The following is a 72089-nucleotide window of genomic DNA, read 5'->3' on the forward strand; positions in this document are numbered from 1 at the left end:
GGGAGAAGAGGGCCAGGACCCTACAAATTATGTGGAGAACATGATCCTGCAAGAGATAGGGGCGGACAAGCTCTCGCAGTGGTTTGTGGTTGAACGTACGCATCAGGCTCTGATGAGGAAACCACGGCCTGGGGCCCCACCGCGACCGATAATTGCGAAAATTTTAAACTACAAAGACAGGGAGAAGATTTTGGAGTATTTTCGCAAAGGCGGTACGATAGAAAGAGCATCCACTAACATCCGTGCATATACTGACTATACTATGTTGGTGCAAAGACAGTGGTACAGTTACGTGACGATTAAGAGAAGACTACGTGCAGCTGGTATCAGGTACATGCTTTTGTACCCCGCGAGGCAGAAGGTCTTGCATAAAAGCAAAGCGTTTTTTTTTACACCCTGGAGGAAGTGACGTCTTGGCTGGACTTGCAGGGCTGCCCGGAGCAGGACGAGGAGCAAGATCGCCAGAAGCACGATAAGTGATGGGAATGTATCAGGAACATTGTGGGGATAAGCGGGGTGGGGGGTGAGGGGAGTCCTAGTATGAAGCTTTGGAACACTTGCTCGATATTATGTGGCTTTCGGACTCCCTGTTGGACTGGAATATAGTGAACTGATTGCATAAGTGAGCTGGGTAGCGCTAAGCGTAGCAAATTCAAGACAAACAGGAGCAACAGAATAGAGACCCTTTTTCTCTTACCCCAAGAGTTAGCAGTAAGGCGGCCGCTAGGGTGCCTTTACCCTGCTGACCCGCGGGCATAGGCTTTTGCCGGACGGGGCTAGATGCAGGGGTGCCTGAGATCCAGGGATGGAGCTGGGCAACAGTTGGGGAGGGTGTTAATTGGGGAGGGGGGAAAGAGGATGGGAGGGGGCTGAGGGGGCTTGTGGTGTTTATAGTTAGAGGGAGTTTAAGTTGGGGTATGGGCCTACATATACAGGTTAAGCTGCAGGAATGGGACTGCAGGGATGGGGGAGTTGGTAGGAATCTTACAAGCTATGGGGGAGCTTAAAATAGTTACTTGAAAAGTCAGGGGGCTTAAGAAGTTACTTGAAGAGAAACAAGGTTATGCTATACCTGCGGAGGCAGAAGATAGATATTGCACTGTTGCAAGAGACGCACCTGACGCGAGACAAGATGGAGATGATTGGGAAGAAATGGAAGGGGACTATGGTGGGTTCTTCATACTCTGCCTATGCCAGGGGAGTGATCGTTTGGGTGGCACCACATGTTCCGTTCCAGCTGTTACACATGCTGGTGGAGCCGGATGGAAGGATGGTCGTGGTGAGGGGATTAGTGGAAAATAGGGAAAGAAGTATTGTAAACACGTATGCCCCAAATCAAAATACTGCTGCATATTTCAAAACGCGGTGTAATAACCTTAGCAGCTGTGTGGGGAGTGCGGTGATCTGGGGGGGGGGGGCTTTAATTCTGTGTTAGATCCTAAGGTGGACAGATCAGATGGAAAAATTGATAAACCTACCCCGTCGGCTAAATTGTTACAGACGCTGCTGAATGACTTTGGGTTCGAAGACGTGTGGAGAGCATGCCACCCTCATGAGAGACAATACTTGCATTATTCTGCCCCGCAGCAACTACACACAAGGCTGGACGATGTCTTTGCCACTCCAGAGATACTGACAGAAGTCACGCACGTTGAATATAAAGCGAGAGTCCTCTCGGACCACTCGTCCCTGATCTTTGGGTGGCAATGTTGCCCCCCAAGAGCAAGAATCCCGACATGGCGCCTGAGGGCGGAGCCGCTCAGAGACCCCCTCTTTAGGGAGGACATGAGGGATGAGATTATTAGTTACTTCGAGACAAACACGGGCAGTGTGGACTCCGCGGGCACGTTGTGGGAGGCCTTCAAAATAGTGATTAGAGGAGTGGCTATTGCAAAATCGTAAGGGCTGCAGGGAGGTATCCTGGCAGATCTGCAAGAAACTGAGGAAGAACTGGAAAGGGCTCTTTGGGGAGAAAACAGTACCAACCTAGATACTGATTTGATACTAAGACTGCAGCAAAAGTGCGCTGGTCACTGGGAAAGGCTATGTAACCTTAACTATAGAAAGTACATAGAGAGACAGCATGCAGGAGAAGATAAACCGGGAAGGATCTTGGCCTGGCTATACAAGAGTGAAACCCCTAGACCCCCGATTAGATCAATAATAAGGGAAGATGGAAATGTGGTGGACACTCAAGAGGGTGTCAATCTGGAGTTCGCAAACTATTACGGGCAACTATATGGGGACGATGGGGAGGAGAACCGCGCGATGATAGAGGAAACCGTGGAGGACATAGGATTGCCGAGGATCAGCGCGGAGGAAAGAGAGCAGCTGGACGCACCGATCACCTTAGAGGAGCTGGGGGAGGTAGTGAGACAGCTGCAAACTAGTAAGACTCCGGGAGCTGATGGACACCCAAGTGAATTTTATAAGATATTTAGAGATGAGGTGCTCCCACCGTTGTTAGACATGCTGAATGAGGCGTATGAGCTAGGCAGACTGCCAGAGTCACTTAGAGGAACGATTATTATACCACTTCCCTAACCTAACAAGCCAGGGCATAGCTGTAATTCTTATAGACCCCTGTCGATGTTGAATAAAGATAGTCAAATTCTGACCGCCGTTTTGGCAAATAGATTACGGAAGGGTATAGGTCAATTGATACACCCGGACCAAACGGGCTATGTCCCTGATGGGAACATATCCCATAATCTCAGGAGGCTCCACAGGGTCATTGAACATGGGAACGAAAGCAAGGACGAACTGGCGGTTGTGTCACTGGATGCAATCAAGGCCTTTGACTCAGTCAAATGGCCATGGCTGTTGGCGTCCCTGGCCGGCTATGGGATGGGCCCAGGATATTTACAGTGGGCTAGGATGCTTTATGGCGAACCACTGGCTAGGGTGAAAACAGGAACAGTGATATCGGAGAGGTGGAAACTGGGCAGGGGAACAAGGCAGAGTTGTCCATGGTCCCCTATGCTATACATATTATCCCTGGAACCCTTAGCGATTTATCTAAGGCAGCAATATGACACGATAGGCATCTCTGTGGGTGGTGAACGTTACTTGATATCATTATATGCATATGACATATTATTGTTCTTGCGATACCCGGAAGAAAACCTCCAATATGTTTTGGAGGTGATGGGGAGATAGGCAGGACTGTCTGGCATAGCAGTGAATCCTCAGAAGTCTAACATGTTTCCATTTGGCGGGTATAAAGGGACCCCACTTAATCAGCTACCGGGGTTACAGGTACCATGGGCGGTTAGTACATTCCGCTACCTAGAAATAGACATATACCACGTAGTGGAGGAAGAGCATACGCGTAATACAGAAGTAGCCATCAAGACAATTGAGAATTGCATGCGGTTCTGGGTAAAGCTGCCTTTAGCAATGATGGGTCGTAGCGCAATGCTGAAGATGGTGGTCCTGCCTAGGCTCCTGCACTATTTCGAGAATATCCCATATATGATACCAAAGACATTTTTTAGCAGACTGGCAAGCATGTGTAGGGCATGGCACACGAAATAGGGTGGCCCTCTGGAAGCTACAGAACTTTTATGAGAAAGGAGGTATAAAGTTGCCCAAGTATGAGGTCTATTATGTTTCAAGTCAGCTGCAATACGTGGCAAAATGGCTTTCGGAGGACGAACCCACTGAAGCCAGATTGTTCAGGCGGGACTGTGCCCCATTTTACCTGAAGGAGATCATGTGGTTGTCCCAAACAGAGATGGAGTGGCGTCCAAAGATGATGGTACCTGGATGGAATATGTGGCGTAGGGCCCGTCAACTTATGGGGAGCCCATGCCCGTGCTCCCCTCAGGTACCACTGGTTGCACTGGCGGGTGGGGAGGAACAGTTAAGAATGATAATTAGGAACCATTGGGAATCGGTCGGTATAGCGACCATGGGGGATATTTGGCAAGAAGGGACCATAAAAGCCTTTGAGCCCCCCCATTTACTACTTGCCGCCAGGGCTCTCCTGTTGATCAAATGGAAATCTGTAGTGGTTCCTGGAAAAAATGAATGGATTGCCCTAGCCACAAATATCTACCTAATGGAAACTATAACGGCTGCTCTCCACGGAAAAGCCGCCCAATGCGAAACCCTATGGATGGACTTTAAAAGCCAACACCTAACAACAGAACATTACTCCCAATCGGATGAGCCGGAGGAGTCCTAAAGGAAACCCAATACCCAAGCAGCGGCAATGGAATAATCTTCAAAATGAGTGAACACTGTGCGACCAGACACCAGAGGCACGAATATTGCCCTATCGACGTTTTCATGCCTCGACAATGAACAATGGATCGGTGCTAAAATACGGGAGGGAGGGGGGAGGCGGGAAGGGGAAGTTCCTTAGTTTCAAGATACACACCTCAACTGAGAACTCAGATAAATGTTTAACACCACGAGCTTACATTAAGCCCACTGTTTTCGTTATGTAGTCGAATATTACGAATGGCGTATCATTTGATGTGTACTTTGGTTGTATGTTTCTTTCTCTATGTTGTTCATGATAAAACCAATAAAATTAAATAAAAAAAAAGAAAAGCCTTTGAGGAGTTGGGGGCGGAAACTGGGCTACATACTAGCCAGTACATCATGCACCATAGACTGGTGCGGAAGATTAAGAGAAGGTGGTCTGAACCTGTGCTTGATGAAGAACCAGATGCAACTATAGACACAATATACAATATTGCGGAAGGGGGACACGAGATATCCAGAATATATGAGATGATGATGGCCATAGTGGCGAAGGAGATGGGAAGAGGAAGTAGGTGCCCCAATGGAGGACGGGATGTGGGAACGGGTCCAAGGGTATCACAAGAAAGTGTCAAGGAACCCAAGACTTAAGCAGTTGCAATTGTACATTAGACATAGGGTGTATCTGACACCTCACAGAATATCCAAGTTCAAAAATATGGCAAGGCAGGCATGCCCTAAATATGATGAGGAGAATGCGGGCATGGTACATATGTTTTGGTCATGCCCAGTAATAGGGCGCTTCTGGGGTGAGGTTGCACACAAATTGGCAGAAAAAGGCATCAAGATCGAGGTGGATACCGTGTGGGCCTGCTTGCTGGGGGGGTTCCCTGGCCACAGAAACTTAGACATGTCAGCAAACAGAAAGACCTGGCATTTGCGCTTGCAAAGAGGAGGATTGCTATGGGGTGGAAGACATGCCATAAACCACGATTGTAAGTATGGTGGATGGATTTGCAGAAATGGGCGGAGGCGGAAACTGTGATATGGCAAGAAACTAGCAGCGCTGGGGGGGAGGAAGAGACTGAGACCCTGATGGCGTGGAGGCTCCTGATAGCAGAATTATTTGGGTCAATACAAGGCCCATCGGATCCCATGGGTAGAGATACCCCATCACCAGAGGCAGGAATCAGAACGTTAGCAGAAGTAGGCTCGTACCGGGGGGTGGGGGGGGTGGGATAAAAAAGGAACTACCCACAAAATGTTTATGCCTTGGCCACAGGGCGGGTCATTATCTAAAGCTGTTTTGCAACACATGATGACATACTTGCACGCCGCATACACGGGCAAAAAGTTAGACAGACGCCTAGGTAGTCTAGAGTTGTGGAAAATGTATCAACAAGACAAGGAAGAGGAACCTCCATCAGACTGGATACTTAACGTATGCACAGAGGGAGGTGAGACGCTCTCAGCGCCACCTGCCCCATCTGAAACAAAAATTGAAAATAAGGTGGAAAGGATATACCCACTCAGGGAACTTAAAGCAGCTACGAGATATAGCAACCCAGCATACAAGTCACCTACGCAAAGTAGTGACGAATATCAAGATAAAGATAGAGATAGAGATATTACCTCCAAAGTCCCGAGGGACAAGGTGAGACGCGATGAGGAGAAAAGGGACCAGACACAGGCAAGCACATCTCTCGAGGCAGAGAGAGAAGGCAAAAGATGGAAAGGAAGCAAGGACAGAATTGATGAGATAGCAGTCGCAAACATCGAATGGATAGGAGGGCAGATTTTATTGAAACTCGATGGCAAAGGTATTGATAACGCGAAACAAAAGGAGAAGTTAGACGATGTACGGAGAAAGAAAATTGGAAAAAGGATTGAGAAATGAAAGTTATATCGTGAAGAGCTAGAAAGGCAGCACAATCGTAAACAGAGAACAGCCAATGATCAAGACAGAGAGGAGCAGCAAAGGTTAGAGGAAGAGCAAAGGATACAAGAGAAAAGAATAAAGACAAAGATGAGGAAATCTGAAGGGCAAATGAACATAGAGACGCAAAGAAAGAGGAAGAAGATAGGGTCAGAGAAGAAGCGAGGAAGCAGAGAATTCAATGACAATGTAGAACGTAAGTGAAGACAGAGAGCAAGCGATCTGGAAAGAGGTTAAAAAACCTGAGCCAGTGGTAGACTGGGAGGACATAGAAGAATTCTTTCCTGAGTACGATTCAGTACCAGGCACGTCTGGAGCTAATATCGAGGATGACTTCGACACCAGAAGCATCGGAGAGACGATCGATCGAATATATGATAAAATGTACCCCAAGGGGAGGGGGAAGACGAGCGCCTGGAGAGCACTGAGCTTTATGATACGGAGGATGTCTCCCGAAGTAGTGGGAATAGAGGAGTATCCTTAGATAGATGGGAAATAAGCAGGAACAAAGAGGACGTAAAAAGTTGCACAAGTTGGGGGCAGACAATGTCTGACGCCGAAAGAGGAGCGTGAGGAGAAGGAGGAAGAGAGCAGATGCGGAAGACTATTCTCAAGGGGAAAAGAGATAAGATGGTCAGACACTAGCAAGTCTGCACGAGGGTATCAGAGTCAGCCACACAGTCAGACCGACACGAAGAAGTATCTCATAGTCAGAGGGGGGTGTCTCCACCACCCTATGTGAGCCGGCTAAGGACATTGCCAGGCAGGCGGCGACGTGGAAATATTCCTCCTGCAATAGACGGAATAACCATGAAAGAAGAGAGAGGGCTATGCGTCCCAATTTCCGTTGCTCGAGAAAGGAGGGGCGAGACCACAGTATATTTCATGGCCACACATGGATCGGGAAAACCTGAAAAATAAGCTTCCAATGCTAACATCGGGAGCTGGAAAATGGATACACGAGCTAGAAAAATGACAGGTGGGAACACGTTAGCGATCGGTGATATCAAAGGTCTCTTAATTGCCATACTTGGGTGATAGAGCAGACGATGTGTGGACACGGACAGGTTACCCTGGTGTGACCACAGTTAATACTGCACATGACAGAGCTCCATTTAACAATTGCAGAACCGCGGTATGGAAAGCACTACAAGTGCTATACCCAGATACTTCCGATATGGGAGCTATCATGACTCGGAAAATGAAGGAGTTGGAAGATCCGTTGATTTACATACAGAATTTTCAAGACGCGTGGGTACTCGAGACTCTGGAATCTTGGGGGAAATCTATACCTGTGTTCTACCATATATTGTGCCAAGGGTTGCCAGAACCGGTACAGAAACAGCTCAAGAAATTGATAGGAATCAAGGCTAAGCCATGGTCAAAAATACAGTTGACCATCACACACTATTGCAGGTTGCTGCAAGAAAAGTATCGCAAAAAGGAAGCTGCACGAAAGGGTGAAGAGGCAAAATTAGTGCAGAAGAAATTGTCAAAATATGCTCTTGAAGGAGCAATGATAACTGGCACAGCTGAATCAAGCATGCCACAAGTCAATAATCCACAACAGAATAATCAGGGCAGTACAGGGTTTTACCCCGGGGGAAGAGGATTTAGAGGAAGAGGATGGCAGAGTAATCAGGGAGGTTTCCAGAATAATCAAGGTGGTTTTCAAAATATGCAAAATGGCAATCAAGATATGTCAAATGGACAAATGATCAGACCACAACGTATGTTGGTTGTGTGGAATGACATGGCATTTAGCACGCACATGCAGAAATCAAAACATGATGCAGAACGGCCAAGGAACAGGAGCAGGTATGGTGAATCCACCTGCGATTTTACAGCAAGGAGTTGCACAGAATCACACGGTGCAAAGCTCAGAACATCAGAATGTGGTAACTCTTCCACAAGGACAGTCAACAGTCGCCTATGCAACTGTCACAGAGAGTAAGTACAGGACAGGCTGCAAACCCTGGAATGAGGGGTAAGACTGGTAATGGGGGAAATCGCAAGGTGGCCCAAAATTATATATGAACTAGGACAGCTCACTGGGAACCCTGATGTGTTCTATCCTATCAGTGACACCAGACCCTCACCAGGAACCAAGGGTAGATGTCGTTATAGGGGATAAAGAATATTCCTTCCTCGTTGACACGGGTGCAACACATTCGTGTATACGTGAAGGCAAGTTTTCCTTGTCCGGCAATGCAATAAATACTCAGAATTTCACAGGAGCTACAAGTTGTGTTCCCTTTACAAACACACTTCCAGTCTCTATAGGAGAATGCAAAATGAATGTGCCTCTATTATATTCACGACAAACCCCAGTAAACATTTTGGGTTGAGATCTAATGACAAAGTTAAATATGACAATTTCATTCACAGAGGAGGGCATAGTATGTTCAACTCCAGGAATGCACTATTCAAACGTGTGCACAATGATTAGAGCATACGCAGGACACAGCTATGAGGGCTATACCATTAGAACCAGAAATATTTGCATATGGAATATGTGTGTTAATGGCAGGGCTGCCAGGTCTTGCTGAGAAAACTATGAGGACCCCAGACAAATTTTTGTTCAGACCAAGAATACCTAAGCACGAGGAAAGGGGACAAGTATTTCCCTTAGTAATACACACAGCCACGATGCGACGAAAAGTGGTTTTGATCGATGGTTATGATGATGAAGGCCGACAATGGTGCACAGTAATCGCCATCGAAGAGGGGTACTGATTGACTGACGTCACTGATGACGATCTGTTTGACGAGCAAGCAGATATGGGGGAACCGTTGAGGTAAACCTCACTTTTTGGGTGAGAATGATCAAAAGAGAAGTGCCTCAGAGAATGATGTTGGAACAGAACCGTCCTGAATATTTTTATGACGACATGGACCAGGTGCCTGTCTCAGTATGGACTACAGGCCCCTATGACGTAGGCTTATTGAAAGGAGTCGGAGAAGTGAAAATTAAACTGAAGCCAGGAGCAATTCTTCCAAAAGCATGACAATACCCCAGGTCCGGGGAGGCAGATGAAGGAATTTTTAAGACAATTTTAGCCATGATGGAGCAGGTCATCTTAGTGATGTCAGAGTCGTCATGCAATACTGCAGTTTACCCTATCAAAATATCAAAGGGATGGTCTTGGCGGTTAATTCGGTATTTGCGCCCAATAAATGATATTGTTGAGGCCGGGTTCCCTTTAGTCCCGAACCAGGCTACAATCCTATGTAAAATACCTGTTGATGCAAATTATTTCACGGTGATTGACTTGAAAAATGTATTTTTCTCAATCCCGTTGCACCGTGACACTGACGTAATTCACGTTCAGGCAGATGCATCTGAAAAGCACAAGGCTACCCCAGGGGTACTGTGAGTCTCCTATTTTCAACAGAGTCCTGAATATGGACCTAAGCAATATTGCATTAGAAAGTGTTGTCTTACAATATGTGGATGACATCTTAATTTGCTGCAGGACAGAGTAGAAATGCAGACACGATTCTGTTAAGCTATTAACTATATTGGCTGAAAAGGGATATAAGGTTGACAACGAGAAGTTGCAATATTGTCAACAAGAAGTGCTATATATCGGTCAGCTGATCTCTCATGAGGGGAAAGGAGTTACCCCAGAAAGAGCTGAAACCATACTAAACATAGCCAAACCACACAAGGTAAAGCTGATGCAGAGTTTCTTAGGCCTATGCAATTATGTCAGGGCATGGGTCTTCGATAACAGCTCTTACACCAAGCCTTTGCTTCAGGCCCTAAAGAAAGCACAAGTGACAAAAGAAAAGATTGAATGGTCCGAACTCATGGAGGAAGGATTTGCTGAACTCAAAAGAGCAATTTGCATAGCACCAGTTTTAGGAATCCCAAATTATGCAGAGGAATTTTACCTGTTCTCACACACGAATGGCACCGTTATGACGGCAGTGCTCACACAGAGTACCACATTCGGGTACAATCCCCTGGCATACTATAGTGGAAATTTTGACCCAGTGACGAGAAAGGTTTAGCTGCCGCGGCGTTCACCATTGAGAAGGCTACTACCATTGTAATGGGATGCTCAGTGACGTTGTACGTCGAGCACTCGCTATTTGCTATTCTAGAGAAACCGAAGGGCGTATTGACATCTCAGAGATCTTCTGCTTATGAAGTGATCATATCAAATCCCTCAATTAAAATAGTCCGATGCAAGATAGAACCCAGCTATGTTCATAGCCGAGCCAGTCACTGAATGAGAACCAATACATGACTGTGCGAATTATGAAGAATTCTATGATTAAATCCCCAGAGTGAAAGAAAACACATTGGCAGAAGGAGAAATTGTCTTCATTGACGGTTCTTCCAGAATCGATCAAAGCGATGGGCAAAGATATACAGGCGTCGCTGTGAGGAAGCACACAGAAAATGGAGAATTTCAAGTGCTCATTAGTGCACAATCACCATTGCATTATTCAGCACAGGCTGCAGAATTATTGGTGCGTCTCCTCCGTCTATGTGACGTCAACAGTGCACGCAGGCTTAGCGCGTTGGAAAAGGGGGGGCTACCTCAGAGCGGACGGCACACCAGTACAGTACGCAGCCCTATTAGACAGACTCATTAAAGTACTAAAGCTCCCAGTGGGCATAGCAGTAGTGATATGCGCCGCCCACACGAAGGGGACACATTTTATCTCACGCAGGAATCACGCAGCACACACAGAGGCCAAACATATGGCATCCAAGAGTGAGACGATCATGGATGTGGAAGTCGCAAATGTAAATGAAAAGATGATGGTCGCACGAAGTGAACCTGAAAGTTACAATGATATGGGGCAAACAGTTAATGGAACTCCAAGGGGAGGCACCACAGGAGGAGAAAAACCTCTAGAAGCGGCGAGGGTGTTCTTTAAACCCCTCTGAAAGCTTGTGGTGACAAGACATCACTGGTAAACCAGTAATGCCTATTGCCCTGTTAAAAATAGTGCTGGAACAGTTACACTATCCAGCACACATGACAAAAGAGAATCTAGCTGAGACGCTCGCAGAAAACTAGTTCTTGGCAAACTTAAACAAGCACTTTGCATTTTATATAATGAACTATATAATCTGCCAACAATTCACAGCTGGGCAGACATTAAAAGTAATGAGAGAAGTCATCCCAAGGCCAAATGGGCCTTTTCAGCACTTGCATGTTAATTACGGTGACATGATTCAAGTATGTAACGGGTACAGATACCTAATTGTTGTGGTGTGTCCATTCTCTAGATGGAGAGAGGCAGGTCCATGTACACACCCAGACTCACCTGTGCGGCCACATTTTTAGTGAGGGAGGTATTTCCCAGGTGGGAGGTACGTGAAGTCATGAGATCAGATAATGGGACCCACTTTGTGAATTACGTTTTTGAACAGATTAGCTTGTTGCTTGGTATAAAGCACAAGTTCTCGTCGGCGTATCTTCCACAAGGTAACAGAATCTGTGACAAGCTCAACGGCCTATTAAAGGAGAGGACAGCCAAGTAGAAGCTTACTCTAAGAAAGGGATGGTTGCACTGCCTTCCTTTGGCACAGTATGCACTCAGGAATCAACCCGGTTCCGACCATCATCTTACGCCTCACGAAATAGCCACAGGAAGAAGAATGTGCACTCGCCTGACAACCTGAGACAGAGCTAGATGTGATGCCCAGTCAACAGGAGAAATCTTAGGGTCTGAAATGCAAAAATACTTGAATTGCATGACATCTTGCCTTACTGTCATTTCAGACAAGCTGCAGTGACGGCAAAAAGGGTGCATGGCAGCACGGACCACAGAAGGAGATACTACTACAGGTACAGCTCAAGGACTTTGTGTTCCATCCGTTTTCCCTGGAGACACCGTCCTGGTAAAGAACCATACGAGGAAAAGGTGAGACGAACCAAGGTTTAACGGTCCCTTTACAGTGGAAGACTGCACTCCTTCTGCAGTGAAACTACAAGGAAGAACAGCGTGGATCTTTTTGGACGACTTCAAACCATACATTGGAGAAGGCCCCCTACCTGCACCCCAGTGCGAGGAGACTACAGACAACGGGGAAGAACCACAGCACGTGCAGACAAGATCCATGAGAAGGAATAAGGACACATGAGCAGCAGCAAAGTAAAGACAAAGAACTTTTGTGAAATAGTTGTGGTTTCACTTTAAACATGCCTCTGAGCAAAAAAGAGGATAAGGACATTAAAAAAATAAATTAAAAAAAACAGACACTCTGTGCATCCTAGTTGCAGGGTGAAGAAGAAAAGTGCATTTATAAACCACATCATAGTCTGCTGACTTTGAACTTTGGACTTAGGCACACTGAAGCCTTGACTAGAAAATAATATGGCAAATTTTGATTGAGGACACACATTGGAAGAAAATACAGTATCCAGATTCCTTCCACAGAGAGACCTTGTTCGGAATCATTTATGGTGTCCCACAGTAGCGACATTAACAAAGATGTGGTGACATACTTCTATCTAATGCTAAAATCGTACCCATCATTGGTGGGGAGGCTCAACAGTGTCACTGACTTTCTTCAAGATCCTGAAAACGAAAAGACTATAAGGAGATTGCTTACTGTTATTGCCGAGCAGTTCATCCTACTTCCTGAGTACAACAAGGAAAAACCAAATGTCCCAAGCAGAGAAGGAAGTGAATGAGCGTATCAATGTATTGTTCTTTTGCCTAATCGAAGACTGTCCAGATCTTGTCGGGAGAACGACAGATGTCCTAACTTTTCTTTGAGATCCAGCAAATACAGAACGTCTGAGCATAATCCAAAACAGCATTGTGATCCAAGTTGCTCTCCACGCAAACAGAAAGTGCAGACACTGTTCACAGTGAAGTAAAAGCCTACAGTCCCGAACCTCAGCAAGACAGGACAAATGTCCCTATCACCAGAAGACAGCAGGTTGGCGAATAATGCCTTTTTTCGCCTAATCCAGGATTTTCCAGAGCTTGTGGGGAGACCTGTAGATGTTGACGTTCTCACATTCATCAGAGACCCTGTTAATTCTACACAGATGTGAATGCTCTTGCATGGAATCGTGATGCAAGTGGAACTTTCTAACCATCAACAGAACTATTTGAGAAGATTTTAAATGTTCTGCCGAGGGACAGATCAAAAAAGCAGGTCCAAAAATTTCCTTTTTTATTTTGTTCGTTTGCTTTTGTTATACTGACAAGGACACAGCATGTCTTCGGGAATGAAGCAGATCAGAGGTGCTGATATATTTTGAACATGCACAGTAAAGAGACTTGCTGAATTATTGCTTGATTTTGACACTTCACATAGCCTAACAAAAGGACTATATCCAGAAATAATAGACAATCCAGTGTTCAGACAAAGAGAAACAATTAGCTCCTACAGCACACAAACAGAACCAACAGAATCCAGAAATAATATTGGTTAAAGGTTATATTAAAAGTTAACATTTCAACAAATGATCGAGATGGGGATCCAGAGCAGTAATCTAGTCCTCCCTCAGGAGGAAAGACGTTCATATTTCCTGGGAAGTAAATGCTGCCGCCTGACCTACAGAGGCATAATGTATTTAAGTATTATATTCATCATTGTTTTACTATCATTGACAATCATAACTGCTTTTTTTATTGATGCACAAAGCGTTCCAATTCCAGTGCACCCACCTAATGATGCACACATAAAACCTACAAAAGCACCCAGACCATACATAGTCATTCCGATCCCTAGAAGATCTGGCGGAGGAATGAATGAACTTCAGATGGATGTAATTAGCAATGACACACACATTTGTATTAATAAACAAATCGAAAAGCCAGAGACAGGGTAGGCAGAGTATGAATGTAAAAAGGTTACTGACAGCCACACGTATGCAAACATTAAATGCACACACACCAGGCCTTGTGTCAATAGCTGCAGAACCACAATCCAAAGCATGGGATAAGAAAAAACTACCCACTATGAGAAGTTCCACTAAAAGTGAAGTGAAAAGACAAATGGAAAAGGCCGAACTCCTGGAGAGAGAGGAGTTGGAGAAGAAACCAACACAGATAATGTTAACAAACACTCCTGATACAGCACTGATGGAGACAAAGGCACGATCAGAGGAAACCTAACAAGCACAGCTGATAGCAGAATCAATATGGCTGTCATTAGCCAGAGCCAGGAAGAGGCAAGAGGAAATCGAAAGAATTGCCAGACTTTTGTCCACTCAAATGGTACAGATGAGGAGACCTGCACCATGGACCAGGATACCTGAGAATCCTCCAGCAAGCAAAAGCCATACAGATGCATTCAGGGATGTAGTTATAGCGAACTACATGAAAACCCTACGAATCAAGAGTAGCATGCACGGAGATGACAGTGAACTAAACGATTACTTGGACAGCACAGCACATTTGGGAAACAACATTTGGTACCAGCATATTAAAGAAGTTGGAAGACGGAGTTCAGAAGGGGAATGTTTTGTTTGTGCACTCCTACCATACAGCATGAGGAAGTCCAAGATCTTCGTAGCTGTAGAAATTGATGTCCAGACAGCACACTGTCTGTCACAAGTAGCAATGTGCAAAACCAGAGGCCAGTTCATGGGTAGTGATGCCTCATTGAAATGGGCAACTGAAGCAACTGATCCAAATGAAGACGATTATGTCCAGGATATAAAGACAAGAAATGATGGAAAGACGAAAAACATTGATCGGATATGAGAAGCCTGGAGTCAAAGGAGCAGAAATCAAAAGAGAAGCAAACAAGAAGCTAAATGTCCAAGGAAATACTCCAGAAGAGGCTCGAATTTGGAAAAACAGAGGCCAAATGCAAATTTGGGGAACAGTGCTTTCACCAGACAAATGGGAAAAAGGAGTAGTGATTTGCAGAGCATGGATGGTCATTGGAGCCTGCAAAGAAGCAATTGAAAATGCACAAAGAATATGCAAGCCATTGTGGCCCAGGCTTGCAAAGCTACTGACATGGGTCGAAGACATAGGAGGACCCTTGCAGATAGTACCACTGGAAAGCTCAAAATTGTGCTTCAGGAAAAATGGCACAGGAAAGAGGGGAGACAATCAGAACTGTGGACAAATCTTTGACGCCCCAGGAATGGTGCATGGAACTGCAGTAATTATGGATCATTATTGGCCATGTGGATCCAAAGCATACATCAGATTGCCGTGAAACTGGGGAGGTATATGCACAATAGTGAATGTCCACGTTCCAGCGTTGGTGATCCCGAAAAGTGACTTGAATATTGACAGTTTCCCGAAAGCAGATGCTCACCTCAGGAAGAAGAGATCTGTAGAACTGCTGCCTCGACTGAAGAGGGAGAATTACTTTTCTGCCAAATCTGAAGAAGCCTTTCATGCAATCCCATATGAACATAGGCTGTTTAGCCTCACCTCATCAGTGTTCGCGACAATCTTCATGCCAAGATTTCAAGTTGGAGCAAATGCTAAATGGTTGCAGATAACCGGATGGAGTTACTGCAGACCATCACCACAACCATAAAGGGATTCAACGCAATCAAGGAGGAGTTCAGGGAAATCCGATTGATGACTCTCCAGAACAGATATGTACTTGACATGATAACAGCTATGGATGGAGGCGCTTGTGAAAAGAAATCGAGAATCATGTTGCACATTTATACCTTCTCACGATGAGGAAAATGGAACTCTAACAAAACTGCAGAACCAGATGATTGATGAAACTGACGAAGTTGATGATGACATCCATTATGGAACACTGTTCTCATGGGTTCCATAATGGATGGCATATGCATTCAAGTTCCTGGGAGCCCTGCTACTGATGATATTGCTAGGATTCTGTGTTATTAAGATAATAATCTCTCAGTGCCAGAAAACTGCGAAGAAAGCCATAGGGATGAACCTCATGATTGATGTCAAGCCTGGATGGAAGCTCAAAGACCTGACTGACGAAGAAATAAGACACTTTGTGAAGGCCAGCATGCATGCACCAGAAGGAACAAAGTTTCTATATTCCAGGAAGCATAGACATTATGTGGCAAGATGTGTTTACTGTATCCCAAATGGACAGTGTCAGCTAATGGCGTGGAACAAAGACAAACACGTAAGAACAGCAGGAAGTTTAAAAGGAATCAAAGATATGGACCCCAAAGAGACATTTCTTCAGACCATCATGCATAGACCTAGAAGATGAAGAAAGAATGGACCCAGGCGATGACGTAAAGGTGAATACAGAGGAATCAAAGAAGACTGATCTAAAGAAGGAGATGAAAGTGGTCAATGAATCACCAAGAGGGGGGAGTGTAGAGGAGGTCCCAAATACAGCCCGCACTCCAACCGCCCATTTGGAAGTACCAGGAACGTTCACAACGAAATATGTGACATATGATGAGCAAATAAACCAGCAGAGCCGCAGTGGGGCTCTGTCCAGTACCTATCAGAAGAACCGCACCTATTGAAGTACCAATACCAAGGAAACCATGGACAGTAAGGTACCCATTGAGAAAGCCATATCAACAAATGAAACGAAATGAAGATCATCTGAGTACAGTCCCTGAGAAGCAAAAAAAGTCTTAATGGAAGACAAATGGTGATTTCACAAAACTCCAGACTAACTCACATATAGAAGACATGACGACCAGAGAATGACGTAAAGAGACGAAACGCCATGAACAAGAAACATCGTGGACCTAAAGTAAAAAGAAAACGTCTCATATATGAAACTTATGCTATAAGCATGATGAAGATATTCAACCAGTTTACGCATGTACATATTCTTGGAACCGCAGGAAAGCTAAGAAAATTGTGCGGCTTGCTATGCTTAGTAGAAAGATAGTGCGGCAAGCGCAATTATACATAATCTACCTCAAACTAAGTATGTTATATAAGTATATTTCCACTTATCACAAGAAGCAGAATCACCCCAGGTTACTAAAGGCCACACGAGAAAAAGCTTCATATTTAGCAAAATCGAGAAGAGACGGCTGAAACGAAACTCAGCAGAGGCAAATCGTGCCAGGAAAGCCAAGGTTGTATCAGTAGAGGAAGCGAACAGTAGCTACATTTAATTGAAACTAAGAACAGAATATCCTGCCTCTGAAAGGTCGAGATAAGAAGACGAAGACATGTGGTGGGTGAAACAAGAATCAAATACACAAATTGATGGAAAAAGAGGCAAATGTACGGTGTCCGAATCACGTGACCAGCCGAGCAAGAAGAAGCGCAAGTTCACACCTATGCATGGCACCAGGCCAGACGAAGATATCAGAACTTTTCCAGACAGAAGATGCAGTCTCGAGGCCAACCACAATGAAATAATTGACACATGGCTGCTAAAGTGATTATTGATTGTAACAATAATTGGAGGAAGGTCGGGTAACTGAGTGGCATTGTTACGTTGCTAGTACTAGGAGCAGGATGTGTATGGTACTTGTTGTGTAGGAGGTGGGGAGCAGGATGCAGATGGGTGTGTGCATTGTTGGTATGTGTGCTGTAGGCGGGGGAGCCTGTATCAAATTCTGTATTGGTGTGCTAACTAGGTCTGGTCTAAACTGTGTGGCTGAGTGCAGGGTTCAAAATGCAAATACGGAAGTAGTCTAGATGCAGTATTTGTAAAGGGCGTTATATTGACTGAGTACAGAAATCCAGATGCAAATAAAGGGGAGTAGTCTAGACGCAGTATTTGTAAAGGGCGCAGCATTGACTAAGTACAAATAATCAAAAATGCAAATACAGATACAGCTACAGCAATTCAAATACACAGACAATGGATCGCCTAGATTCAATTTTTGCAGTGGGAGCCTAGTCTGTTGATGACCGACTCCAAGTCCTGGAGACCAATCAAAACTCAGTCGATCTCCTAGAAACTCAATTTAATATGCGTCTGGCAGAATTAGAGAGGAAAGAGGAGAAAGTTACCCTCAAACTTGATGACTTGGAAAACAGGGAGCGGCACTCTAACCTGAGGTTCCTTGGTATTCCTGAAAAAGAGCGGGAGACGCAGGCGGATATCGCAAGAGCTGTTAAAGCAATTATAAGGAAACTCTTCGATGAGGCGAACACCAGCGAGCCGGCCATTGACAGAGCTCACAGAGCAGGTGTGCCCGCTAGAGGGCCCAGATCAATTCTGACAAAATTCCACCATTTTTCCGAAAAAGCCAAAATCCTGGAGCTGGCGCGAAGCAAAGGCCCCATAGACTGGGAAGGTTCTAAGGTTGTGATCTACCAAGACCTTTCTGCGCTCACCCTCTCACGCCGGAGGCTATGCAGTTCCCTGACGAAGTGGCTTCAATCCAAAGAAATTAGATATAGGTGGGGTCATCCATTTTTGCTCTCGTTTGAACTTGAATGTTATAAATATTCTCTTGTTACGGAGAGCGATATACAGAGAGTGACTGGTGAACCTTTGGGAGACTCCTCCTTGGGAGTCGGTAAAGAGGGCGGAGGAGGTGAAGTAGTGGATCGTTGTGAAGCTACTGGATTTGCAGAAAGGCGTTGTATCTGGGGCCACAGGAAGTATAGAAAAGTGACGCCATCCTCCCCCGAGCAGCCTGCTACCTGACTTTATCAAGTGGGATTTTCTTTTTCACCCTGAAGTGTGCTGAAGCAGGACGCAGAGTAGTCTGCCTAATTTGGTCTGGTGGTGCCCTGGCGGGTGGACCTCTACGTTGGATGTGTTTATAAATGTTGTGGGTCCTACTGAGAGGGGGGGGGAGTTTGAGGAAGTACTTGATGTTGGTTTATGTGTTGGGGAGCTCAGAATATGGCGATTTCATTGTGGTTTGCTGCCCTGGTGGAGGCGGCCTATGGTGGCCTGGTTGTGTGACTTCTATGTCGCAGGTAATCCAGGCGCTCGGGAAAAGGGGGTTAGGGGGGAGGAAGGGATGTTTTCTTTTGGGTGAAGGGTATGTTTGCTTGTACCAACCGTGTGGCGTCTCTGTTCTTTGGGGAGTGATACATGTTATAGGAGACTGTTGGAGAATCAGTCAAGAGTGGTACCTCAAGGGAGCTTGGGCTCCTGGGGGATCAGAGCTTGTACTTGACTTACCCGATGGCTGAAATTGGTCATCCACTGACGCTGGGCTCTCGGAATACGCGTGGTCTCAACTCTCCTTATAAGAGGTCCCTATTGGTGAAGGAATTTAATAGGCTGAAGATGAATTATTTTCTTTCTTCAAGAAACTCTCTGGGTGAGAGGTGGTGAGCCGTCTCTCAAGACCAGGTCAATACAAAAAGGTTTTTCATGCGTCATGCCAAACTAAGAAAAGAGGAGTGGTGGTTGTGGTCTCCCAGACAGCGCATTTTACCCCGAAAGCCCAATGCAGGGGTCCAGAAGGTCGGCATGTAATGGTCAAGGGGGAAATTAGACGAGCCAAGGTGACCTTAATCTCTATATATGCTCCTAATGAAGCTCAGGATCGCTTTTGGTCGGAGGTGCAGCCTAAAATCATAACCTTTACCGAGGGTGCTCTTGTGGTGGGAGGTGATTTCAATATGGTACTTGACCTAGCTTGTGATAGGAAGTCCGATCGTGCCGGCACGGATTCGCAGGTACAGAGGCGCTTGGCAGCGTCTTTCCGGACCACCAATGAAGACCTAGGGCTCAGAGACTCTCATTCGGCTTGGCTAGGCCATGACCCCCTATATACTTTTTTTTCAGTGGCACATTCCTCATTTTCTAGAATTGATTATATTTTCATTGACAAAGCGCTTTATGAAATGATCTCTGAAGTGAAAGTGGAGGTGACCCCTTGGTCTGACCATGACATGGTTAAGGTTCAGTTGGGGATCCCCTTGAGAGCTATAGGGCCTGGGAGGTGGACTTGTAACGATCTCCTTTTGAAGGACAAGGAGCTGGCCCACACCATTCTAATTTCCATAAAGGAGTTCTTTGAAATCAATGGCGATGGGCAGGTGGTGTTGGAGGGGGTCTGGGAGGTTTTTAAGGCCACAATCAGGGGTGTCCTTATAGGGCTGGGTGCAGCGAGGAAGCGGGAGAGGGGTAGGGAGGAGAGACTCCGTAGGGATAAAATTGAAGCTATTCAACCAGGGGGAAAATTAAAGTCCCATATGTTTCCGGGTAAGTGGGCCGAGCTCCAACAACTTAAAGCGAAACTCGCTGCTCTCCTTGTTGGGCAAACTGAGAGGAAAATGTCCTTCCTTAAGCAAAAATACATGGAGAAGGGGGAGAAAGCGGATACAATTTTAGCCTGGAGATTACGGGAGCTTAGGGAGAGTAGGAGGATGGACTCGCTGATCCTTACGGATGGGGCGAGCTGCAAGGATGACCCTGGAATAGCAGAGCAATTCCGTATATATTATGAGCGTCTGTACAGGACAGAATATGATGGGGATGGAGCAGATATAGACAGTTTCCTAGACGCATTACCAATTCCCTGTCCCCCCCTCTACCCCCGAGAAAGCCAACCCTCTGGAGAGGCTCATTACGCCCCAGGGAGTGATCGATACCATTACCTTGATGAAATCAGGTGCTACCCCGGGGGACGATGGGTTCACGGTTTTCTTTCAGAAATCCTTTCGCTCTGTCCTAGCCCCGTTTCTATCTAAGCTTTTCAACGCTATCCTCAATTCCGGCTGTCTCCCGCAATCAATGCTTTCAGCCCGTATTGTAGTCATCCCTAACAGAGGAAAGGATCCGAGAAAATGCCAGTCATACTGCCCTATCTCCCTGCTCAACACAGATGTGAAGGTTCTAGCCAAACTTTTGGCGGATAGGCTGGCCCAGCACCTTCCGTCGTTGGTGCACGGCGATCAGGTGGGCTTTATATCAGGGAGGCAAGGGGGCGATAACATCAGGAAGTCGCTGGACCTGATGCAGTAAGTTGCTCTTACTGGGGAGGAGGCCTATCTCCTGTCATTAGACTTGGAAAAAGCCTTTTACCGGGTGGAGTCGGCTTATATGAGCAACGTTTTACAGAAGATGGGAATGGGGGTTAGATTTTGTAAGTGGATTGCAACGCTATATAACGGCCCGACTGCCAGAGTGGCGGTAAATGGGATGACTTCGGCTCTGTTCTCTCTCTCCAGGGGGACCCGACAGGGCTGTCCGATTTTTCCCCTTCTCTATGCTCTTGCGATGGAGCCCCTGGCCATAGCCATAAGACACCATCAGGGGGTTACGGGGGTCCATTGTGGAGACCTCAACTTTAAGCTTTCGCTTTTTGCAGACAACGTCCTGGCATATGTAACTAATCTCCAATGCTCGCTCCCAAACCTGGCCTTGATTCGCTCTTTTGGTGCTTTTTCCGGACTGAAAATTAACCTAAAGAAATCTTGTTTGATGCCAATGAGTAGAGTGGCTATGGAGGTTGAGGGGAAGGAAACGTTGGGGGGTATTAGAATTGAGTGTGAGGCTACACCTTACTTGGGAGTTCTCCTCACGAGGGACTTGTCTCTCCTCTTTGAAGCAAATTATCCCCCCATCCTTGCTAAAATAGATTTGGATCTGCGTCGATGGGCTCCCTTGACTCTCTCTTGGTTTGGTCATATGGTGTTAATTAAGATGAATATACTGCCTCGGCTTCTCTACCTTTTTTTCCTCTCTCCCGGTCGCTATTCGAGACTCATTTTTCAAATATCTTCAGTCACGGGTACTGCGGTTCATTTGGAGTGGGAAAAAAACAACGGTTAAACACGAGATCCTGAGGCTTCCGAGATCTCATGGGGGATTTGGCCTGCCCGACTTCAGACGCTACAAGGCTGCTCAATTAAGAGTAATGTTGGAGCATTTGAGGAATGATATGAGGACCTATTGGTCATATATCGAAGACATCCATGTTCACCCTAGGAAAGTGAGGAATCACTTATGAGCCCCTGGTAAGAATCTCCCAGGTGGGATAAGAAACCATCCCACTTTGTCGGTGCTGTGGGCGCTATGGGGAGACGATAGGAGAAATGTAGCTCTTTCTTCCTGGCCTTTCTCTCTATCTTCGTTGTGAGCCCCCCCCCGTTCAAGTTGGGCAAAAGAAACCTATGCGGGACTCAGGGGTGGTCGGATGTGGGTTTGGAATGGGCCGCACAACTTTTTCGGCAGGGAGCATTTATTGGTTATGATAGCTTGGTGGAAGCCATGGGGGATTCACCGATGTCGATCTTTGACTACATCCGTGTGAAGGGGATCCTGACTGATAGCCAGTGGGTTGAAGATCTGACCCGTACCCTCACACCTCTTGAAAAAGTGATAGTGGAATCAAAGTCAAGAAGAGGGCCCCTCTCTAAATTCTATAATTCCTTAATTACAGCAGATGTTGAGAGTAGGCAGAGCTTCAAGAGACAGTGGGAGAGAAGGGTGGGGGGGGGGTAGGTGAATCCACGTGGTCTGCTAATTTTTAAGTCCCTTTTCTCTGGCTCTCTGTACACGGCAGCTATGGAACATAACTGAGATAGTCCACGCATGGCACCTCTCACCAGAGAGACTTACTAAAATGCGTCCCCTTTTTGCCCAACGAACTGTGGTCAGCGCAGATCATGGTTCCATCTTTGGTGGGAGTGCCCTGCCATACAGGTATACTGGTCAGATCTTCGGAGCTGGATTAAGGAGATTTTGTGTGCTGATCTGCCGCTGCTGCCCCTTGTACTCCTCTTTGGCATCCCGGCACCGGAGGCGGTCGAACCCGGCCTGCCGAGGGTGGTTCAAGCCATGATACGTGCAGGGAGGCTCGCCCCCTTGCTCAGAGGTGGAAAGGTGGCCTGGTGCCCTCTAAATCAGAATGGATGGCCAAACTCTGCGCGATATTTACATATGAGAAACTCGCAGCCCTAACTCACGATACCATGAAGTAATTCCTTCAAGATTGGATGGTAGTTTTGCTACATGAGGACTGTGAGTCGATAAGACTCTAAGATGTTTGGGTGGTGGGTGGTTTGCGCAATGTGTTTACCTTCCAACAGGGGGATCCCTTTCTTTTTCTGTTATTGGAGTTAAACCCGCACTGTCAGCATGGTAAGTTTTTTGGTCCCGGTTTGTTCGATAAGTGATTCTCCAGCGTCCTATTGGGTTCGGTTGTGTATGAGCAGGGGGTAGGGGCGGGTGGGGAGGGAGGGGTTTCATTTGCTGTTTTTTGATGATGTTTTCAATGATTTATTGCTATGTACCTTTCTTGGAAAATGTTCAATAGTTTAAGTGGAAAAAAAAGGGTGAGTGAAGAGTCAAGATAGACTCCTAAGGTCTTGACCTCTTTGGCGGTCATTATGCAGTTTCATCTATGTTGAAGGAGTGGTAGGCCAGTGAGAGATTCTTGAGTTTTGCTTGGCTGCCCAAGATGAGGATCTCCATCTTAACATCATTAAGACATGACTCGTTCTCAGCCATCCAGGCTTGAATAGTGTGGTAAATAGCATTTAGTGCTTTGGCGTCTGTGTTGTAAACCCCAGTGATATGAATTAGTATTTGGGTGTCATCAGCATAGTTTGTGTATGTGACACCCAAATCAAAGAGCGGTTTAGTGAATGCGTTATACACGGTCGGTGATACGGATGATCCCTAGGGCACTCCACAGGTCATTCTTCACGACCTCTCAGCTGCTTTTGACACTGTTGATCACCCTCTACTCCTTGACTCTCTCTCGTCCTTTGGCCTCAAAGACTCTGTCCTTAACCGGTTCACCTCCTATCTTTCCAATTGTACCTTTGCAGTCTCCTGGGGTGGTAGCACCTCCCCCATCTACCCTCTAAACTATGGCGTCCCCCAAGGATCCGTCCTTGGCCCCTTCCTCTTCTCACTCTACACTTCATTCCTAGCTCCCATCATCTCTTCCTTTGGTGTATCTCACCACTTCTACGCCGATGACACACAGTTTTTCCCTCTACTTTGCTTCCTTTACCCCTGACATCCATCTCAAGCTCTCTTCCTGCCTTTCTGCTATTAAATCCTGGATATCCTCTCACTTTCTTGCCCTAAATACTGACAAAACTGAAGTCCCATTTGTCTCTGCTAACACACTTCCTCCCCCATCCCCTCCTCCTTCCATTCTCTTTCCTCATTCCCAGCTCCCCATTCCTCACCACGCCCGCAATCTTGGCCTACACATCAACTGTAACCTCTCCGTTTCTCACCACATCTCTCTCACCTCCCGGTCCTGCCGCTTTCACCTCTATAACATCTGCACAATCCGACCGTTCCTAACCTTCCATGCTGCTAAACTCCTAATTTTCTCCCTCATCTTCTCTTGACTCTTGTACTGCTACGCTCTATTTTTCTGTCTCCCCTCCTCACATCTAACCCCCCTTAAATCCATCTACCACTCTGCCATCCGTTCTCTCTGCCTTCTCTCTCCATGATTCCATATCCTCTTCTCTCACCTCTCTGGGCTGGCTCTCCTTTCACTCCCAACTCAAATTCAACTTCCTCTGTCTCGTCTTCAAATCCTTCTATGGTCTTGCTCCACCATACCTTTCCTCCCTCCTCACTTTGTACTCTCCTTCTCACCCACTTCGCTCTGCTGATCTTTTCCTACTCACTCCTCTTCCACCAACCTGCGCTTCATCCCGTTTCCGCTCCTTCCAACTTCTTGCCCCTTTCCACTGGAACGTCTCCCTATCCGCTCCATCACCTCCTACTCCTCCTTCCGCACTTCACTAAAATCTTACCCCCTCCAATCACCATCCTAAAACTTCCTTACAGTTTTCTGTCACTACGGTCCTATACTACACATGTTAAACCATATGCTCATGTAAATTGTTCCGTATACTGTTCTCGGTTAATTGATTCATGTTTTGTTATGCAATACTTGTTATGTATTCCCTGTTGTCTAATGTAAAGCTCATCGTTCGGTTCGAAAAGATTGATTTAATCCATGTTATTGCGTTGTTAGAGAAGTGGGCGTCACTGGCTAGGTGGCAGCATAAGATGTTGTGATTCACAAGATCAAATGCCGCCGAGAGGTCCAGGAGGAGGAGGATGGCTAGGTCACCTCTGTCTCTGATCTGATCCATTTGGAATTTAAGGTCTACCAGGGCCATTTCTTTGCCATGGCCCAGGCGGAAACTGGATTGTCGTAGGCACAGCAAGTGGTGTGTTTCTAGATATTGTTGAATCTGAATATAGGCAACCCTATCAAGAATTTTTAACAGGAATTGAACCGTTGTGATGGGCCGGTAATGAGTTGGTACATTCGGGTCTAAGGTTGGTTTTTTTCAGTAAAGGCAGTACCCAAGCTTCCTTGAGGTTGTCCAGTAACTTTTTGGTGGCAAATGAATTATTAATAAGTGAAGTGATGAAAGGTGCCAGGTTATCTGCGCAGTCTTTGATTAGAGTCGCTGAGCAGATATCACCATGGCAATGTGATGGTTTGAGGCCTTTTATGATTTTAGTCGTTTCCTCTATCGTAATGGTGGAGAACTCAAACTTTGGGAATGGTTTAGGTGGGTTATGATCGATAGTAGGCTGTTGAGTTGTGTTAAGTTTCGGCTTTTTATTATTGATTTTTAGTTGGAGTGACGTAATTTTGTCCATGAGGGCCTTTTGAATGTTTTCACACAAAACTTGGTCTTTAATACATAAGTCTGGGGTTTGAGAAGGAGGTGCTTCTGGCTCTCTTAGAACTGAGAAGAGCTCTTTAAAGCTGGAGTTGGCATTCTCTATGCGCAGGTTATAGGCGTTGCACTTGGATTGATGGGTGGCTTTTCTATAGTCGGAAGCTAGAGACTTGAATTGTTTTTTATTGATGATTGACGGGTTTTTCCTCCAGTTATTTTTTGCATTTCGTTTTTTGACGCCTAGGTCTTCAAGTTCAGGAGTGAACCATTGATTAAGGTGTGCTTTAGGTTTAGCTTTGCAGTTGTCCATGGGGGCCACCGCATCTAAGGCTGCTTCCATTACTTGATTGTAGGTAGTTACTAAGGAAGAGCTGTATTTTCAGTGTGTATGGTGAGCCGTGAGATCAGAGGGAGTATGTTGTCAGGCGTGATGTTGCGCATGTTACATGCTGGGGTGGCAGGGGGCATAGGAATCGGTGTGCTGGTGGCGGTGTTGGTGCAGATTATGATATTATGGTCTGACCAAGGGCAAGGATCGTTGTTGGATATGTGTGTAGTGCAGTTGTAGTCAGCACGCCAATCTAGCGTGTGACCTTTGGCATGGGTTGGCCCGGAGGACCGTATGGTGAAGCCTTGTGTTTCAATGGTGTTAGCTAGGATGGAAGCTTGAGTATCGGAACTGTCATGAAGACCTAAGTTAAGATCTCCAAGGATAATAACTTTAGAAGAAGATTTTGTATCAGTAGTTAATAAGGTGGTGATGTCCTCATCAAAGGATGAGATAGGCCCTGGGGGTCTACAGATAAAATGTACATTTAGTGAGGCCGTGGGAGAGATGGTTATCTTGGTAGACAGAAGTTCTCCTGATATGAATGGAACGTTGGGAATTTGTCTAATGTTAAGATTACATTTGGAGACAAAGGCAATGCCTCCTCCCTTTGTGCTAGTTCTATCCTTTCTGATGATTGCGTAAAAGTCTGGTAGGGCGAGGGCTAATGACGGTCCTGCTGCCGAGTGCAGCCAAGTTTCCGTTATGGCGATAAAGTCAAGATCATTGGTGGTGATGAGACCGGATAAGCGCTGGGATGGATCTAGTGTTAATTAAGGCACCATTGATTGGTGCAGATGTGTTGCCATCTTTGTCGCTAGTGGGTTTAGTTTTTGGTGTACTTATGGCTGATTTCAGCCTGTACCTAGGTGGCTTGTTGTTTTTGTTTTCTCTGATTGGGGTATGAATTAATGATTTCAGCCTCTGAATTGATATCAATGAAGCTAGGAGGATTTAGGTTGTCGGCAACCTAAATTGATATCTGCCAATAACACTTTGTATGGTCCAGGGTAAAGATATATTCAAATTGTCCCAGTTGCTCAATTAATTGCTTGAGGCAGGGTATAGGGTAGACATTCAACTCAGAAACTGATGTGACTGACCTCAAGTCCATACAGAATCCCATAGTCCATCAGGTTGTGGCACAATGACGATGGGCGGGGGTTAACTGCCTGTAAGAACTTTAGATAAGTAATTTTTTTAGAATTTAATCAAACTCTTACTGAACAATTCTGCGAGTTTCATATAGAGGATAGGTTTTTTTGTAATGGTTCGATTTTTCAGATGGAACGCTGGTGTGGGGGTCTGGAAAGTCAACCTTGTGGACATGCCAAGTATTATCATACTTGGTCTAACCAAGCTCTCACTTGGTAACGAACTGAACAGTGTCTAGATGTAGGTGATCAGGGCTTTGGTGGCTAGTACAGTGAATAAGAGCCTGACAAACAGGAAAATGTCCAAACAGATGTATACAAGAAAAACTATTAATACATGAATTAAAGTCAAAAACTACAAACTAAGCAAAGAAAAATACCAACACATCGTTGTAACCCAAAATGGATTACACCCCACTTTAGTTTTTACACATTTAAGTAGTCATATAAACTGTCACAGTACCTCAAGTGGGTTAAAATATTACACAAATTACAGGTCTTAGAATTGTATATATGTTACCCACAACATTTCGAGAATTAGTTAAGAAGAGCCCCATCAAATGTATTGTCCAGGTTTGTTACTGCTAAGGAGCCTTTGTTGTACAGTTAGAGATAGGGCAGTTCAAATGTGTATCAACACTAATTAAAAACAAAGGTTCCAGACAGGCTGCCCGTCCCGAACGGCAGCTGTCGGGAAAAGCGCATACCTGAATCTCAACTAGCCCTATGTCTATGATGACGGGTCCCTTACTATAAAGAAAATAAACTGGTGCTCGTAATAACGTCTCACATAACTTCTGTCCTCTGTCCTAATTCCACTCTATGCTCGCTCTACCACTAAAACTAAATAATATAACGTGGCCCAAGTCAGTTAAGAATCACTATACTTTGGCTTCCGTGGCTTGTTTCTGACCTCCCCCCACCCCCCACTTCTATCTTTAGTTCTTGGTGGCGCTCAAGCCCCGGCCTGTTGGGTTTTCAAAAAAATGATTCTTTTAACTCGTGGAGAAGGTTACTCAGAATCCCTGTGCAAAGTATCTTGAATGTTTAAACAGTTGTCCACCTTGCAGTAGTTGTTCTGGACTCTTGTCCTCGACAAACACAATAAGTCTGAGTTATGTTTAGCAAAACTACTGCTGTTCTTAACTTGGCTGGTGCCTTCAGGCCATCTGTTCCCTGTTTTGTGTTCAGCCCCTTGTCCGGTATTCTCACTGGCAGCCCCTCGTCTGCGTGTTGGCCTCTCAACCCTTGGCTTTGTGATTCGCATTCACCCCTTTGTGGGACACACTCAGCTTTCACACCTAGTGGGTTTCTCAGTTCAGTTTCCTTCTCTCTTGGGATATTTACAGTTTCAGCCCTTTGTGGCATTCTTTGGTGTCTCTCTAGCCTCTACCCACTCCTTCTCTCCACACACGTGGCAGTGGTGTGTGTCGGGGGATGTTGTGTCTTCAGGCACTGCAGAACTGCGGTCCCAACTTCCTTGCGTTCTGATTTTTCCTCCTCAGTTCCTCCCGTCGCCTGGGACAGGACGGTGGCATAGAGATTGCTAGTCGCCAGCACGCCTCTTCGGTGGTGACTGGTTTCCTGGTTGGAGAGGAGGAGCTCGGCTCTCCTCCTGCTTCCTGGACTCGGCAGCGTTCCATAGCCTCACCGCCCACCATACTTCCAATGTGGTCCTGCCTCCAGGCTCCAACAAGTGAGGTGGCTCCTCCTCTGTGCTCCAGCACAGACTGCTGGCCTTTTCCTGCTAGTTTACTCCTCTACCTCTCTCACTGGTGCAGAGTCTTTTCAGTTCCTTGCTAGAAGGAGAAAAGAGATTCTATTGGTTCTTTTCTGCAACTGAGGGTCTGAAAGAAAACACTGAATCAGAAGCCAAGCCAAACCTGTTAAAAAGGACCCTGCACATCATAAACGTTGCTAAATTGTCATATATGCTATAAATGCTTAGGAGTCAGCATAACAGGTAGGTAGATTGTCATCTCTACTTGATGATTCCTTGTCCCTTAAGGGGGCTCACCACCATTTAGTTGACACTTGCCCTGTCCCTTAGGGAGTGTTTTGATTAACAGGCTCAGTTCCCTAGTCTCAAAGGGGGTGGCTCTGCCTTTGGAAAAAGGGATGAATTCCCTGGATCTGTCACAAGTGTTAGAGCAATATTTGGATTACAAGGTAAGGGTTCAACAGCAGTCAAGCTTTCTGTAAAGAAAAAGGCAGACTACCTGTCCTTAGTGTCTAAAGGAGACCCCAAACAGAAGTCCTATACCCAGGCCGTACCACCTTAGGCAAGACAAAGATAGCTGTCGGCAGACTTGCCGTACTAATACTTTCCAACTAGCACAGGGGAACTTAAAGATCTATCAGAAATCTATCCCCCTGGGCTCTGAGCAGCAAAACCACCAACCCAACAGGAAAGAGGATCATTGGGGACAACTGTTTTTACTACTGCACTATGCAGCAACAGGGTCCGGATTGCAGGTTCGAGGCTCTATCCCATAGCTGGGTCAGACACCAGCTGGCAACCATGGTTGGAGAGAAGACGTCTGGGAGTTGTATCCCATGAGGAAAGGACCCTTCAGTGGCAGCTGACAGGAGCAACAGCAGCTTCCACCCCAGATAGGGTCAGCAGGGACCAGGCAGCACGGATAGCAGACGTTAATCCCAGAAATGCCATTCTCTGCAATGATGAATGGCAGCAAGGCAAGGAGGACATAGCAGTGCAGGTGAGATGCCCACAATGTTTGAAGTCCCAAGACTAGATTGGTGCGACTCAAAGAAGCAGTCCAGCTCCAGGAGGATATAGGTGAAATTCATCACTGCAACTTTTACAAGCTCTGGGACCATTAGGGCAAAAGGCAGGACTTCAGACAAGCAGTCCAAGGGAGGGTGGCACCCCTTCACAAGTCTCCCCAGTTGATAGACGCCCCCCCAATATTACAGAGCTGTACAGTTGAACCAGATATTGACTGTCCAATAGTGGACAACCAACTAGCACACCTCTGCCCAGCTACAAGTCATCACCCTGCTTGGAATTTAAAGGAGGCTGGACATCAAATGAAGACAATAGTAATATGAAAAGAGGGAGGAACTGCAGAGGGACGATGTCCAGGGTTATGCACAAGGACTTGCAAAATAGCTTTTTTATTTGATTTACATTCACTAGCATACAGCCAGACAAATTTTGAACACGAAATAGAATTCAGATATTCACACAATAAAAACTAGTACAACACAAGACCATAATGTACTACATACCTAAAAGAGGGTATCTCACATCGCGTTCCATTACAAGACGAGATTTGCCTATCACTCTGTTGAAAGACACAAAGAAATTGAGACAATTATTTATTTGAAAGCAATTTGAAAAACAAATGCAAAATTCACTGTGTTCAAACAAAATGCCCATGGCAGGTTTGTTCTAATGGCAACGGGACGCTGATCCCAATGAAAATCCATAATACACCCAGTTCCCAGGGGATAATCAAGATCAACTAATTTCAAAGTGACACAGAAAGTGGATGTCCCCAAGGAAAGACAAAGAGAAAACCGGCGATATGGAAGGTCCAGGGTTGGAGCCGAATTACATTCTCTTGCATGTACAGAGACATGCAACTATCAATCTGGCACCAATGTTATGCACGATTCCCATGCCCCACCGCGGCTCCTCCTACTGAACACAAGTGAAATAAATATATGATCCAAACGGGGCAATATGACTCTCACTCCATTCCTTCATTGCTTCACCCATCTTACTCTGGTGGGAGGCTTCATGTGTAAGATGGTGATTTTCACTTCCAAACACGGTCACATCTGCCATGTAAACAGGTTACTAGCCTATCCTTTCTGGCTATTTGGCCACAATGAATGGACATTAAATTGGGAATAAAATTGGGTGCACACTGACTTCATCAGGTAGAGTAGTCTAATCAACAAAAAGGACCAGTTGAGCTGCCTCATTTTTTCACCTGAAATAGAATACCCATTCCCCTTGCACAATTACTAATGAGGTTGGTAACTGATTTTACCTTATAAATACCATATTTTAAATATTTGGACTCAGTCCAGGCTTTTCACTTTTTGTCAAAAAATACTCTAGCCTCAGAGAGTCCCACCCACCATGCAGTTGATCACTGCCCTTGGATTTGATTCAGAATTGTTTTTTGACCAGGTAAGACTTTTTTCTTACCTTGTGACATTCAATCATTATTCTGGTTGGTCATTGCTTGTATAGCCACTGCCCTATATGTTTTGTGTTTATGTAAAACCATTACCTCTGGTTCTCTTGCAATATCTGCGGCACATTATGTGTCTAATCAATGGAATCCTCTTTGCTGACCAACTTTGAGGAGTGTACTCACCCATTTAAACCCCTGCACTTGATACTTTGTATACTTTCTCATTATGGTAATTTTCACCACTTTTTTACCTCTAGTGTGCCACTGTGTAAACAAGGCAAGAGGTTCTATAACCTTTACATTCTAATAAACATCTTCTAAAGAGTGGATACTCTATATGGCACACTCTGATAGCTAAGTCACATGCCCAACAGTAGATACAATATACTGACTATAGACCACTCTTTAAGGTACTTTCTTCTCAGCCTCTAATGCATAGCTCCCCGAAGATGGTACATCTAATTGATGGATATTCAGGTACTGAAACATGTTGGGGATGACAAGAAGTACTTTGCACTTTTGTGACATTTTGTACACGCACTTTGAATGATTATTCTATCTTATTCCATTTTGTACATGTGATTTATTTCCTCAAAATAACGGGAAAAAATACTGAATGTGCATTTTGTGCACATTCGACATCATTGAAAATGACGAAGCCCAAACGCCGAACTAGGTGAGTGGGAGTTGCTGGGTGAGCCCCTGCTCCCATAGTTCGGCATTATGGCCTTTGGGGTTTGCGGGGGTGTCCCTTGCATACATTAAAAGGAAAGCGGGGGACAAATGAACAGATTCTAGAGACAATAAAGTAGCAGACATGTGTACTTTGGTTTTGTGAATATATCATGTGGTGCCTGAGTCGGGTTCATTTCATTCTGTCCCTTTGCTTGGAAAAAGTCAATGGGAAAAGTCTTTGAGATTAAAAATAAATAAAAGGAGTGCAAGAAGGATTTTACATTAGAAAACTGCTGATGAATATCCACATTGGAAGGCAGTATATAATGTTGGCATAGGGGCTTCTTTAGGTTTTCTTGATTTTTATCCCATGATCAATATCATTCATTGTACTTGATGTTTGTTTGTTGTGTGGTACCTGGGGCAGGTCTATGCATTGGCTCAAACTAAGGGTAAATTAATGTTGTAAGCATTCAATTAAGTTAACATGAAGGAGCAGATCTTTCAAACAATGGGAAACACTTTTGACAGGACAGAGAGTTGATTTCCCAAAGAACAATATTGATGGTCAGACAAAGTAAGTGTGACTAGGACTGCTTTTTTTATGACAGACACAATCAAGCCATTTCTGTATACAGCATGGGCAGTATTACGAAAGGTATTGTAGTTTGCGTACCACAAGGAAATTGTATGCTTTCTTGTGCTACTTTTGACCGCAGAAGAGATGCGCCTGACAAACATTTCATGGCTAGTACAACGTTACAGGGAATGGATGCTTTCTAGAGGGACATGCAGTTTCCGTAAGGAAAACAGTATATTGAGATTATCAAGTTATGCCCTGATGAAGGACTATGGTAAAGTGTGAAATGCATTGGCATTCTTTGCATATGCACTAATAAATAACTGAATAAACTCATTTTGTTTCCCCTAACAATTAGAATTGAAAAATTCAATTCAAACACTGACTGCTGCCTGGAAACAGCAGTAGGTGTTTGAACGTTTTCCGAAAAATCACTAAGTGTCGAAGGGAGTGCAGCTCACACAGATGGCTAGATAGGTTGGTCCTTTTTTCTCATGTTTTCTTGTGCTGCCCATCAAAAAATTGTAGTTTGCAGGCGTGCACAAACAAATAATTTTGGTAACATTCCTTAAATATATAGTGCACTTGTGCGTTTCTCACATGCACATGTCACATTGCGGTGTAAAATAAAATGCATGAAAATTAGCAGCACTATCTCAGGGTTGTTAGGGGTCAGAAATTAAAGCCGGACATAAAGTTGTTATGTTTTTGGTTAAAGACTTATTTAAATGAAAATGGGTTGGGAAAATGCCTCTGACTGAGTTTCCCTACCTAAAAACCAAAAACTAAGGCTCTGTCTGTGTCATGATGTCAATAACTGAAAAGTCGTCCTTGTGTCCAAAACATCCTATTGTGACCCTCAAACTACAAACAAAACAATAAAGTGTGCAAGGAAATGTCTTAAACCAGATATTGGCAAAACAGTGTTCACAACTGAAGATCAACAAAATGTTCTCCAAGGTGAAAGACCTTGGACCAAGAGCGTGGTTCCCTTCTCCTGGATTCAAAACGGATGGCATTGATTCTCTTACTAACAGTTCGATTTGCATCTCTCCTGGATTCACAATGTTCCTGTTAGGCAACAAATTCTGCAACAGTCTTTCTTTAACACAAGTGTCTCTTGTCTAGCAAACACTGTTCCTCCTAGTATTTCTTGTGGCTTTGCAACTCTCTGATATACTACCCTGCCAGTACTCTGTGCAATTCCAACTGCCTGGTATACTCAACTTGCAGGATATCCCTTGTGTTGTCACTTACCTGGTATCTTTTCCTTGCCAGGACTTCTTATGCGTTTCACAGTTCCTTTGTATCACAAAAACTGCTTATACGGCTTTTGACTATGTATATCTTTCTGCAGTAATGTTTTTTCAAGCTTTGTCCCACACTTGCATCCATATCTCATTGGGGTTTGAATCATTTTAAAAAAATGTTTTTTTTATTTATTGTGCCATAGTTAACTTTAAACTTAACATTTTTTTTATGAACAAATAAAATGTTCGCATAGTTTCATATAATAATCCTAATAAATTAATATGCATTACAGTCAAATCATTAAACATGTGTATACATCTATCTCAACGGGATGCCCATCAAGTCTCTTTTTCCCCGCCTACCATATTTGTTTGTTTATTTATATAGCGCTCCCAAACCGGGGGTATCTGGGCGCATTACAAGAGATTTTCAGTTTCAGTTTATACATTACATTACATGTAGAAACAGGTACAAGGTTTAGAAGCTTACAGTACAGCACATAATTACATAGTACAATATACATTATATACAAAAAGGCATTTAAAAAGTTGACGCAAGATGTTGATTTAGGACTCCTAAATCATGAGTGCTGGGAATGTGGAAGGTCTCTGGTGACAGGCCAGCTTTTGGTGTTTTTCCTGAAGTTGAAGGAGGATGTCTGCTCTTAAAGTTGTGGGTAGGGCGTTCCAGAGTTTGGCTGCCAGAACCAGAAAACTGCTTCCCCCTGCTTTTTTCAATTTTAATCTGGGGACTCTTAGGCAGAAGGTGTTAGAGGTCCTTGTAGTACGTGTTGATATATTTCTGACAAATTCTTCACTTAGATAGAGTGGGGCTGACTTATTTAGAGATTTGTAAGTAAGGGAGACAGTTTTAAAATGTATTCTGTCCTTAACTGAAAGCCAGTTCTTCCGTCTGGCCTCCGAGATAGGTTGTCTTCTAGGAATGCTTAAGGCTGTTCTAAGTGCATTATTCAGCAGTATTTGAAATTTTTTGAAGATAATTTTATTGGCACCTAGGTATAGTGCATAACAATAATCCAGTTTGCATAGGATTAATGCTCTAGCCAAGGTAATGTAACTTTCTGTAGATATAAAAGATTTATAGGCATGGATCAGCTTGCAGGTGTAAGCTGTCGCAGCTGCTGTGGCATTAACTTGCTTACGTGTGTTCATGGAGGAATCCAAGTAAAACCCAAAAGTTTTTACCTCTTTAGCCACCTTGATGTCAATGCCGTCAATGTTGAATGAGAGGTAATGGTTACTGAGTTTGTTAAGATTGGCCGGTGCACCTAGGAGCAGCAGCTCGGTCTTCTTATCATTCAGGCACAGTCCATGTGAGGCCACAGAGGCCCGAATAATGAGATAGATTTTATTGACCAGGGCCAGGTCCTTGTCATAGTCACCAGACATAGGTATGAGGATCTGGGTGTCATCTGCATAATTAGTGTGTGTGAAAACCAGAAGGTCTAAGTCGTCAAACAGTGGCTTGGTAAACACATTATACATTGTCGGCAATACACAAGATCCTTGCAGTACTCCACAAGTTATGGGTATAGGGTCGGCTGACACCGAGGGTGGGTACACTCTCATGGACCCATTATTCAGGAAAGCTTGGATCTATGCTGTTGCTTCTGGTGAAATGTGGGCCGCTGTAGACCAATGTTTACATAGCACTTTATGATCCACCAGATCAAATGCGGCTGACAGACCTAAAAGGAGTAAGAGAGCAAATTTCCCTTTGTCTTTCAGGTCGTCAATCTGGTTCTTCAGGTCTATCAGTGCAGTTTCTGTAACATGTTGAGGTCTGAAGCCAGATTGTCAAAGTCCTAATAGATTGTTGGCCTCTAGGTATGATTGTATTTGGATGAAGGCTGCTTTATCAATAATCTTCAAAAGAAATGGGACTGTTGTAATGGGTCTATAATTAGTAGGGGTATTTGGGTCCAAAGACGGTTTCTTTAACAGTGGTAGTACAAGAGTTCAAGTTGATAGGGACAGTGCATGTTTGGAATGACACCTTGATTATAGTGGTGATGAAAGGAGGTAGGTCGCTGGCAGCTTCTTTGATTATAGACGCCGGACACGTATCTCCCTGGCATCTAGAAGGTTTTAATGAGGCTAGGATATTTTCCCCTTCTAGGGTGGAAACTTGGGTACATTTCAATCGCTGGAGAGGTTTAGCTAAGTTAGATGGGGTCCTTTGAGTGGTAGTTTTATCAGGGGGAGTTGATTTTTTTATTTCTATTTTGTTTTGGAGAAGGGAGACCTTGTTGGCTAATGTATTTTGAATCTTCGTGCACCCATTTTTATCCTTATTACAGTTGTTCATCAGAGAGATTGGAGACTCGAGTTCTCCAAGTATGACAAAGTTCTGTTGTGCTAGAGCTGGCTTTGTTGATCCTCTCATAGGAGTCACGTTTTGTTTGTAATATTTCAGATTTGTAGTTATCTAAGATTTTTAGTAGGTTATCTTTATTAGCCATTGTCCAAGCAGCAGCAAAAAGAACTATAGATTTTGCTTCAACAAGCATGGACCAAAACTGATTGCTGATGATATCTTCAAGGTGTGTTATTTTGTTCCCATAACCTCTGAATTAGCAGTCCTTTAGGGCCTTGCAAGCAGTCAGTATATGTCTGCTGTTCTCCGTTTCATTTCGGCATAATCAACAGGTATTATCAACATGCCGGGCTTTATTCCAGTGAGCACAATATTCTCTTGTAGGTAAGAAATTAACCTTATTCTATGTTTGGTAAGCTTCGCCCAATAATTTAAATAGGTGATTTGGGTTTGGACTAGTTTGACAAAATCTCCTGTATAATAAAGCCCTTTGTATTTGCCATGATGATCTAAGTGACTTTACCGCAAATTCAAGTCTTAGAGCCTCAACCAGGGTGTTTTTTGGGAGGTTCATAACTGTGCGCAATAGCTTCCCTTCAAAACTATCAAGCCATTTTGTTAGTCTAAAAAGTAGTGTTTCTAATGCATACATAATTCACGGTATTATTGCAGTGCAGTATATTTCAAGAAGGTCCTGGATATTATGACCACCGTGATGAATTATGTAATGCCGAGTAGTTAACATTTTTTCCAGATTTTCACAACTGTATGAATTTTATAATATTTCACTTCCGGTATTACTTTAATGGAAAAACCCAAATAAAGAAATTCTTCAACATTCGCCAGATTATACCCCTTTAACCTCTTTAGTGCCAAGGACGAGATATCCCGTCCTTGGAAGTGCATACGCAGTGTCAAGGACGAGATAGCTCGTCCTTTTTGGCACCTTGTTTTGTGTGATCCCTGCAAAGCAGGAGAGTCTCCCCTTTCCAACGACACCCTATGTGACAGCATTGCTGCCCGGGGATCGGGCGCAGGGCGCTCGATGCGCGGGCAGCAATGCCCACTAGACCACCAGGGAAACGTTTGTGATGTGGGCGGGAGGGAGGCTGCTTACAGTAAGCAGCCCTCTCCCCCCAGCCCCCAAAGCATGGGGGCACATATATAAAGACCCCTGGGGGCAGACATGTGACCATCTGCTCCCAAGGGTGGGGGCATAAAAAAAAAAAATACGTGATGGGTAGGGGGGTAAGGGGTTTGCCCTAGCCACCAGGGATTTTTTCGGGCAAGGTGTCGTTGGAAAGGGGAGAATCTCCCCTTTCCAACGACACCTTGTGTGACAGCATTGCTGCCCGCAGATCGGGCGCAGGGCGCTTCATGCGTGGGCAGCAATGCACACTAAACACCAGGGATGTCTTTGAATGCGGGGGAGAGTGGGAGCTGCTTACAGTAAGCAGCCCTTGCCCCACCCGGCCCCCAAAGCATGCACCTACCGGGGGCGCAAAAGGAAAAGGGTAACCCGCTGGTAACCCCAAGCCTTTCACCACAGCACAATTTGTTCATGTGGGCATCCTACAGATGTGGGCCTAGGGTGTCGAAGCCAGCAAGGAAAACAGGGAACCCCATGCATTGCCCAAAAGAGGACACCCGTGGGAATGCACAGAGGTCTAACTTTCGCGAAACGGCCCAGACTTTATTACCCAGAACCCCAGACAAAGTGAACATTGTGTTTTTTCCCCACCAAATATCACACTTTGTCAGGGATTGTGGCTAATAAAAACTGGGGCAATTTGCGCAAGGCAGACCTCTGTGGATTCCCACGGGTGTCCTCTTTTCGGAAATGCATGGGGTTCCCTGCTTTCCTTGGTGGCTTGGACACCCGAGGCCCATGTCTGTATGGTGTGCTGGTCGGCAGAGAGTCTGAAATTCAGGTGTCAAAACATACTTGTGGTTACCTGTGTTTTAGGCTTTCCCCTTGGCGCCCAGGTAGGTGCACCCACACATGTGAGGTACCATTTTCATCGGGACACATGTGGGAACGCGGGAAGGTATGACATTTGTTGTGTTTGTGTGGTTTTCATAACGTTTTCACCCATTTGCTGGTGCCCTTTGTCACACAACCCTTTCATTTCCCAAATGTGCCCTACATTTAGTCGCTGCTTTATGTACCAAACACTTTTGTAACCTGCACAAGTCACCTACCCTTGAAAAGGTCTGCATGTGCTCTTTCAAAAAACAAAAAAGTTACAAGACATTGAATGGCCACATACCGAAATCACCAAAAAAAGGCCCTGGCGCTGGGAGGAAATACCCATGGCACTTAAAGGGTTAATGTCCATCTCTGTGTCTTAGAAATTTTAACGCTTTTGCCCAAGATCATGGTTTTTGTTTTCAATGCATTAATAATCATGCCATTTTTCCCTGAATGTATAACCAGAGCTTCCTAAGATCGCTATAGGTCTATCAGAGTTTTATCTATTAGTATTGGTACATGTGTTCCATTTATCTTGGGAGGATAGATTTTTATTGTGGAGAATATCTTTGGTAAATCAGCCATATAAAAATTGTAGAGTATGGGAGAAAACACATCCTTGTTTCAAACCACAATTTGTCTTGACATAATTGGTATGGAGTCCAGTCTGATTTAAGAAGACAGTTGTAGAAGTGTCCGTGTAGAGTTGCTGGATGAAGTATAAGATTGTCGGGTTTATTCCCCAAGCGGTTAATTTCCTCCACAGGGCTGGCCTCAAGACCAGGTCAAAAGCTTTTGTAAAATCAATGTAACAGCAGTATAAGTTTGGTCTGCTGCTTTTGGCTGTCTCAGCGATGAGATATTGCATGACACATATGTTAGTGATCGAATTATGAGCTTTGTGGAAGCCTGTTTGAAAGGGGCTTAACAATTCCTTGTTTTCCACCCATCTTGTAAGTTCTTTCAAAATTGCTGTTGCAAAAATCTTGTGGCTGGTGTCATTCGTGGCTAGAAGTCGGTAATTTTCAGGGTTTGATCTATCACCTCTTTTGTGAATGGGGACCAATACTGATTTGCGCTATCAGGAATGTTTCCAGTTTGTAGAATCTGTATATATAGTTTTGTTAATATCTTGGCCCACAGTTTCAGATTTGCTTTCATTAGTATATTGGAAATTCCATCTGGCGCTCGTGAACTTTTTAACTTAACAATGATGTTCTCTATCAAATCTTCGATACCACATTTTTGTGCCACCAAATCATACAATTTCAGAAGATCCTTATAATTATTGTAAATGGGATTATAATGCAAATCTCCTATATACTGTAGGGTGTCCAGTCAATTTGTCGACCTCAAATTGGTCGAATGACATTTGGTTGACGCAATTTCGTCGAAAACCATTTCGTCGAATTTTTTTTTAAAATTATATATTTTTTTTGGGTGTTCGTTTAGGCAAAAAAGGTTTTTTAAGGCAAAAAAGAGGGGTTGGGGGGACCCCCTCAAAAAAATAAATAAATAAAGGGTTAAAATAGAAAAAAAAAAATTTCGACGAAATGGTTTTCGACCAATTTGCTTCGACCATTTGTCTGGTCGACCAATTTTTTTCGACGAATTGACTGGCAACCTACTGTAGCCATACAGATTCCGAAACTAGATTTATATTTGTTGGGCGTTCACTGTTTCTGAAGGTATTAAAATGAGACCAGAATCTCTTGGTATCGTGCCTCTAAGCCGTCCAAATAAACGGATCCAATTTACTGTATTCGTGGAGGACTTATGTTTTATCAAGTTTCTGTAGCTTGCAGCCATTTTAGTTCGTTGTATCGTTTTCTCCACTGCAGGAATCAAAATATTTTTATTTATCTCACCCTTGCACATCAAAATGACTATTTCTGTTCTGCGATAATTGGGTCGAACACAAGATTTCCTTTCATACCATTTTTGAATTTCATCCCGTCAGTGAATTCTTTTCGGCTACTTTAGCCTACTACAAATCAGATAATTTAGGTCCCACTTAATCAATAAATCATTCTTCATAAGGTCTTCAAGATTACGATTCAAAAGATCAATTATGAAGGTTATGTCTTTCTCGCTCCAGCGTAGGTGATTCCCCTGTATTTTAGTGGTCGTTCTGGAACCAAGTTAGTTGATAGGATAAGTATTTTCCAAGATCATGGTCCAGGCTAGCGAGGCCTGGTCACTATAATTATTAAAACAGATTTGAATGCCGTCACATTTGCTTGAGAATAACGGATCCATCATGACAGTCTAAATGAGATCTAACTGAGCCATTGGTCCATGTATAGGTTTTTGCCGCATGGTCTGCATTTTCAAAATCAAGCAACATGAGATTGGATGCAGTCTAAAAATGCATCCAAAGAGACTATTTTCTTGGACGGCCATGTTGTACATTTAAACTCTCAGTATTAAAGTCTCCAGCAATGATCATTAACCCCTTAAGCGAAAGGTCATGCCATTTCAAAATTATTGAGTTAATAATTCTGTGTATAGACACCGTTTACAATCCTCCAGGCGGATCGTATATATGTATGGACAGTATATCATCTTGCAGTTTACCTTTAGTGGAAATAATGGCAGCCAAGACAGAGTACTGATCCTTCTAGGAAAAGGGCATAGGTTGTGTAATAATTTAGTGGCAATAGCAAGACCCCCACTACCTCGACCTCTGTTTGAGGGAGTCTCAGACTTAAAATCAGTGGATAACCCTCCATTCGAAAGGGTCTGGTACACCAGGTCTCCTGTAATAGGAATATGTCCACTCCCATTAGTGTTTCTAATCCATCTGGGTGGGACAGAAATGATATGTAACCCAGAGTATTCCAGGTAAGCCATTTTAGTCGTCGTTCTTTTATATGGAGTCAATTTACACTTAGTCAAATCTTTTGATTCCCATTTCTCATTTACATTGTCAATCTCTAAATTTTTCTGAGCATAAAATGCTCATAAAGCAGCTTTACCCGTCTGTTCCGTGTTGGTTGTTTTATTCTCCTTTTTGTAGTATCAGACAGAATTATCACAAGGTGTGAGGCTCTTATTTTTTTGACATATAGTTAGATAGACTCAGGCACCCCAATTCCCTTACACTCACCTTTAAAAGCGAGCCAATCAGGACAGACGAGAACTTGATCAGCGACCAATTTGTTTTACTCCCCACCCAGGGTAGTTCAATAAAGCTGATGTCAGTAGAACTAATTAGAGCCAACTGAGGTCATTTGCTCTGTATGGCCAGAAAACATGTACGATTCATGAATGGGCTATAATTGGTAGGTTTTATTTCTTCCAAGATGACCCACTTTCCCAAAAACCTTAGCTCATTTTTTACAGCGGCCTGGTTTTATCCTAAAATGGCATTTTGAGCCATTCAACCGTCGATGTACTTTTGAGACGTTGTTAATTTCTTGAGAGTTGATTCTTTTTCGGCTATCTTTTCTTCCTGTCTCCAAAAGCAGTCAGCTGGATTTAAACAGCAACATGAAGAAAAATGACCTGTTTCTGCGCTTAGCTTTTGTGGAGCCAGTTTGGTTTGCATATCTGGTCTTGCTACTTTTTGCTAAATTTTGGGTCCACTCAGCAAAACCTGACGAATGAAACCATTCAAGAAAATGTTTGTAACTGTCTTCTTCTCTCATTCCCCTTTTTTAGATTCCACCAACTTCCAGTCACACTGCAATACTACTGCTTTTCCATTCTCTTCCTTCTCGTGTCTTTGCAATGCTACCACTTTTCCATTCTCTTGCTTCTCATGCTTTTGGTTTGTTCCTCTACATCAAACTTTATCGTTTTGGGTGTTTTCAGGTGATCGTCTTTGGTAGTTGTCATAATTCTGTGTGTTTTAAGTAGATAAAACACTTCCTCATAGTCCCAACTTATATTAAAATCTTTTTGTTTTTGATTTTGTATGAAAGGGCAAGGGGCCAATAAAGATCTATCCCTCATTGCAAAAGATGGAATTAGTTTTATTTGAGATGGCTTTATATGATTTTCTGTATTTGATACATTTCCATCCGGCATATACTTTTTGGCCATTTTGAATCATAGTACGCACTTTTGCCCAAAAATTGTTCATACTTATTTGTTCCTTTGAAAGGCTAGACATCATCAAGGTTACCCCTTCAATTTTGGAGAGTAAAAGATCAAAAGCCTAAGTAAATATATCAGTAGTAAGATGTTTATGAGGACTTAAGTCTTCAATACTGTCAATAGATGTGCTTGTAGAATAAGAGTGAGCCGCTGAAGACAACAAAGATATGAGATCAGGCGACTGTGAAGGATGTGCTTCATTTTTATTTCCATCATCCTCATAGGAAGGAAGTACAGTTTCACCACCCAAAGATGCACGATGAAGACCGACGACCATGTTTAACAAAGAATTGTTATGATCAATTGTAGGTGATATTGAAAGCTCTGAATTGTCAATTTGGTACTGGAATGATTAGTAAACTTCAGTGGTTCTTTAATGGGATCAAAGAATTTAGCTATATCCGTTTTAGGTTGTATATCCATTTTTGATTCTAGGCCAGTCTTTTGAGTCTGTCTGTTCTTTTTTATTTTGGGTTGATGTTTCTGTATGGGAGGCAATGCTACCTTTGCACTGCGAAGAGTGTTCTTTCGTGCAATAGGAATTGACATTTTAGTTGTAATTTGCTCTCCGTATATAGAGTCTTAAAAGAAGCTTCCTTCTGAGTAGATTAAAAATGAGTTACTCACCTGGTCATAAAATATTCAGTGAAGCCTTAGTTACACCTCTCACGGTAGCCTTGTGCTAACAAGCGCACCAACTCACACTTACTTGTGTTATGTGAGGGTGTTACTTGTTCAAACGAGTCACTGAACTCGGACCAAATCCAAGAGTCCTAACTCAGGGTTCTGATGGAAGAACAAGCAGCCAGGGGCATTGCATCCCAACAGCCATATATGTCCAGAGCACACCACAATCCCTTTATAGATGAGCCAAGTTGATTTCTTGCAACACAGACAGTAACCAGGGCCGTCAATGCTGTGTATTGCACGTTTCGCCTACAGTATAATTTAAAACTCTTATTTAAAAGACATGGACCGTGCAGTACTGAATTAAGTATAAATGAAAAAAAAACTTCTCAAGCTATGGGGCCAAGTAAATTGCGGCACACTCCCGTACAATACTAAAATGCAAAAATCCTTCAGGCTGTGGGTTTCTTCACACTCCTGATTGGTTTGCAGAATTTTACCCCAAGGGGTAAACACAATGTAGCATCATCATTTGTTTAGTCAGGCTGTGTATCTGATACCCCACAGCAGAGCACTCTAGAGTTTATCCTCAAATGTATCCGCAGCCGGAAAACACCTAAAACCCACTGCCACACATCACTACTCCTTATATTTTCCCAATAAGCACTGCTACCCGACTCAGTTGCCCTCCACTCACCATGCATGGCCCTGCGTGGCTCTGGCAATCGAGGCGTTCCGCAGCTTAGCTCCGGCATCAGCTGCAGCTCGGCACTGCGGTCTGCAGCTCGTCGGCTCCTTCATGCACCACAGCTTGCGGCTTGCCCTTTCCATCTGCCACCGCAACCACAGTATACACTGTGTGCACCGGACACCATCCTGCGCCCAAGCCAAACTCTAGCAGTCCACAAGTTAGAGGAATGGACCAAAAAGAGGCGTACCACATAACACATAGCCCGTGTCAAGCTGCACTCATTGTCACCAACGCTAGAAACAGCCGCTTCCGACACAAAGCAGTGTAATTTCCTATCGATCTGTTTGAATCTGTACTTTGCCTTTTCTATATTCAAACAAACCTCTTGTATTTTCTGTATTAGCAATCTTGTTACATTCAAATTGTTGTTGGCGTGGTTGCCAGAACACCCCGAGGTCCCCACTTGCTTCAGGCCAACTCACTGGTTCTCTCCAGCGTTTCCGGTCCTGCTTGCGCTTCAGCGGGGTGGCTCGGATGCACGCTTCCCACTCTGGATCATGCAGATGTCCTTCCTGCTTCCTTCGCAGCTCCACGGTCACACAGCTGCTTCTTTTCAGGTTCCGGTCTGGAGAAGGGTGCCTCGTCGAGCTGCCGAGCATCCAGGATTTATCTTGCGGCTCCCGGCGTCTCCACGACTCTTCCTGCTCGCGCACTGTTTCTCCTCCTGCCTTGACGGATTCCTCTTCTCTACCACACCAGTACATGTCTTGCATTCCGATGCGTCTACATAGGAGCCGACATCTTCTCCTGCACTGGCACTCTCAGTAGTGCGGTTGCCATCTTTAAATGTCCAGCGCACATGTGATACGGAAAGACTAGTCTTCACATTAACCTTTGAGCTCCTGTTTTCTTGGAACAACCCCTTCATCGTCCTCATCTCAGTACTGCAGGGATTATGAGATTTGGAGTCCATAGATGTCAGACATGTAGCATTGTGGTTGTTTCTTTCACATACACGTATATCAGAAGCTAAAAGGGTTTTGTTGAAGCTTTGTGTGTCTAGGTCATAAATGGGTTTTTGACCTAAATAACATGGGGGAGAGATTTCTTTACTTCCTCTACAAGGGGGGACAAACATTTGACAATAGGCCATTAAGGTTTTGGGCATTAGAGGGTCTTCCTCATGGGAAAGGGGCCGGGGGGAGGATACCAAGTCTCGTCCAATGAAGTCATGATATCTCTGCGGTAGTTGTCTTATACTATGTCATCCTCCCTCATTTTCATCCTCAGGGTCAGGATCAGGTAGTGGCTGCCATCCCCAGGCCACATGTGAGAAGGTCACTGCCGGAGAATCCGTGATGACTCCATTGGATTAATCACATACCCTTCCCCTAATGTAGCTGGCTCTTTCAGCACCTAATGGAAAACAGGAAAGGAAGTCCACGTATCCCTGTTCTCTTCCGTTCATGTGTTCCACTGTAAAACAATAGGGCTGGAAATGCAAGAACCAGCTCATGACTCTTGCATTAGTGTCTTTGTGAAGGCTCATACATGTGAATGGGGCATGGTCAGTTACTAGCCTGAATTTTCTGCCTGTCAAATAGTATTTCAATCTATCTGAGTGTTTATATTGCGCCACTAACTTGCAGGCCTCAGGACGCTCACAAGAGAAAAGAAACCAGACAGAACACAGTAAAACAAGCCAGGAGAAAGAGACCGAGAGCACCCTACAGAGCCAAAGAAAAAAATATCAGCAGCTGTTGTAACAAATGGCAAATGTAGAGGGTGGACGTCAAGGAACCATTTTTATAGTTACCCATGTCCTACATCGAAAAGGAAGGTTTTTAAATGTTTCTTGAAAATAGCTGTTGCACTGCATTCAGCAAGATGTTTAGGCATTTGAGTTCCATAAGGAAGGGGCCCAAACATTAAAACTGGCACCACCAATTTTCTTCAATGAGGAAAGGGGTTGAACCAGACAGATGTTACAATTAGATCGCAGAGAGCGTCCAGCTGATCTCTTTTTAAGTCTGGAAACGAGACAAAATTGAGCTTCACCGTGAAGGCATTTGAACACAATGGATAGGCCCTTGTGCTGTAGCCTTTGTTAAATAGGAAGCCAGTGCAGACTGCGCCTGGCTTCAGAAATGTGCACATTATGTTTGAGACCGTTCACAGCACGCACAGCACTGTTCTGGATGACCTGCTAGGACTTAATATTTGCCTGGGAGGTGCCAATTAAGAGACTGCTGCAATAGTCCAATTTGCTCTTATTTCAGAGGAGGAGCGCTCTGAGAGGAGAGCATTTATCTTTCCTGCCTGTTGTACCTGTTGTTCGTGAAACAGGCATTTAGAAGCAGCAAAAGACTTTGTTTCGAAAACGCTCGTTTCCAGGAGGAGGCGGAGCTTGGCCAGATCAGCTGTTTGATCACGTGACCTTCTGCCCAGACAAAAGGAAGCACAAACCACCCTTGCGGCGTTAAGCCCGACAGTGTCAAGGGCGCTGACTGTTTTGCGGCTGTTTGGCGCAGGTGGCGCATATGGCCCTATAAAGGATCACCCATCATATCTACATCGGAAATCAAACAGAGCCTGTACTATCTAACAACAAATCAAGTGGAACTGAGGTAAGGGGCCTCATCATACTTGTATAGTATTGTACTTAAGATTGGATACCGCGTGAGACTGCGGGATATTATTTCCTTTGATCACGCTGGTTTTGCCCAATAAGATTTGGGATATACTTACCTCTCTGGGCTTCGGAAGGGGTTCACTGATAGACTATCGCGATACACACATCTTAGGTTGCAAGCATCTCTGACACAGAAAGCTTCCATTCCATTCAGGTCTCAAACTACTATATACGCATTATTTTGCAATTTTTATAGAGTGTTTTGTAACCCAAAAAGAGTTGAATGAAACTTCGTAGCACAAAAGAAATGGAAGGAGCAGGGGACGGATCATATTTAAGTAAAAGTCAGGAAGCAAGTACATCAACTGCCCAACATGCGCAGGAGAATGTAAATCCAAATACCCCGCAGCAAATCCAAGTACTGATACATGCTGAAGAATCACATAGCACCCCAGTAAAAAGCTCCACAGAGAAAAACCCAAACATTGCAATAGTGAACAACTGGAAGCGGGGCTTGGAATACACCGTTACAACAAAAAGGATACAAAGCAAAATAGAAAGTCATTTTGGGAGAAAACGACACAAAAGCCACAGTGACATCGAAGGAGAATCACTCATCCTCTGGGAAGATCCAAGACACTCCCAAACTCCGGCTTCTAGCACAGAAATACATCCCACATTAACAAATCTGGAAAAAGAAGCCCCTATTCAATTTGAGGAGGATAATGTGACCCCTCCATCGTCACAAAACCTACAACCAACAAAAAATGTTACACAATTCTTTCAGGAACAAAGTGAAACAGATCTCAAAGATGATGAGAAGACAAAAACAAAGTTAAACACAGACACATTGAAAGCCTTAAACTTCGTTCTTAGCTCTTTGGTCACAGTCTTTGAGATGTTAAAAGGAGAGGTCCAATCGCAAAGCGGGACATTGTTAGAAATGACAAAAGAAATCGCATTATGTGATTCTACCTTAGTGGGCTTGGCTAACGTCATTAACACAAAACTGAGCACTCCAATTCAGGCTCTAAACCTCGAGATTGTAAAACAAGGACTTGACATTTCCTCCATCCAGCAATCATTGAAGGAAAAAAATGAAATTGGAAACCGTAACAACAGATTGTTACAAGAGGTTCTCTCAACCTTGAAAGGACACCCGTCCCCAGCCCAAGCAGAGAAAACTCCAGAAAAAAATCGGGAGTATTCACTTGATGATACACCGCTGTCAGACTCGATAATGGAAGAATTTCTAAGACTCGCTATCGTAATGGAGGAAGATGCAGATATTGGAAAAAACACACAAGAAACAGATTGTGATCAACGGAAAAACATACAAACGGGTGAATCCCAAGAATGGCAAGAACAAGGGGAACAAACATCAAGAGGTAGAAGAAAAAGAAGGAATCGTCTCGCAAAGAGAGAGAGACCCAAGTCTATACACCTTAAAGGGAAAAGAAAACAAGATAAAGGGCTGAAATGCAACAAAACCGAAAAAGAGAATGGAAAAATACATCACAAAACACAGCCAAATGGGTACAGTGAGGAACAACAGAGTATTACGGGCGACTTTAAAACATTTCAAAATCACACAAAAAGAAATAAATCTGTTGCAGGAAAGGGAAACCAGAAGTGTAAGACTGCCACCCCTAAGAAGATCAAAACAATGGAAGGGAACAAATTGGATGATATAGCTTTGGTAACAAAAGCAAGCATCGGTTTGCAAACAGAGGAGGAGACAGAGCAAAAGGATAATCCAAAAAAAAAAAAATAATAAAGAGGCTGATAAGGATCCGAAAGGGCAGCCAAATTCAGAAAAATTACCAGCAAAAAACAACTTAAACGCTAAATTCCAAAAGGAGCCCATAGCAAAAACAGTAAAATGGGCCCCTATCTTTTTTAAAAAAAACCTCCAGCTCGAAGAAAATAATTCCAAAGGGAAAGCCATTGCTCTAAGTCAACATGAGAGCAGGAAAATCGCCCCTATCTTCCTATTAAAGAAACAGGTGGCTACCAAGGACCCAAGCCTAACTCTCTCCAATTCAATTGTCTTAGCGAACGTGGTGGAAGAAAACATATCTAAAACAAGTGATAATAAAACTCAAAATGGAGAAGGGAAATTTGCAAGACTTGACATCCTTACAAGGCATGAGGAGATCACTGCAGGCATCCAAACCCCCTCTATAGTATGCAATCAGTCAATCCAAAGCATACCAAGGGAAAACATTATCCAAAGGGTTTGGTTGAGGCTGCGATCAAACTATGGGCACCATAAATCCTTGAATCGGGGAGTGATTTTAGGCATAATACACAAAATTAAAAATCTTCATTCCTTTAAATCTGAGGCCATTGAGAGTGTGAAATTTCCAATGTCAAATGATCAATTTTTGGTAGAACTTATACTGACGTCTGAAAATACAAAAAACGCTAACCTACAAAACTCAATTGAATTGGAATCCTATGGATTAGAGGTCTCATGCAATGAAAGAAAAAAAAACTTCATGAGTGAACATCGCAACCCTGTATGCCCAAATAAAGGAAGATCATCCCAAAATGAGGCGATTCTTACAGGGAAGAGAAACGCAGAAAAAGATCCCAAGACAAAAGACAATACTCTCATGCTCCTTCCAGAAATACTGACAGAAGTATTACAGAAGCTGGGATTGGGCACGCAGCGACTTTAGAAGGAAAAATATAAATATCTTTAGTTGGAACACAAGAGGCTCTAGTGTCATCAGAGGTAAAGAAACACGGACATATCTATTCAACCAGGGAGATGTAGTCCTATTACAAGAAACCTGGCTGGTAAATCCTTTAACCATTGAAGGATATACAGTGAACTGTTTATCAGCTGCACAAAAACCATTAGGTCGTCCTTCGGGAGGCTTATTGATAGCATTGAAAAACCAAGTCTTTAAAAACGCAATAGAAATATGGAAAAATCCCCATGGTATCCAGGCATGTAGAGCTGAAGTAAACTCACAAGAAACCACTAAAACCTGGATCTTTGTAAATATTTATTGGAACCCAGTGACATCAAAACTAAGTTGTTTTTTGGAAGATCTAGCATCACTTTTTGAACTATTAAAAACAACCTTAGCAACCAGTAAAATTGTGGTAGCAGGAGACTTCAACTCGAACTGTTTATATCCACAGAAAGGAGATTCAGATCGAAGGTCTCACGGAAAAGTGAGCAGGGGAAAAAAGTGGCGGGATTTCATGGAGCAATGGGATCTTCACATGGTAGCTGGCACACAGGATGGTGAACCGTATATAACATGGCGAAGAGGGAACTCATCCTCTGCACTGGATTTTATTTTTGTTTCAAAAACCTTGCAGGCTTTGCCTTCCACTCTAATAATAAAACAAGAAATTGGCAGTGACCACAGCAGATTGGAGCTGTCATTTGAAAACATTTTTACAACAGAAGCTGAAAGAGAATTACAGTTGTTAGAAGGAAAAAAAGGAAAACTCAGAGTTGTCAAATATAAAGATGGGGAGACAAATTAAATGGAAAACTTAAAGGGATCCCTGAACATATCTGGAAAATACAATGTAAACCAGACCGATTCACCAATTTTTTATGGGCGACTCTGGCGCCCAAATATTTAGCGGGAGAAACAAAACAGAAACATCTACATGCCTTTGATGAACCTACACAAAGGAGAAAAAGAGAGCATAGAAAAGCTCTGAGAGACATTCGAAAAGCAGGATATTCGTTTGAAGAAATGCAAATTGCGATAAAACACCAAAAAGCAAATTATAAATCATGGTCAATCTCACATAAAGCTCTTCGGATGCAGACAGATGGTGAGCATATACTTACTACCCTTAGAGAAAGTAACAGCAAAAATTTCTGGGAAATAATGAACCAATTCGAAGGGGATCACACTCAATCACTATGTAATTTAGTGCCAGAAGATGGTTGGGTGAGATATTTGACAGAGACATATAAAAGCGACAACAACCGTGAATTTAGAGGCAAGCCAGAACTCCGTTGGCAACTTAATTTCAATGAAGAGGACATACACGAAATCATAATTAATTCCTCAACATCCAAAGCCTCGGGACTAAATGGCTTAACCTATCAGGCATTGAAAAGCGAACCTATCCTGTGGTCAAAGATTTTATTTGTTCCCTTTGTTGAAATACTAAAAAAACGGACTTTCCCAGCATCTTGGAAAACGGCCCTCATAATACCCTTCTTTAAACATGGGGATTGTCGTATAGCAATGAATTATAGACCAATAGCATTGCTGGACATTGAAAGCAAAATTTTTATGAAGCTTCTACTAAATCACATCTCAAAATGGGTGGAAGACTTCAATATCTTATCACGCTTTCAAACAGGATTCCGCAAAGGCCACTCAACATCTCTTAATGCCCTGATCTTAAGCATCTTAAGTGAACAAAAAAGGGGGGGGAAAAAACAAACATTGTACGGAGCCTGGATAGACTTGTCCAAAGCTTTCGACCAAATAGAACGAGTCTTACTTTGGGAGAAACTCCGGAAATGGGGAATGCCAGAACCACTATTGTCCATCTTAGTGGAATTACATAGGGAAACTAATCTGAGAGTAAGGCTCGATGCAATGGGACACCTTTCAAGACTGGTTGAAGTAAATAGGGGGGTCAGACAGGGGTGCTTGGTAGCGCCTCTGTTCTTCAACCTGTTCTTAGCAGACATGGGCCTCTTTTTGCAACCATCTGCTTTGTTAAGTCCAATATTAAATGGGAGAAAAATATGTTGGCTCGCGTACGCGGATGATCTAGTTCTCCTCGACAGAACATCAATTGGTCTACAACATTTACTTGACAAACTTAGTGAGTATGTGGGAGTAAACAAATTGACAGTAAACCCGGCTAAATTAAATATCCTGATTTTCAAACATCCGCTATCAAAAACAAAACACATAAACTGGAATATGGGAGGAGAACGGATAAGAACAGTAGAAACCATAAAATATTTGGGATATAACATCCATGCCCATCCAGCAATATACAAAGCAGAAAGTGAAATCATGACTAAAGTAATACAATTCACATCACAAATGATCAAATTAAACTACAAATTTTGTAAATTCTCTATTCTCCCATTGGTAAAGTTCTACCTTGCCAAAGTCGTCCCAGTCATCCTGTATGGTTTAGAAGCCAAACCCGATCTTTGGTTCATAAACTGGGACAATTTTGAGGGCCGCCTATGGAAAAAAGCTCTGGGTCTCCCAAACTGTGCCTCCTCAAAAAGCTTGAGATTTGAGCTAGGTCTAAAATCGCTGAACTGCATGGCAGACTGGAAGCTGATTACATTGTCTCGAGAAATAGCAACAAGCAAGGACTCGACACTGTATGGAGACCTCAGACATGAAACATTGCTAAAGAAATCAACTATCCTCACCTTGTTAGAGGTGAGAACACTGGAAAGACTGAAGACTTTAGATATAAACAAAGAGACCTTAATCCTAAACCCACTCAAAGTGAAAAGAAGACTAGAACAATGGGATTGGATCGAAACAGTAGAGAGAGTAAGAGATAATCCAACTCAAAATCCATTTCTGAAGGGAGAAAAGAAGCTTGGGTGTCTCTCTTGCTATCTACTAAAATCCCCAAACAGGAAACTGCGCTCAGACTTTCTTAGAATGAGACTGAACCTTGTCCAGTGTGGGGCTGTTCTGGAAAAGCGCAACCAAGGGGACGTGGCAAAAAAACTATGTTCAATCTGTGTCAACCCTGCCAAACAAACATTAAGGCATGTTCTAATGGAATGTGAAGGCACATGGCCTCAACGACTAAGACTTTTCAGAGACTTTGTGTGGAGAGAGGAAGATATAATCTCAGACCTCTTTTGGGACAGAATTACCTCAGGAAGCAACGCAGTTTTGACATTTGCAGCAATCCAGGTGATAACAGAAAGTGGACTGATCATCTAACATAATAAAATAAAGGACAAAAGTCTTCAAAACATTGATTTAGCTGAAAAATAGAAAATTGGCAGGGTTGGTGGAAAACAATGAAATTTAATGTAATTTTTATGTGTTTTATGCTAACAATTTTGTATTTTTTTGTAAAGGCTTAAGCCAAAACAAATAAAAAAAAAAAATAGTCCAATTTGCAATTCACAATAGCTGCTGTAATCAAGGCAAGATTTTCTTTGGACAAGAAAGGCTGAATCTGACATAGAAGCTGTATAACTGTATACAAAAGCAGGAGGAAGATTTTAGATAACTAGTCTGGCAATTAAAAGACAGTTGAGGGTCAAAAAAGACTTCCAGTGTCTTGACAGTCTTGGAGACTTGAATTTTGTGTTGACCAATCATACATTTCTCATAACTTCTATCAAGCTTCTTGAGCCGTTGCTGAGTGCCCAGGATAAGCACCTCTGTTTTGGTGTTGTTGAGGGCCAAAGAGTTCATAGCCATCCAATTCTGAATTTGTAGGAAAATATGGTTAATACGCTCCAGGTCTTCACTATAGACACCTGATAGCCTGATGACAATCTGCTTATCATCGAAATAGTTGGAAAAATATATGCCCATAGCTGAAAGAAGTTGCGAGAAAATATTAAAAAGCAGTGGCGAGAGACAAGACCCCTGGGGCACACTGCATGTTACATTTGAACTGTTAGAGAAGGTGTTATCCTTGGTGTCACTCATGCTTCTGGGACCCAGAAATGATTTAAAACACGTAGTTGCCTCTTTAGTGCATTTACCAAGTGAAGTCAGATATAATAACAGTAATGCTGTGTTTCCATCATCTACAATACCAGCAATATGTGACTTTAAATCAAGCAATGCAGACTCAGTCCCATGATTCGGGTGGAACCTGGATTGCTGAGTGGCTTGTATATTGTAGTTCTCCACAAATGCCCGATACTGTGGGTAGGCAATTTTATCTAATATTTTTAAAATGAAGGGAACGCTGATTATTGGTCGATAATTACCAGCTTCTGCTGGGTCTAGGGTGTCCTTTTACAGCTGAGGCGTTACCTAGACCTCCTTAATACTTTCTGGAACATACGACTCTTGAAAAGATCGATATTTGAGGAAGCTTATAGCCCATTTGATGGCCAAAGACTAACTCAAGAGTCGCATCATTTTTCTCCCTTAAAAACAATTATCTACTAATACAAGAGGATAGGATGCTCATTGTCACCATGATCTTGTGAAAACTGCCCCCAGGCCAATCTGCCAAACATCTCTTTGTAGGATGAACTCCTGGTTGAAATCTGCCACCTTCAACACAGATATGCTACACAAAAGGTGCTTATGTTTGTCAAAACACAGCTGATCTTCTCACCATCTAATTTTCTGGGGGTCAGTATTGTTGAGTTTGAGTAAGACAGGACATGAAAGATGAGAAACTAGGGATGAAATCTCTAATATCCTACTAAACCCAAAAACGCTTGTAGATCTTTTTGTCTTGGGATTTGGGGTTTCTTTAACTGCCTTAACCTTTTCAGTTTGGGGCTGGTCCAGCCCGTTCCCTGCGCAAAATCCAAGATACTTGACGGCTGGTCCAGCCAAGGGGCTTTTCTCTGGATTTGCTGCTAGGCCAACATTTCTTAGGGCCCTGGTAACTAAGTATGGATGATAAACATGATCTCTCCAGGATTTGCTTTGGATGATGAGATCATTGATGTGCACTCCACAGAAAGAGGCATAGGGTCGTAGGATTTGATCAATTAACCTTTGCCATGTAGCCGGTGCACCCATGCAAACCAAAAGGTAGCACTTTAAACTGAAAAAACCCAATTGGAGTAGGGCATGCTGTTTTGTCGCTATTTGCGGGATTAACAGGGACTTGGTAGTAACCTTTTTTCAGATCAATCGTGGAGAGGAAAACAGCAGACCCCAAATCTAGAGGGCTATTGGGGGGCATAGACCGGGAGCTACAAGAGACAGAGAAGAAACTGGAAGAAATAATGCATAAGGGAGGCACCACACAGGTGGACGCCGAACAGGTGTACCAACTACTACAAGTTAGCGCAGGACTCTGGGAAAGACTATGTAAACTGAACTACAATAAATATATTGAAAGGCAACATGCAGGCGGGGACAAACCGGGGAGGTTGCTGGCATGGTTATATAAGAACGAGACACCAAGACTGGTAATTAGGGAGATAACGGGGGAAGAAGGCCAGATTTGGAACACCCAAGAGGGGGTGAATGAGGGGTTTTGTGGGTCCAACAAACGTCTTTACACACAGGGGAGGTGGCAGAACGGGAAATCCAGGAGCCACTGGAAGACATAGGATTACCCAAACTGAAAGAGGAAGAAAGAAGAACTGGAAGCCCCAATCACGATAGAAGAACTCGAGACAGTAGCAAGGCCCCGGGGTTTGATAGGCTCCCCAGTGAATTCTACAAAACGTATAGGCGTTTGAGAGGGGGAGGTTGCCGGAATCCTTAAAGGAGGCAGTGATTATTCCGCTACTTAAACCCGGCAAGCCGAGCACAGAATGCGGGTCGTACCGACCCCTATCTATGCTGAACCAGGACAGCAAAATCCATACGGCGGTGCTGGCAAACAGACTTAAAAGAGTAATAAACAAACCCATACACCCCGACCAAACTGGCTACGTCCCGGGCAGGAATATAACTGACAACCACAGGAGACTCCACCATATCATAGAACAAACAGAGGGCGACCTTAGTGAAATGGCTATAGTCCCGCTGGATGCAATAAAAGCCTTTGATTCAGTGAGATGGCCTTGGATGATGGCGGCCTTGAAAGAATACGGGATGGGATCTGGGTACTTGAGGTGGGTGAAGATGGTATATAGCTCCCCAATAGCCAGGGTCAAAACGGGCACCATAATTTCAGACAAATGGCAACTCAGCAGAGGCACGAGGCAGGGTTGCCCCTGGTCCCCCATGCTATATATCTTGGCACTAAAACCATTAGCGATCTGCCTTAGACAGCAATACGGGGAGATTGGGATCCACACGAAGGCGGGACCGCACCTGATATCATTATATGCTGATGACATGTTGCTATACCTCCGCTTCCCAGGGGAAAACTTGAAGTATGTCCTGGAAGTGACTGAGCAGTATGCAATGCTTTCGGGCATAGCAGTAAACCCCAAGAAGTCAAGCATGTTCCCCCTGGGGAGATATAGAGGGGTCCCACAGGGGAACCTACCCATTTTGCAGATTCCTTGGCAGACTAGAACAATCAGATACCTATGGATCAATGCATACCACACGATTGCAGAGGGCGGTGGAAGGAATCAAGAACAGCATGAAGTTCTGGGCGAAATTTCCACTGGCCATGGTGGGTAGGGCGGCTCTGCTCAAGTTGGTGGTCCTGCCAAGGCTATTACACTTCTTCACGAATATCCCATACATGCTCCCCAAACACTTTTTTTCGAAACCCCAGAGCTTATGCAGGGGCTTTATATGGCATAACACCAGAAATAGGGTGGCCCTTTGGAAATTGCAGAACCCGTATGACAAAGGGGGCATAAACCTGCCGAATTTTGAGATGTACCACCTAGCGAGGCAGCTCCAATATGTGGCCAGATGGTTGTCGGAAGTAGAAACGGCAGAAGGAAGACTGCTAAGCAGAGACTGTGCCCCATTCTTTTTAAACAAACTGATATGGCTATCCAAATCTAAGATGAGTGGACAAGCGAGATTGCTGGCACTAGGATGCAGCACTTGGTGCAAAGCGTGCCAAGTAGTGGGAAACCCGACACCGTGCACCCCGCAGATACCACTTGTAGCGCTATGCAAAGAGGACGACCAAATAAGGGGAATCTGCAAATTCTGGGAACCGGTGGGCCTCGCGACTCTGGGAGACGTATGGCAAGAAGGGGAGGTGTTAGACTTTCATAAAATAATGGAGGAAACCGGAGTACACATAGGACAACACATCACATATATCAGAATCATCAAACGAGTGAGAGAAAAGTGGCCCGAGATAGCACTATCAGAACAACCCGATATGACCATTGAAACAATGTATGATATCTCGGAGGGCGGGCACAAAATATCCCAAATTTATGAGTTACTGATGTCTAGAGTGGGCAAGGAGTTGCTCCAACTGAAGAAGGACTGGGAGGAGGAGGTGGGAGAACCTATGCAGGATGGGCAATGGGAAAGAGCCCAGAGATATCACAAGAAGGTATTCCGTAATGTGAGGCTGCAGCAGATCCAGTTATGTCACCCATAGGGCGTACATGACCCCCAGTAAAAACGCTAGGTTTGGAGGTACAGTGATACAGAAATGCCCCAAGTGTGGGAGGTGGATGCCGGGATGGTCCACATGTTTTGGGCGTGCCCAGAGGTGGGAAGATTCTGGGAGGAAGTCAAACTACACCTGTCCCAGTAGGGGATCATGTTAAGGGTGGATTCAGTATGGGAATGCATGCTGGGGGGATTCACTAGACCACGTAACCTAAAGCATATAAGCAAATTGAAAGACCTGGCCTACATCCTGGCCAAACGGAGAATCGATATGAGCTGGAAAGCATCCCAGAGACCTAGAGTAGAGGTGTGGTGGAATGACCTCTTGAAATGGGCAGAAGCGGAGACGGTGGCATGTTACGAAGCAGTCAGCAGAGGAGGGGAGGAGGAAGCGGGCCCTCTGATAGCGTGGAGACAAATGGTGGCCAAGATGTTGGGACTGTCCCATGTCGAGCCTAGTGAAGGCGATATGTCAGGTAATAGTGAAGGAGATAAACCCTAAGAAACGAGTTTTGTGGTATTAAAGTAGGTGCTCGAGTTAACGGGGTGGGAGGGGGGAGGACTGTAAGGTGTAACATGTGAATTTAATAACCAGTAGCAAGTATATGGAAATGTCCTAAATGTTGGATTGGTTTGGTGTGTTGTTTTTGGAAAATAATAATATAAATTGTTTAAAAAAAAAAAAAAGGATCTACCTTTACGAGTAAACTCATGTCGGAAGTAAAGGACATTCTCCAGATTAACACTTTGCCTTCTTCTATATATCACCCTCAAACTGATGGTTTGGTAGAACAGTTCAACAAGACTTTAAAACATATTTTAAAGACATTGGTGGAAGCCAATGGAAAGAATTGGCATGTAATGACACTTTGGGCCCTTTTTGCCATTAGAAAACCCCACAATCCTCAACAGGATTCTCTCCATAAACTATCACATGGGAGAGAACGATGATATGTCCTCGATAAGATGTGTGAGATCTGGGAGGAACGAGAGAAAGCTACTACCGTTATCCCAAACTGCCCAGAGACTAAAAGAACATATGATAGCTGTTAGATCCATAGTACAAACCAATATGAAGACGACCCAAGAACATCGAAAGGGCTATCATGATAGGAAAGCAGTACTAAGATATTTTTTTATCGGACAAAAGATTCTAGTCCTCTCTTCATCTGAAAACAAAATGCTCTCTAAGTGGCATGGTCCTTATGATATAATATAGCAGACAGGGCTTTATGATTACAGGGTCTTGCAACCAGAGAGAAAGATCGAGACTCACATCACATGATTCTTCTTAAGGAGTGGAGAGAGGATCCCATTGAAGACACTACCATGGTATCGACCAGTTTGTTGTCTGATGAAACCAATCGGAATACTGATTTCTACTGATTTAGCCCAAAATCAAAAAGAGGATTTGATAAACCTAGAACAGTTTCCCGATGTTTTCAAAGCTGAACCTGGTTGGGTAAAAGGAATGTACCATTATATCTGTACACCCCTAGGGAAGGTGGTGATTTTAAAACCGTATAGGATAACTGAAGCCAGAAAGAACATAATTCTAGAGGAAATAGAAATATGTTAAGGGCGGATATCATCAAGCCCTCTCAGGACCCGTAGTCACCCCCGATCGTGTGTGTCACCAAGCCAGATCAATTGTGGCGGTTCTGCATTCACTTCAGGACGGTAAACACGGTCTCCCAATTTTACAGCTACCCCAGGACCAGAATTTCCCATTCTGCCACCTCCCCTGTGTCTTCGTAAAGACGTTTGTAGGACTCACAAAACCCCTCATTCACCCCCTCTTGGGAGTTCCAAATCTGGCCTCCTTCCCCCGTTATCTCCCTAATTACCAGTCTTGGTGTCTCGTTCTTATATAACCATGCCAGCAACCTCCCCGGTTTGTCCCCGCCTGCGTGTTGCCTTTCAATATATTTATTGTAGTTCAGTTTACATAGTCTTTCCCAGAGTCCTGCGCTAACTTGTATTAGTTGGTACACCTGTTCGGCGTCCACCTGTGTGGTGCCTCCCTTATGCATTATTTCTTCCAGTTTCTTCTCCAGCTCTTGTAGCTCCCGCTCTATGCACCCCAGTAGCCCTCTAGATTTGGATATGGCTGCCCCCCTCACTACCACCTTAAATGCCTCCCATAAGATTTCTCCTGACTGCACACTTCCTGTGTTAGGGCCTCATCACAACTTTGGCGGTAACCCTTAAATCCGGTGGTAGCGCTATTACCGCCGGATTTAAGGGTCCACCAAATCAGGACTTCGGCGGATTTCGCCCCAGCTCTGAGCTGGGGGGAAATCCACCGAAAATTTGGGCTCATACCGCCGGCGGGAAATCCGCCAGCGGTATTAGCGTGAAATTTCCCCATTGAGCCCAATGGGGAATGGAACATTCCCGAATGGGCTCAATGGGGAATGGGGATTAACATTACCGCCGAACTCGTGATCCGGCGCTATTAGCGCCGGGGAGATCGGCAGTAGGGCAGATAGCGCCGGCGCTAACAGCGCCGGCGTTGCCGCCCAAGTCGTGATGAGGCCCTTAGTGTCAAAGTACCCAACGATCTCCTCCCTCAGGTCCTCTCTGAATACTCTCCCCCCGCTCTCAGCCTCCATGTTGGGATTCTTGCCCTGGGAGGTTGATGTCCCCACTCCAGGACCAGGGGGGAGTGGTCCAATAGAGTTCTTGCCTTATATTCTACACCCGTCATTTCCCCTACGAGATCTGAGGTGAAAAAAAAATAGTCTAATCTCGTGTACAGGTTGTGTGGAGCGGCGTAGTGTGAATAGTGCCTGCCGTTTGGGTGTTTCTGTCTCCATATATCCTCCAACTCGAAATCTCTCAGCAGGTCCTGTAATACTTTTGCGGCGGGGTGGGTTTGTCTATTTTTGTATCTGACCTATCCATTTTAGGACATAGCGTGCAGTTGAAGTCCCCACCCCATATGATCGCGCCTCCCATGTGGGGGCTGAGTTTGCTATATAATGTCCTGAAGTAGGCTGCTGTTTCATGATTGGGGGCATACGTATTTATAATGCTCAGTTCTCTATTCTCCAACAACCCTCGTATCACTATCATCCTCCCATCTGGCTCCGCCGTGGCCTGAAGCAGCAGGAATGGAACATGGGGTGCCACCCAAGTAACCACCCCCCTAGCATAGGCTGAATATGTCGCTCCCATGGTGGTCCCTCTCCATTTTTTCTTGACCATCTCTAGTTTCTCTTTGGTGAGGTCAGTTCCCTGCAATATTGCTATGTCAACTTTTTGCGTTCTCAGATACATCATTACTTTGTTCCTTTTCAGGTAGCTATTGAGGCCTCTCACATTCCATGTTATAATTCTAAGACGTCCCATTGTCGTCCGTGTTTCATCCTACCTCCCTCCCTTTTTTTTACCTCCCTCCAGCCTTTTTTGGCATAAGTATGGGCTCGTTCCCCTTCCCTTTTCAACCATAACTCCCCAACTGAACCCCCCGTCCCCTCTTCCCCAGCTACATTCACTGCACACATTCCCTCCCCTCCCTCCTCCCTGTCCCTCCCCAACTGGTGCCCAGCTCCATCCCTGGATCTCAGGCTCCCCCGCATTTGGCCCTATCTCGGTGTGCTGAGATCAGGAACCCCGCAGGGTGTTACCGATCTACCAGTAACCTAACTAACCTATTCTTGGGGGTGTGAGAGCACGGTCCATGCGACTCCTGCAATTTTGCGCTATAACTTCGTGCGTGAACCTTCGTAGCAATGCAGCCCATGCTGCGTATCTCCCAACTGCGTTTGCCCTGTCTTATATTCTAGTCCCAGTGTCTGAGTCTGCTGCACCGGAGATACAGCAGCCTCTGTTTTACTTATCTGCGCCGTTTTCCTTCTGGATGGCAGTTTCCAAATGGCAGTTCTGTGTGTCCAGCCATTCTGATGCATCCTCTGGGGTGTCAAAGAACAGTGCTCCGTTTCTGTGGTACACCTTCAGTTTGGCAGGATACATTAGCATGTACTTATAGCCTGATTCCCTCAATCTTCTTTTGACTGCTCCATAGTTCATGCAGCGTCTTTGCACCAACAGTGTGTAGTCCGGGTATGCAGTGATGTTCGCCGATGCCCTTTGTATCGTGCCTCCTTTCCGGGAGTGTTCCAGTATTTTCTCCCTATCTCTATAGTTCAGGATTTTGGCAATTGTCGGTCTCAGAGGGGCGCCTGGCGGTGGTCTCCTTGTCAGGGCTCTATGCGCCCGTTACACCGCAAACCCTTGGGATAGTACCCCTCCTGTTATTTCTTGCAGCAGCATCATTTCAATGTAGTCCGTGGGATTCGGTCCCTCCGCTCCTTCCGGGAGACCCACAATGCGTACGTTGTTTCTCCGGGCGCGTCCCTCTGCCTCTTCCGCCCTGTTTTCCATACTGCACACCCGTTGCTTTAGTATGTGGATCTCTGATTTGTGAGATGCGCATGCAGCTGTATTCGAGGCCATTTCCTTTTCCAGTACGTCCATATGTTCTGCTAGTGTTCTAACATCTTGCCTGAGGAGATTCACCTCTTCCTGTACTGCGCCAACTTTAAGTTCCAGTGCCGCCTTCAGTTCGAGCATGGCCAATTCCAGTTTGGGTTCCCACGCTAGTTTCAGATCCGCAATTGCTTCCAGAATCTGCTGACCTTTCTTCTCTGTCACGGTGTCAGGGGTGGGGGTCTTCTCCTTGCTCCTAGCCCCCTCTGTCTTCTGGGGTGTCCTGGCGTATTCTTCTAGCGTAGGTTGTTTGCCCTTTGTCTTTGCCTGTTTGCCATCTCTGTGTTGCTGTGTGCTTCCCTCCGGGCCTTCGGGGGTGTGATCTCCGGTGCCTCAAGGCTAGTCTGTCATTGGTTGTGATGCTTAAGGGGAGCTGTGGTGGAAGTGTTCGTATACTACTAACACTGTTTCACAAATGGGTTGTCTCGTTTGCGTAGTTAAGCCTATGCTAGTAGGCGTGTTGGTTGTGCTGTCCAAAAATTGGAAACTGATACATACTGGTGATATTAGATTATACAACGTTTTACCCTGAAGCCTTTCCTTTAAGGAATAGCACGACAACAAATTCTCAAGCATTTAACTCAAAAGAGAAAGACCTAGGTAAGGATTAACCAAAGTCTCAAGCACCTTTTAGGTGACTATGCGGTCCGGGTTCTTTTTTCCTATTCAGTTCAATTATTGAAGAAAGCGTACCACCTCAGTCATCAGAAAAGTTTCATTTCCTGCGGAGAGTCTTTGCCAAAAGATGAATGAGTCCAATATTCGAGCGTTATATGTGAATCTCGAGAGTCTTTGGACTCTCTGGTGTAGGGTCCAAGTACATTCAGACAGGAAGTGAAAGTGACTGGATTTCTGATTCATTGCACCTGTCACAAATACGATGAATACTTTTCTTTGTCTCCGACATGCTGATTTCCAGAGTAGGTAGGATATTTAGTCTGAATCGAAAAAAGTTTGATCGCGTGAGGGGGTCAGGACATTTCTTCAGGTAAGCTGACCTTTCCAACAAGAAACCATTACTTTCAAAAACCCTCGAGATTAGAAAGCGCAAGACCAGAAAACCAGGCTGAAGAATCCGGGTATCTTGTGGGTCACAGATACCCGGGGCTCTCCCACATCATTAATCAAGGTGGGGAGAAGCAGCAGCCGCCGTGGTTCTATCTTTGGCTCCAAGAAAAAGCAGCAGCAGTGAAATCAACACCGCTGGTGAGGTCGGGAGACGGATACAAGACCGGTCTGTGTTGAAGCCAAGGTTACAAGCGGCAACATCATATGGCGAGCGCTGGAACGAACATTGTTAAAATGCGTGTGATAAATGGCGCAAGTAAAGTTGAACTGCTGCTGATTGTTTGAACTTTAAAAGGAAAAGATACAATCCTTTTGACAGAGTGGTCCGGCACAGCGTGGGTGATCCATCAAAGATCTCTGTAAGGTATCCAACTGAGAAGTGGCAGAAGTGAAAGTTAAAGAGTTGTAAAGAATTGTGATTTGAAGTGGTCCTGCGAGGGGTTAAGCAAAATCCTGCGCACAGTCGAAGGTCCTCAATCTGGATACAGTAAAGAAAGTTTGGAAAATTAGATAAATTGGTCCAAGCCCGGCAGAGGGAGACTAATTGAAGGTTTTGTGTTAAAGTGGCTCTGAGCCCGGCAGAGGAGGACCCGTGGTGAACACTGAATCACCAGAGAAGTTGTACATATGAGAATCCTGCGGAGAAAGGAACTTTGAATGTTTGTCGCATCAGGCCCTCTGAAGTAAGAGACTTTGAATGGAAAAGAGACTGTTAGGGAGAATTCTCATTTCATGGCTAATTTCCCTTACCTAGTGAGTCCCTCAGCAGATTTGCTGGATCCCTGGAGTTGTTTCTTTCCACTTGGTAAGAGTGTGAGTTTTTCCCCACTCTTACGTGTATTTTGCTATGTGTTTCGACCTGTTTTTTTGTGATTGTGGGCTCTGGAGTACACCCTTCAGTAGCCGCCTTCTTTATGTGTGTCACCCAGCACCTTCTGTGCAGTGGCACAGGGTTGTCGTTCAGATTCCCCCGACTCCATTTCTGAGGCGACTACCGTCCCCAGAAAAGGGTAAAGTTACCATTAACTTTACTTAGTCAAATTTAACCACAGATCCAGTACACACCATTTTACATGGTGTGCTGGAAGGGTTAACTCTTAACTCTTTTTATCTGTACCTCACAGAGCATTGTTTTGCTCTTTTTAACATTTAGACATGGCTGGTGGCAGTGGTATCTACCCTAACTTTCTACCGCGGTTATCTTATATAACCGTGGTAATATTGTAGGCTATTGTGTTAGCCTCAAACTTAAACCCGCTTGACCAAATGCTTTTTCTTTTGGCTCCTGTACGGTTTATTCGCCATTTCTTTTTTTTTAAAACACTTCTTGTGTTTTACTTTGCGCAGCAAACCAGGTTTGCCTTCTTTGTTCACTGTCTTTTGGCGGGCTTCTGCTAAGAAGCCCTCCTCCAGGAGCCTGGGTGTCTAGGTGGGCTGAATGTGAGGGAGGGGTGTAGTCACCCTCTGCACAGGGTATCGTAGGAAACCCAAGTCGCACTTTGCCATGATTGGGCAAGGTGGTTGTCTGGGCTGGACAACCTCCCCCCGCCCCCTGCTAGGTGATTGACAGCCAGGCTGTGTGAATGGGGGTTTTGCGTATAAAAGGCAGGTCTCTTGGGCTGGAAGTCAGAGCCGCCACTGAAACTACAAGGAACCGATGAGAAGTGGAGGAGAGGTATACTGCTGCAACTACCCCGTACCGATGAAGCCCTGCTGCAGTCCTGAGCCATCTACCCTTCAACGACTAAGAGGAGATCCAGTCCAGAGTCTTCTTTCCTTGAGCCTGGTGGGGATAACCAGCTCATCTTCTTCAGCAAGAGGTCACCTTCGTGGTCGAATCGCTGCACACTGCTGTAGTGGTCCGGATAGCCACCTGAAGAACCTCTCCTGTTTTTAAGGAGCGCACCTTTTATTAATTGTCGCTGCTGCCGGCCTCATCCCTGTGTGGTGGGGACCCCCTCATCGTCCTTAAGCTGCAGGAAAACGTGGGTCTGCGGGAAACCAACAGGAACAACTGCCGTGGCACCAGCTTAGTTCTTTGAGAAAGGTACTGTGTCCTGTTTGAGGAATTTTGGGTGAAATCCCTATTTCTCTATTTTAAGGCTTGTCCTTAATTTTCCCTCCTTCTCATAACTTTTGCTTCAGAACATTGACAATATCAAAGTACTCTTGGCAACGTTGAATCTCGAACTGTCCAACTGTGTGATCCTCGACAACAGTCACCCGTTGTCATTTGACTTTTTGCTATGGCCCCTTGACTCTTGAATTCCTGTCTATGTGTGCTCTTCGATTCTGTCTGCCTAACCAACATATTGCCTGTGATTTTGTAACCCCAACTCCTTCTGGGTATTTAGGGTGCAAAGTGTGTTATTACCCCGGTAGCATTTCTTGCAACGGATACGCGTTTATGTAGTAGACCAAACTGTCAAAAAGTGATCGCAATTGTATTCGCGGTAACGTGTTCTGTTTCATAACACCGGTCCGTCCAAAAACACAGGGTACTTACATCGAATAATACTGTACAAAGTGAATTGGTTAGTTGTAGTATATTTAACGTGTAGTTTTTGAATTAATAGAAGTGTCGTGTTAATAACAATTGGTTTAAAAATAAATGTACTTATATTTTTTACCTGAAACCTTGAGTCTGTGTTTGCTTGAGCCACAGTAATTGTGGTCCCTTTGTGTAATCTCTGCTACTGCTCATATACTGTTGAGATATGCATGGCTGCTCCGCTACTGCTACCACTATAACCTAGTAGTACAGGCTTGTACCAAAGGTAAAACTTGTACTGCCACCTGTAGTCTTAATTGTGTGTAGTGGTCCCTAAGGGCACTGCACAGGATTCTGCCTAACAGAGACTTTGGCACAGAAGAACAAGTTACTTCTTACCTGGTAACGTTCTTTCGATGGGATGTTCCTCCGACGCATTCCTTAACTCGATAGATCATCTCCAGCTTGCTGGCCTCGGAATATTTTTTTCAGTAGAGGGCGCTGCACGTCGACGTCCCTCGAGCCGATGTCATTCAACGTCATCATGCGTATAAATAGACTCGCGCAGAGCGTCCGTTGCTCAGTTCCGTTTTGACGTTAACAGTTGCTTTACATGAATTGGTTATTGACCCTGAAGGAGCGTAAGCTGTAACCACAAGGGAAGTTTTACTGAGGGGATGGATGGGAGGGGCGATAAGGAATACGTCGGAGGAACTGTTAGGCAGAAACCTGTGCAGTTCCCTTGGGGTCCACTGCAAAAGATTTAAGACTACAGGTGTTTGGCAGTAAACCCACTTGGTAGCAGTCTGAACCACACAGATTCACTTGGTAGCTGTGGCTGAGCAGTCAGACTTCCCTCAAGAAGAGTTAGGCAGTATAAAAAGTATACACAATAGGTACAGAGATACAGTAGCACAAGCAAACACTGACCAGAGCTTTGGTGTAAAATGATATCATTATTTATTTAAAGACACACTTGTAAATTACACTAGCAACAAAGAGGTAAGTAAATTCAGCACACAGTCACTATTATATATACAGCCCTAATTACTTATTAGACAAGTCTTAATGAGAAACACCACTTATTTACAGACAGAGGTGAGCACTTAACATAAGATGGCACTCTAATAAGTTATTAAAAAGGGAGGGAAAAAGGCAGAGTTATGGAAGCACACAAATTTCAATACTTTTAAAAGAACCAGAGTAAGGCAGGATAAGCAGAGTTCTACTGGAGAGCAAGGAAGTCAATTGCAAGGCCCACTCTTGGAGAGAGCAAGCAGAAGGGGTCCAGGTTCACACAGTGGGGTTATGCCCAAAGAGTCTTGTAGATAGTTTGCACACAAAGAATGAAATTAAAGTCAGGAAAAGTTAGCTAGGTTGTCCCAGGCCAGCCCAGGTTAGAAAGTCGAGGCTTAACTGTCACCCCGAACGATCTGTCGCAAGGGAAGCCAGGCGGGACACAGTACCTTAAGTGTGAAGGAAGCTCCAGCGGGGGCAGTTGTTCCTGGCAGCGGGTGCAAGTCGGTGTTTCGTCCAGAGGAAGAGGAGGTCTCGCCGTGGAGGAAAGATGAAGGTCGTTGCACTGCCAGGGAAGAAACCAGCCACGGAGTTCTTCGGTTAAAAGGTACTACCCTTCTCTTCGCGGTAGTGGTAAGCCGTGGTATTCCGGTTGCCGGGGTGCTTGGCACGGGCAAGGCGGCCACAAGATGCTCCAGGAAGGTGAAAAGAAGGCAAAACTGGTTATCCCCACCAGTCAAAGGAAGAAGACTCTCCGGACTGGAGATCTCCTCTGTCGTCGGGAAAAGTGGTGAGACAGTTCAGCAGGGCTCCACTGGTGGTGTTGTCGTTGCAGATCGGCTCAGCTTCTCCCTCCTCGGATTCTTAGGTCCTGTGGCGACTTCTGAAGTTCCAGCCCCCAAAGCCCTACTTTTATGCAGCAAACCCCCATTCATTCAGCCTAGCTGTCAATCAAACATGCTAAGTGGTGAGCCGGCCGGCTCACCACTTGGGCGAATCACACAAGAGTGCGACTTGAGTTGCCAAGGCAACTGAGTCCAGGATGCCTAAACCCCCTCCCACACCCCCTGTGGTACCCAGACAGAGTGGCACCACTTTTGGAGGCTTCTGTGGAGAAGCCCGCCAAAAAGTGTAACAAAGGGCTTGACTTGGGTTGGAGTCACAGAAGAGAACACAAACGCCATTTTAGGATAGAGTTCTGGCAAAAAATACCAACCGGTGAATAAATATTAAATAAATAAACCGGCGGTATGTTCGAGGCTATAGGAATTAAATAATTAAAGTTGGTAGCCTCGAACAATGGGAAAATCCCATAGAGATATATTCGCGGTCGAATATAAAAAGTAGTATCCACTGCCACCAGCCAAAACCCGATCAGGGGGGACGGAGACGTGCCCCCTCGAACAACAGACCCCGGGGCAATCGAATTGCCCCGACCAGTAAGTCTACATTATGATGGTTTGTACTGGTTTCTGTTCATAATTTGGGACTAGTAAAGCCAATGGTGACTTTACATGCCCTGGGAGACAGAAGTCAATCCCAGGGTATGGAGTCTATGTTTGGGGGTCGCTACGACACCCCTGGGTTACGGCACGGAGGGTGCTGTGTAACCCAAATCAAAAACACATGAGACCCTATGGAGTAAAAGACCCCATAGCCCATAAAACACATGGAAAGACAAAGGAACACCTCAAATCATGTCTAAAAGTGGGAGTAAAAGAGTCTCACACTTAGCAGGAGAAAAAAATAAACCCCAAAAATCCAGCAAAGCTGCTGGGGGACTCACTAGGTTTGGAAAATTAGCCTTTACAGAGAATTCTCCCTAACAGGAACATCCCATCGAAAGAACGTTACCAGGTAAGAAGCAACTTGTTCTTCGAAGGGATTGTGTCCTCCGACGTATTCCTTATCTTGATAGACTCCCATAGCAGTGGTTTGTAACTGGAGGTGGGAGTAAAATTGCCATGTTTCCCTTCAAGAATGAACAGAGTGCAACACAGCTTTGCCAAATCTAGTCTCTTGGCTAGAGGAGGAATCCAGGTTGTAAAATCTTGTGAAGGTATGTGCAGACGACCATGTGGCAGCCGCACATGTCTCGAATCGGTGCCCCTCTTTGGAGGGCCGAAGAGGCTGCGATACCCCTGGTTGAATGAGCCCTAAGATTTTGAGGAGGCTCTTTCCCTGCCAGTTTGTAACATTCCAGAATGGCCAAAATAATCCATCTGGAAATGGTTTGTTTTGTTATCGGTAATCCCAATTTGTGCCCTAAGTAACCTACGAACAGTTGGTCTGCTTGCCTAATCCTAGCAAGTCTGCTGATGTAAAAGCTCAAAGCCCGCCTTGGGTCCAGCCTATGTAGCCTTTTTTCCTCTTTCCCCGGATGGGGAAGGGGATAGAATGAAAGTAAGGTAATTTTCTGAGTGATGTGGAATTCAGAAACCACCTTTGGGAGGAAATTAGGCTTCACTTGTAGGACAACTTTGTCTTTATGAAAAATTGTATGAGGGGGTTTACAAGATAGAGCTTGTAATTCGCTCACCCTCCTAGCAGATGTCAATGCCACTAATAAGACAGTTTTAAGGGTGAGAAACCTTAGCGAACAATAGTGGAGTGGTTCAAAAGGAGTACCCATCAGGAAATTTAAGACTAAATTTAAGTCCCATAAGGGAACTTGGAATGGTCTTGGAGGATAGACATTGGTTAATCCCTTCAGAAATTGTATTACTAAGGGTAACTTGAAATACGATGGTTCCTCTGCAGTGCGCTTGAAGATCGATAGCGCTGCGAGATAGCCCTTGATAGTGCCAAACTGAAGGCCCGAATTTGGCAAATAGAGTAGAAAAGATAACACCGTTGGTGTACCACAAGAAAATTGGTCGATATTCTTTTCTCTACACCAACTGCAAAATTTGTTCCAACGGCAGCGGTATAAAGTCTTTGTTGCCGGCCTTCTTGCCGAAAGCAACACCTCCATGACGTCATCTGGGAGGTCCCAATCCTTGTATCTCAACCTTTCAGATACCAAGCGTGAAGGTTGAGGGTTCTGATGTCTGAATGGAGAACCTGACCTCCCTTCTGCGAGAGAAGATTCTCCTTGAGTGGAAGACGAATTGGAGGGCAGATAGACATGTCCAGAAGGTCCGGGTGCCACGTTCTCCTGGCCCAGTCCGGGGCAATTAGGATCATGGCTTTCCATAACCTTCTCAACCTCCTGATCATTTGAGGAATGACAGGGACTGGAGGAAACGCGAACAGAAGTGGAAACTCCCAGTCCACTACGAACGCGTCCCCTAGAGCTCCTCTCGGGGGAAATTCCCTTGAACAAAACTGATCGCACTTCCTGTTGATGCTGGTGGCGAACAGATCCACTTGAGAGGTTCCCCAAAGGGTGAAGATCTGTTGAAGGACTTCCTGAGCTAGTTCCCACTCGTGGGAGACTATACTCTGCCTGCTCAGAGCGTCCGCCGTCAGGTTTTTCTCTCCGGCTAAGTGAACTGCCGATAGAGAGATTCCTTCTTGGATTGCCCAAAACCAGAGCTGCATCGCCTCTCTGCACAGAGGCAGTGATCCTACGCCTCCTCTTTTGTTGAGGTAGTGCATGGCCACTGTGTTGTCCATCATTATCAGGACATTTTTTCCCTGTACAGATGGCAGAAAAGCCTTCAGCGCTAGTCTGATTGCTATCAGCTCTAACAGGTTGATATGTAGTCTGGACTCCAATGGAGACCAACGACCGCTGATGGTCAAGTCGTTGGCATGGGCTCCCCACCCCGTGAGTGAGGCATCTGTGACTACTGTTATCTCCGGCCATGGTTGCCAAAACAGTTCTCCTTTCAAAATGTTCTCCTGACAGGCCCACCACTGAAGGTCTCGAGCCACCTTGTCCGGAACGTGAAGGAGATCTGTAATTCTCCCTGAGAATTGCGACCACTGAGTTCTTGTGCCCACTGAAGGGATCTCATTCTCAGGCGAGCCTCTGGCACAAGGAAGATGCAGGATGCCATGAGGCCTAGCAACCTCAAAAAGTCGAAGGCTGGGAGACGTTGGGCATTTTGAAACTTGGTGACCATCGGCAGAATATCTTGAGCCCTCACCTCTGGTGGCAAGGCTTTTCCCAGGGAAGTGTCCAGGACCGCTCCAATGAACTGGAGTCTCTGTGATGGTATCATCTGTGACTTCTTTAAATTGAGGGAGAAGCCCAGTTTGTGAAGGAAGTGGCAGACATAATCTAGCTGGATCTGAGCTTGTTCCGGATATACAGCTCTGATCAGCCAATCATCCAGGTAGGGGTAGACGTGAATCCCTTCCCTCCTTAGACTTGCAGCCACTACCGACATTAGCTTGGTGAAGACCCTCGGGGCGGAGGTCAGCCCAAATGGCAGAACTCGAAATTGATAATGAGAGCCGCCAATTGCGAACCTCAGGTATTTCCTGTGTTTGAGATGGATCGGCACATGGAAATAAGCATCCTGAAGGTCCATAGATACCAGCCAGTCCTGGAGGTGGAGGGCCTGAAAGATCTGAGAGAGAGTTACCATCTTGAACTTGTCCTTCCTGAGGAACTTGTTCAATTCTCGTAAGTCCAAGATAGGTCTCAGTCCTCCATCCTTCTTCGGTATTAGGAAGTAGGGGGAGTACCAGCCCTTGTTCCTCTCCGCTACAGGTAGCGGTTCTATGGCACCTTTCTCCAGCAGGTCTACAATTTCCTGCAAGAGCAGCGTATCTGGAACTTTCGGATAGCTGTTCCTCGGTGGATGACTCTGAGGAATGCGTAGAAAAGGCAGGCAGTATCCTTGGGCAACTGTTTCCAATGCCCGAGCATCTGACGTAATAGCCTGCCATTCCGTCAGATGTTGAGTTAGCCTGCCCCCTACTGGTGTCTTATGAGGAGAGTCCTCAGAGTGATTTAGAGGCAGCTGATGCAGATGCCGAGGGTAAAGAGGCACCTGCTGCTGCTGCGGCTTTTGTATTTTTACCCTGTCCACCTCGGGAGAATCTTTTTTGACCTCTTTGAACCGACTGTCCTCTACCTTTTCCGAATGTGGAATAGAAGTGAAAGGATTTACCTCTCCAAGAGGTTCCTGAGGGGCGATATGGCATTTGACGGATTGTAGCTCCCAGGGATTTTGCTGCTGCTTTGGATGTCTAACTTTTCTAGGCTGTCATCCGCCTTCTTACCAAACAAAGAAGAGCCGTCAAAGGGCATATTTAAAAGTCTGGCTTGTACATCTTAAGCAAACCCAGACTTTCGCAACCACGCCAATCTGCGGGTTGTAGTACTTGCTGCCATGACCCTACTGATACTGTCAGCAGAATCAATGTCAGTTTGAAGGGATTCGCACATTGCGTCTTTACCATCCTTAATGATGTTTAGAAACGCTTCCCTTTCTTCTCCCGCTGGGAGGCAGTCAGCCGCTGATGAAGCACACTCCCAAAGTGTATGGCTGAACCTTGCGAGCGTACAAGTAGCGTTAATAGATTTAAACGCCATGCTACATGCAGAAAAGACTTTCTTAGCCATAGAGTCGTATCTTTTGTCATCCCTGTCCTGTGGAACAGTAGGGTATGCCGATCTACTGCCTGATGCAGTTGCTGCTTGAACAACCAGACTCTCTGGAGTTGGATGTTTAGACAAAAATTCAGGGTCAGCAGCAGATGGGAATAGTTTCTTACCTGTAACTCCATTTCTACAGCATTGGTATCTTTCATGGATTCACATGCTTAGAATATTCCCCGTCGTCAGGCTGGGAATCCTCGGTAAGTTATACAGACATTTTCCATAGGAAAAATTCCGACACTTTTGTGTCCTATCTACGTCGTTTTGGGCCGCGCACGCCGGCGCCACTAGGACGTAGTGGTATATATAGCTCCGCCCCCGCGGCTCCCTCAGATTTCAGCCCCCAAAGTAGTATGGGGGGATCTCTGGTTTGCATGCTCAGGGGAGGCCGGAGGGCGCATGTGAATCCATGAAAGATACCAATGCTGGAGAAATGGAGTTACAGGTAAAAAACTATTCCCTTTTCCAGCATTGGATCTTTCATGGATTCACATGCTTAGAATAGATTGTATAGCAGTATCCCCCAACATTGGAGGCGTGTATGCAAACCAACATCACAACCAGCACAGTGCCCACTTACTATGGCAACACATTACATTACAGCATGTTCACTGTACAAGCACAGTGCCCACTTACTATGGTAACACATTACATTATAGCATGCTCACTGAAAAAGACACGACACTTGAAAGCCTGGTTGCCGAAGGATGCAACCCCACTTGGGGCTTACCTTATGGGAACAGGTGACGTAGTACTGCCCGCCCCATCTGTGTATCTTCAGCATGTTGCTGTGCGAGACAGTAATGTCGGGTAAACGTATGTGGTACCGACCAGTAAGACGCCTGGCAGATATCCCCCAGCGGAATTCCGGACCACAAAGCCGTCGACGACGATGTAGATCTTGTCGAATGGGCCCTTGGATGCTTTTCTAGCGGCTTTCCGGCCTTGGAATGACAATAAGAAATGGCCGAAGACACCCATCTGGATAGTCTATTTTGAAATCGCTTTACCCCTCGCCGCAGGACCATAAGTTACGAAGAGTTGTCTCGTGTCTCTGAAGCTTTGAGTGCGATGGAGATAAAATTTCAAAGCTCTTTTCACGTCCAATGTATGGAGAGTCTTCTCTGCCACTGAAGACGGTGTTGGAAAGAA

The sequence above is a fragment of the Ambystoma mexicanum genome, chromosome 9 (genome assembly GCF_040938575.1).
Source record: "Ambystoma mexicanum isolate Mex_15411 chromosome 9, UKY_AmexF1_1, whole genome shotgun sequence".
Lineage (NCBI taxonomy): Eukaryota > Metazoa > Chordata > Amphibia > Caudata > Ambystomatidae > Ambystoma > Ambystoma mexicanum.